The sequence below is a fragment of the Pan troglodytes genome, chromosome 1 (assembly GCF_028858775.2).
Source record: "Pan troglodytes isolate AG18354 chromosome 1, NHGRI_mPanTro3-v2.0_pri, whole genome shotgun sequence".
Lineage (NCBI taxonomy): Eukaryota > Metazoa > Chordata > Mammalia > Primates > Hominidae > Pan > Pan troglodytes.
The window spans coordinates 204,963,896-205,034,976 of record NC_072398.2 but is presented as its reverse complement, the minus strand read 5'-3'; the positions used below and the strand labels follow the sequence as shown (position 1 = coordinate 205,034,976).

Sequence of the window (71,081 nt, the reverse complement as noted above, 5' to 3'; positions counted from 1 at the left end):
GCCACCCAGTCCATGGTATTATGTTACGGCAGCCCAAACAGACTAAGACAGCCTGTTTCCCAAAGAGCAAGGAAATAGGGGGTGTGAGAGTAAACAGAAGTAGGGGAAAGCCCAAGATAAATCAAAACAAAAACAAAATAAAAGTAGCTACTCAAGGCTGAGACCCTAAAGTGCCAAGGGACAGCTCCCTGGGGGAGGTAATCTTGTTTACCTCCTTGTTTACATGAAGGGTCCAGGGATCCAGGAGCTGTGCCCTAGCTCTCTTCCCAGCCACCTAAAAGAAGAGCTCAGAGAACGTCTTACAGGCTCTGCAGCTCCTGAGTTTTGAACTGCGGGGAGCAAGAAGGTGAGGGTATCTCTTGGGCCTCACCTTTATTTATCGAAGACAAGGAGGCAAGACAGTGGCAAGGCCTGGGACTGGGGACTGGGGACACAGACAGTCAGGTCACCCTTGCCGCTTCCAGCCTCACCTTCCAGATCTGCAGTGAAGAAGGGAGAGGAAGGGGGTGTGAAGAGTGAGACAAAGGCTGGGTGGAGCATCTCCTCCATCTAACAACTGCTTAGGCAGCCACCCATGGGAGACAAATAACAGCAGAGTCTGGGCCTGGAATCTGTCCTGCCTGCGCCAGGGACCCCTCTGCCAGGAGACTGTGCCCTATCTGATAAAAGTAGTGGTCTAGGAGTCAGCTATTTGAGTCTTAGTCCAACTATGCCTCAAAGAAGCTTAGTTAGGGAAACCCAATTTGATAAAAGGAACATTTTGATATGGGAGACATTTTGTTAGAATTGAGTCAAAATATAAAATCGCTGTTTAAAAAAAAATTACCAGGCAGGTTATGAAAGACATACTCAATGCTTACTTTCTCTGATGTTCACCCTACCCCTGAGTTTCACTGGACTGTTGACCTTGACTCCATTCTTGGTTTGAACCATGCCTCTGATTCCCTCTCCACTGCTAATCATCCCTGATTTCCAGAGTTGAGAGCTGGCATTAGGGTGGGGCTCAGAAGGGAAGGGAAGGCGTCTGCTTAGCATATGCCACTTGATGACTAAAAAATGTTATCAATTTAATCATTTGATTTTTAGGGCAAATGTCCTTCTGAATAGTGTTGTGTCAATGCATTCATAATTGAATGGCTTTTTTAAATCTGCTAAAGGTATTCGAAATGCTTTCTAAACAAAGTGAGAGATCTTAGGGAGGGATCCCAGTTTAAAAAAAAGAAAAAAAGAGGTCCCAGAGGGGAAAGAAAAAGGCAACTCCATCCCAGAAGAAATACTCTAGAGCCCTTATGAGGATATGGGTAGTCTGTCTGCCTGGAATTCTGCCCTTTGCAGGGCTTCTGCCATCCCGCATGGTTGTGGTAAACAGTCACAGCACCTTGCCTGCCTTGGCTGCATGAGGTAGGTCATGGCACAGGTATCTCAGTATCTCTCCTGTCCACATGACTGGTCCAAGAGGTTTCCACATAATTCCACAAGAGATTGGGGCTGTGTTAGTCTGTTTTCTTTTGCTCTAACTGAATACCTGAGACTGGGTAATTTATAAATGTTGGGAAGTCCAATGTTTAGGGGCTGCATCCAGTGAGGACCTTCTTGCTAGCGGGGACCCTCTGCAGAGTCCCAAGGTGGTGCAGGGTATCATATGGTAAGGGGGCTCACTGGAAATGGCCACAATGGCTTTTATAACAGACTCACTCTTTTTTTTTGTTTTTGTTTTTGTTTTTTTGAGATGAAGTTTCGTTCTCGTTGCCCAGGCTGGAATGCAATGGCACAATCTCGGCTTACTGCAAGCTCCACCTCCCAGGTTCAAGCGATTCTCCTACCTCAGCCTCCCAAATAGCTGGGTTTACAGGCACGTGCCATGCTCAGCTAACTTTTGTATTTTTAGTAGAGGGGGTTTCACCGTGTTGGCCAGGATGGTCTCGATCTCTTGATTTCACAATCCACTTCGGCCTCCCAAAGTGCTGGGATTATGGTGTGAGCAACCATGCCCGGCCCAAATCTTCTACTTCTGAAAGTCTTCCAGTGAAAAAGAGAAGCATATCTATGTACCCATATTGGTAAAGTATCTGACCTTTAGGGATAAAGGGGCTGGGCTAGGTGGCTCACACCTGTAATCCCAGCACTTTGGGAGGGTGAGACAGGCAGATCACCTGAGGTCAAGAGTTCGAGACCAGCCTGGCCAACATGGTGAAACACCATCTCTACTAAAAATACAAAAATCAGCTGGGCATGGTGGCAGGTGCCTGTAATCCCAGCTACTCGGGAGGCTGAGGCAGGAGAATCGCTTGAACCCAGACAGCGGAGGTTGCAGTGAGCCGAGATTGTGCCACTGCACTCTAGCCTAGGGGATTGAGCGAGACTCTGCCTCCAAAAAAAAAAAAAAAAGGATAATAGTCAGCAATCAAAGTTTCCAGAAATAAAGGACTGAGACACAGACTGCATCAGATCTTTAACCAACAAAACTGCATGCTAGAAGACAAAGGAGTGAGGTCTTCAATATTCTGAGGGAAAAAATAGGAATTTGTACCTAGAATTCTCTACTCAGCCAAATTAGCATGTGCAAGCCATGTTGACTGAATTGAATTGGCCGGGGACATGTGTTCCTTAGGAAGTCTTGTGTGTTAAGAGGGAACCAGGGTGCACAATGAGGCCTGATAGGTGATACATAGAAGAGAAGTAAAACTAACAAACCTGAGAAATAGATCCAGCTGCTTTTAGCAGGCAGGAGGGAGAGGACGCTGGAGGAGCTTGCACAGGCGTGCAGGGAAGGTTCCTTAGAGGAAAGTCAGCAGCAACGCCGGAACAGAGGGGAAGAACAGACTTGGTGGAGAGAAGGGGTGAGAGGGTATTTAACAGACTGCAGGCAGGACATGGAGGCTCATGCCTGTCATCCCAGCACTTGTGGAGGCTGAGGCTGGAGGACTGCTTGAGGCCAGGAGTTCCAGGCCAGCCTGGGCAACATAGCTGGGTGTGGTGGTGCATGCCTATAGTCTTAGCTACTCAAGAGGCTGAGGTGGGAGGATCACCTGAGCCCAGAAGTTCAAGGCTTCAGTGACTAGAAAAGAGACTATATGGCAAAAAAAAAAAAGTACATTTATCATGAATTAAGACTGTGTGAAAATAAATGTAGATACTGGTCTTGTGTCATTTAGGCTACTTGAATTTTAAAAAAAATGAAAAAATCCTGTCCAGCTTCAGCAAAGGAAAAGTGGCCCTTCCTGTACCAGTGGTCAGTGTAACCCCTTAGAACCAGTAATAACCAACCCCCTTAATCCTTGCTAGAAAAAAGAGAATGTATAACCCTGAAAATGGATGGAGCTGGACTGGATCTTCAAGTAAATATCGTGGTTTCAGAAAAAGTTTATAAACGCTCTCCTGAGCCAGTATTTCAAACCTTCTATGATGAACTGAATGTGCCAGTACCAGAAATTCCAGGAAAAACAAGAAATTTGTTTTTGTAATTAGCCGAGCATATAGCCCAGTCTCTCAATGTCACTTCATGTTATGTATCAGCACAAGTGTACTACATGAATCATTATCAGTCTATTGCACAGGAAGACATAAGTAGCAAAAATAAGAGTGAGAACTCCCACTAATAAAAAGTGAGAGTCTCAAAGGGGGGAAATGAGAGAAGAGAGACAGACCCTCTCATATTGTTTTATATTGTTTTATACTCAGAAAAGAAAAGAGAAGCGAAACTAAAGGCAGGTAGCCTGGTGCCTAGGAACCAGACCCGAAACCAAGGAACCAGACCTGCAACCAGGCCTGAGCCTGCCTGACCTAAGCCTGGTAGTTAAAGATTGACCCCTGACCTAACCAGTTATGTTATCTATAGATTTCAGACATTGTATAGAAAAGACATTGTGAAACTTCCTGGTCTGTTCTGTTTCACTCTGACCACCGGTGCATGCAGCTTCTGTCACGTACCCCCTGCTTGCTCAATCGATCACAACCCTCTCATGCAGACCCCCTTAGAGTTGTGAGCCCTTAAAAGGGACAGGAATTGCTCACTCGGGGAGCTCAGCGCTTGAGAGACAGGAGGCTTGCCGATGTTCCCGGCCGAATAAACCCCTTCCTTCTTTAACTTGGTGTCTGAGGAGTTTTGTCTGCGGCTCGTCCTGCTACGCTATGTTTGCACCACTGCACTCCAGCCTGGGTGACAGAGCAAGACCCTGTCTCTGAAAAAAAGAGAATAAGTGAAAAATGAGCCAGGTGAGGTGGCTTATACCTGTAATCCCAGCACTTTGGGAGGCTGAGGTGGGATCACTTGAGCCCAGGAGTTCGAGACCAGCCTGAGCAAGATGACAAAAATCTTCTCTCTACCAAAAAAAAAAAAAAAAAAAAAAAAATTGGCCTGGTGTGGTGGCACACCCATGTAGTCCCAGCTACTCAGGGGGCTGAGGTGGGAGGATTGCCTGAGCCCAAGAGGTTGAGGCTGCAGTGAGCTGTGATCTTGCCACTGCACTGCAGCCTGGGTGACAGAGTGAGACCCTGTTTCAAAAAGAGAGAGAGAGACAGAGAGAGACACTATGGCCTATTCCAAAGCTCAAAAGCAGGAGAGAATCCTCAAGCCCTGGGGGGAGAAGATATGTGTGCATGGCAGAAAAGAATGGAAGCTAGAGGATAATCAGAGAAAAATAGGCTGCTGGCTGGGTGCGGTGGCTCATGCCTGTAACCCCAGCACTTTGGGAGGCCAAGGCGGGCAGATCACGAGGTCAGGAGGTCGAGACCAGCCTGGCCAACATGGCAAAACCTCATCTCTACTAAAAATACAAAAATTAGCCGGGTGTGGTGGCATGCACCTATAGTCCCAGCTACTCAGGAAGCTGACGCAGGAGAATCGCTTGAACCTGGGAGGTGGAGGTTGCAGTGAGCCAAGACCACGCCATTGCACTCCAGCCTGGGCGACAAAGCAAGACTCTGTCTCAAAAAAAAAAAAAAAAAAAAAAGGCTGCTGAAGTGAAATTGACTCATGCCTCAGTATCTTCAATCCTAAAATCAGGATACTGGTAGTACCTACGTCAGAAAACTGTTAGTAAAATTACATGAAATAATATCTCTAAGGCACTTAGCTTAATGCTGGGAACAAGTAAAATTCAATAAGTATTAGCTGTTGTTAGACAAGTTGTCCCAAATCACACAGCTAGTAAGTGGTTAACTACGATTTGAATAGAATAGCTTTTCTGACTCCAAAGCCCAGCTGGCCTCTTTATGACTGTGCTCTATTGAGTAATAACTATTGTTTACTGAGCACAGCACTCCATGCTCTACAATAGTTATCTCATTTAATGCTTATCACCTCCCTGAGCTGAGCACAGCTATCTGACACAACAGGAAATCTAGCGTTGTTTCACTCCCTTGCCCAGGTTCACCTGCCCGGCTCCAATGCCTTCTTCCCAACAGCACACTGGAGTCAGGAGGTTTGGGTCCCAGCCCCACATCTGCCACAGATCAACCTGCATCGCTGAAGCTCAGTTTCCTCATGTTTTAAATAACAGGGGCTGGGGCTGGGGGCTCTCTCTGTTTTCTTTTTTTTCTCTTTTCTTTTTTTTTAGATGGAGTCTCACTCTATTGCTCAGGCTGGAGTGTAGTGGCAAGATTTCAGCTCACTGCAACCTCTCCCTCCCGAGTTCAAGCGATTCTCCTGCCTCAGCCTCCCGAGTAGTTGGGGTTACAGGTGTGCGCCACCACACCTTGCTAATTTTTGTACTTTTAGTAGAAAGACGGGGTTTCGCCATGTTGGGCAGGCGGGTCTTGACCTGACCTCAAGTGGTCCGCCTGCCTTGGCCTTCCAAAGTTCTGGGATTACAGGCGTAAGCCACTGCACCCAGCCAATCTCTAGGGTTTCTTTAAGCTCTACTGTTCTACGAGGGTGTATTCAATGAAATCAGACAGTGCTCCAGGTAGGAGAGGGGGATCCTGAGTCAGACAGGATCCCCATCCCCATCTGACTGCACAACATCAACCAACAGAGATCCAGAGGCGCCGAGGGTGGAGTCCAGGTCTCTAAAGCATTAGTCATCGTCTGCTCCCACTTCCCAGGGACCAGCAGGGATGCTGATCCAATTATACTCAATTGATGAGGGACCTCCAGGGTGATGAAAGAGAGAGGAGATGTCAGAGGACACAATGGGAGATCCGAATCATTCAGCCTGGTGAATAGAAGCTAGGAAGGACCTGCCTTCAAGTCTCCAGTGAGTCTGGGGGCTGGCAGGGTGATAACATGAGGCCAAGGCTCAGAGAACTGGGCCCTGGTTCCTAGGCCTGGCTCTGACACTAAAAGCAGTATGATCTTTGTTTGACAAATTATTTCACTTCTCCAGTCTTCAGTTTCCACATCTAAAAAATCAGGGAAGGCCAGGCACGGTGGCTCACCCCTGCAATCCCAGCACTTTGGGAGACCGAGAAGGGCGGATCACTAGAGGTCAGGAGTTCGAGACCAGCCTGGCCAACATGGTAAAACCCCGTCTCTACTAAAAATACAAAAATTAGCCAGGTGTGATGTTGGGGGCCTATAATTCCAGCTACTCGGGAGGCTGAGGTAGGAGAATTGGTTGAACCCGGGAGGCGGAGGTTGCAGTGAGCCGAGATGGTGCCACTGCACTCCAGCCTGGGCAACAGAGCCAGACTCCATCTCAAAAAAAAAAAACAACAAAAAAAAAAACAGGGAAATTTTTAAAAACCCCACCAATTTACATAAAGACATGTAATATTATAGCTAAAAACTAGAAATGGGAAGAACTGCTAAGTGGACTTGGGAGCACGGAGTTGATGCAACAGAATCTTGAAATGCTATTTAGAAAGTGGAATAACTAACATTTACTGAGCACTAACTACATGTCAGGCACTTGGCAGAGAGAGAGGTCTTTACATGCATAATCTCATTTAATATCCTCAAGGGTCTTCTGAGGTAGGTATTATTATCACCATTCTTCCTTTTTTTTCTTTTCAAGATTTGCTCTGTCACTGAGGCTGTAGTACAGTGGTGAGATCTCGGCTCACTGCAACCTCCGCCTCCTGGGTTCAAGCTATTCTCCTGTCTCAACTTCCCGAGTAGCTGGGACTACAGGTGCATGCCACCAAGCCCAGCTAATTTTTGTATTTTTAGTAGAGACAGGGTTTCACCATGTTGGCCAGGCTGGTCTTAAACTCCTGGCCTCAGGTGATCTGCCTGCCTTGACCTCCCAAAGTGTTGGGATTACAGGCCTGAGCCACCATGCCCAGCTATCATCATTTTTTCAGATGAGTTCACGGAGGCCATGAGAAGTTAAGTCATCTAACTAGTTTATACTTGATGACGTCAGGACTCAAGTTCAAAGGTCCATCTGACTCCAAAGCCCATGCTGCGAACCTTTACTTATACACTACTGTTGAAGACTGTTGGATGTAAGGACTGTAAGAAATAGAGATGTAGGCCAGTCATAGTGGCTCATCTCTGTAACCCTAGCACTATGGGAGGCCGAGGCTAGTGAATTGCTTGAGTCCAGGAGTTCGAGACCAGCCTGCACAACATGGCAAAAACCCATCTCTTACAAAAAAATACAAAAATTGGCTGTGCGCGGTGGCTCACACCTGTAATCCCAGCACTTTGGGAGGCTGAGGCAGGAGGAATGCCTGAGCCCAGGAGTTTAAGACCAGCTTCGGCAACGTGGCAAGACCCTGTCTTTAAAAAAACCCACAAAACAAAAAATACAAAAATTAGCTGGTCATGGTGGCACGTGCCTGTAGTCCCAGCTACTAGGGAGGCAGAGGCAGAAGGATCAATTAAGCCCATGAATTTGAGGCTGCAGTGAGCTGAGATCATGCACCACTGCACTGCACTCCAGCCTGGACCACAGAGCAAGACCCTGTCTCAAAAAAAAAAAAAAAAGGACGGAAATAGAGAAGTACACATATGTAACATGTTAAGTGGGAAATAAACCTCTAGAGTGATTATGGGCCGGGTGTAGTGGCTCATGCCTGTAATCCCAGCAGTTTGGGAGGCTGAGGCAGGCAAATCACTTGAGGCCAAGAGTTCCAGACCAGCCTGGCCAACATGGCAAAACCCCGTCTCTACCAAAAATATAAAAATTAGCCAGGTGTGGTGGCGGGCACCTGCAATCCCAGCTACTTGGGAGGCTGAGGCAGGAGAATCACTTGAACCCAGGTAGTGGAGGTTGGAGTGAGCCGAGATAGTGCCACTGCACTCCAGCCTGGATGAGAGAGTGAGGCCCTGTCTCAAAAAAAGGACCAAAAACAACAACAACAACAACAACAACAACAAAAATAAGACTGACTGTGATAACATAAGAATGTTGGTGTCAACATTAGATTTGGAAATTGGGAATTTATAGCTCAGATATTTATGCTTAACTTTTTTTTTTTTTTTTTTTTTTTTTTTGAGACAGAGTTCCGCTCTTGTTGCCCAGGCTGGATTGCAATGGCACGATCTCCGCTCACTGCAACCTCCGCCTCCTGGGTTCTAGTGATTCTCCTGCCTCAGCCTTCTGAGTAGCTGGGATTACAGGCATGCACCACCATGCCCCGCTAATTTTGTATTTTTAGTAGAGACAGGGTTTCACCATGTTGGTCAGGCTGGTGTCGAACTCCTGACCTCAGGTGATCTGCCTGCCTCAGTCTCTCAAAGTACTAGGATTACAGGCATGAGCCACCCTATGCACCACCCACAGTGCCTGGCCCTACGCTTGACTTTTTGCTAGTAGAGATTATGATAATATCTGGGTAAGCACAGATGATAGGGCCTTTCTAGTCCTAATACAGAACTTTCTAGATAAGCAGACAAGGGAGGCACAGCTGCCCTTCGTCACCACTGGGAAGACTGGAAACCTGACCACACGGCTCCTGCCTCAAGCTTTTCAGTCACTTCATATTGCCTACAGCACCGGTTCTCAACCTTGACTGTAGAATGGAATCACTTGAGAAACTTTACAAATAGCTGATGTCTGAGTTTATTCCTAGAAATTCTTATTTAATTGCCATGGCCGTAACTTTGGCATGGGGAGTTTTGAAATGTCTTCAAGAGATTCCAATGCGTAGCAACATTTGAAAGCCACTGGCCTAGAGGGAAAAGGCATAACTCCTTCACTTAGCATAGAAAGGCCCTTTCTGATTTCTTTAGTATGCTCTCCTATATGTTTTATTCTCCAATCCAGTTACAATGTCCTGAATATGTTGCACCTTGCTTTTTACATGCCTTTACCTTATTTCTTCTGGCTGGAATGCTTTTCTTCCCCCTCATCCATCTGGAAAGCTCCATTCATCTTCAATACTGTGGCAAGCCAGCCTCCAAGATGGCCCCAGTCATCCTTACCTCCTGGTTTTCATGTTCCTATATAGTGCTCTACTGCACTGAATAGGGCTGACTTGTGTAATAATATAATATTGTAGAAACGATGATGGAGTGTGACTTCTGAGGATGGGTTATTTTTATTTATTTTATTTATTTATTTTTTTGAGACAATGTCTCGCTCTGTTGCTTAGGCTGAAGTGCAGTGGCACGATCTTGGCTCACTACAACCTCTGCCTCCCAGGTTCAAGCGATTCTCCTGCCTCAGGCTCCTAAATAGCTGGGACTACAGATGCGTGCCACCATGACTGGCTGATTTTTTTTTTTTTTTTTTTTGTATTTTTTGGTAGAGACGGGGTTTCACCTTATTGGCCAGGCTGGTCTCGAACTCCTGACCTTGTGATCCACCTGCCTCAGTCTCCCAAAGTGTTGGGATTACAGGCGTGAGCCACTGCGCCCAGCATGAGGATGGGTTATAAAAGAAACTGTAGCTTCCATCTAACTCTTGGATCCTCTGCTTTGGGAGAAGCTATCTGCCAAGTCTTGAGCATCGCCCTGTGGAGAGCTCCACATGGTGAGGAATTGAGGCCTTTTGCCAACAGCCACATGAGTGCACCATCTTGGAAATGGATCCTCCAGCCCCACTCAAGCCTTCAGATGATAATCATCCCAGCTGATGTCTTGACTGCCGTCTCACAAGAGACCTTCAGTTGGAACCACCCAACTATACCACTCCAGTATTCCTGAGCTATAGAAAATGTGAGATGTTTGTTGTTTGTATTGCCTACAGCACCGGTTCTCAACCTTGACTGTAGATTGGAATCACCTGAGAAACTTTACAAATAGCTGATGACTGAGTTTTTTCCCAGGAATTCTTATTTAATTGCTATGGCTGTAGCTTTGGCATGGGGAGTTTTGAAATCTCTGTTAAAATTTTGGAATAATTTCTTAGGCAGTAATAGATAGCAAATAAACCACACTCAAGCATATGACACTCTGTGAAGTCTTCTTAGCCCTCTCCCCTGCTGAATTGAACTGACCACCCTGTGCCACTTCTGAGCCATATATATCCCCTATTACAGCACTCATCACATGACCTCTAACTGTTGACTTGCCCTTCTTGCCCTTAGGTTCAATTCCACAAGGACAGGGCTGGCCATAGTGCAGGAATCAGTGTGCTTGTAGAATATAGGAACATGCATGAGAACTGCCATCTGAGTCATTTCCTATAGGCCTTCTAGCCCAGGCTTCTTCTTATACAAAAACTTCAAAAGCTTCACGTGGTAGCACACACCTGTAGTCCCAGCTACTTGGAAGGCTGAGGCAGGAGGATCACTTGAGCACAGGCGTTTGAGCCTGTAGTGAGCTATGATTGTGCTCCTGCACTCCAGTCTGGGCAACAGAGTAAGACCCCATCTCTTAAAAAAAAAAAAAAAGACCCAAAACTCCATGGTACAGTTGCCAGAAATCACGGATGTCATGGTGAAAGGGTGGGTCCTGAGGATTTTCTTAATAATCCAACAAAATCCTGGCATCCACGGATGTATCTAGAACACTAGACTACAAGTCAGAAGATCTGGATTTTAACTCAAGTCTGCCAACCACCTGCTGAATTTCTTTGAGCTCTGGTTTCCTCATGGACCAAATAACTTAAGGCCTCTTCCAATTCTAAAATTTAATGATTCTGTGTTTTCAGCTAGCAACTACTCTTATTTCATAAAAGAAAATAGGCTAGTAGGCCAGGTGCAGTGGCTCATGCCTGTAATCCCAGCACTTTGGGAGGCCGAGGAGGGCAGATCACGAGGTCAGCAGTTCATGACCAGCCTGGCCAACATGGTGAAACCCTGTCTCTATTAAAAATACAAAAATTAGCCAGGCATGGTGGCGGACACCTGTAATCCCAGCTACTTGGGAGGCTGAGGCGGGAGAATTGCTTGAACCCGGGGGGCGGAGGTTGCAGTGAGCCAAGACCATGCCATTGAACTCCAGCCTGGGTGACACAGCGAGACTCTGTGTCAAAAAAAAAAAAGAAAAAAAAATAGGCTAGAAGGCTTATACCACAGCAAGGATTCTCAAACTTCACTGTGTATCAGGAAGTAATATTCCTGGAACTTACACACACGTACACACCTGGGCCCCCCTCCAGACCTTCCGAATCAGCATCTCTGGATCTCTGGAGTCATGGCCAGGGTATCTGTATCTTTATTTTTATTTTATTTATTTATTTGAGATGGAGTCTTGCTCTGTTGCCCAGGCTGAAGTGTAGTGGCATGATCTTGGCTCACTGTAACCTCTATCTCCCGGGGTCAAGTGATTCTACTGCCTCAGCCTCCTGAGTAGCTGGGATTACAGGCATGCACCACCACACCCGGCTAATTTTTATATTTTTAGTAGTATTTTTAGGGGTTTTACCATGTTGGCCAGGCTGGTTTCAAACTCCTAACCTCAAATGATCCACCCATCTCGGCCTCCTAAAATGCTGGGATTACAGGCATGAGCCACTGTGCCTGGCCTGGATTTTTATGCAGTTCCCAAGTGATTTGGATGTGCATCTAGAGCTGAGAATCGCTAATCTACAATATTTAGGCTAGAGATTAAAAAAATTTTTTCTGCCAGCTGGTTGGCTCTGTGGTTTACAGGGTATGGTACTAATGGGTTTGTCCCCTGAATTATTCACTTTATACAAGGTGTATGAATGAATGGAGCCCGTTTACTGCTAGAAAAACAATTCAAGGTGTACATTTTACTGTCAGAACTCAGTCTGGTCTTCAATTAAAACGGCTCTTGGACCTAACTGCTTAGTGCATTTAGCTGGATATCAAGCTGTGGGCTACTTTAGCCTACCTAGGGTCAAGAATCTCTTTCCTATTGTGAGATAGTAATGACCAGGAGTTAAGAGCACTGACTCTGGGCCCGGTGCAGTGGCTCACACCTGTAATCCCAGCACTTTGGGAGGCCAAGGTGGACAGATCACTTGAGGCCAGGAGTTTGAGACCAGCCTGCCCAATATGGTGAAACCCCATCTCTACTAAAAATACAAAAATTAGCTGGGTGTGGTGGAGTGCACCTGTAGTCCCAGCTACTTGGGAGGCTGAGGCATGAGAATTGCTTGAACCCAGGAGGTGGAGTTTGCAGTGAGCCGAGATCGCGCCACTGCACTCCAGCCTGGGCGACAGGGTGAGACCGTCTCAAAAAAATAAACCCCCCAAAACCCCACTGACTTTGGAGCCCAACCATTTAGGTTCAAATACTGGTTCTAGCACTTACATGCTGGGTGACTTGGCTGGGCTAGCAAATCTTTCTGAATCTCGCCTTCCTGATCTACAAAATGAGGCTAACACGCACTACCTTACTGGAATGTTGTTAGAATTAAATGATACAATGCAGAGTATCTGGCCAGAATAAGTGCTCATTAAGAAGTAGCACATTAGGACAAAACCAAAATATGGCACTTTTTATAATTAACAGCAACGTATATGTGTCCGGTGCTTTGACATCTTACATTAAGCCCATCCCTAATCCTACCCAAAAAATTCTGAGGTGGGCAAGGTAGACGCCAGTGTCCCCATTTTGCAGAAAAAGAAACAAAGGCTCGGAAAGATTCACTGGCTCCAGATCAAACAAAAGAAAAATGTCAGAGTCTGGATTCAAACCTGGGTGTGATTCCATGAAGATGAATAATTATATATACACACTTGGCAGGCTGAGCATCTCGGGGCCATCTGGCTTAACAGGCTGAAAAGAACTGTATTTCTGAGCAGCTTCTTTTTTTAGATGAAAGCAAGATGGGAAAAATAAGCTGGCAAACTGCTTTCCCTCATTTTCAACACTGGTGTGATTTGTGCTCAGTTCTGCACTCCTTCTAACTCCCAAATGCTACTTGTCCGTGCAACTTAGAAGTTCGCTCCAGCTGCTTTGGCTGTGCTGCTGCTGGCTCTGCCCTGGCCCCACAGCTGGGACCTGGGAAAACCAAAAGAAAAGGAAGCAGAGGCAGCTGGAGATGTCAGAAGGCTGGGTGAGCTCCAGCTGTTCCCAAGTCTGTCTGGGGAACGAGGGCTGATGGGGGGCTGGGGCCAAGGATCCCTGTCCCCCAAGTCAGTCAACAGGAGGATGCTCTTTCCTGTCCAACAGATGGGCCCTGCTCCTGGAATAATGTGATAAAGGGCAATACTAAATCTGGCACAGACTGGATTTCTCTTGGGGAACAGGAGGCCAAGAGATCAAATGTTAGTCAAATTTAATCAAGAAGGCTTTCATGGAAGAGGTGGGATTAGAACTAGGCCTAAAGCATTAGCAAGATTTGGATGTGCAGAAAGGAGGTGGGGATGAGGTGGGGAAGCCCCGCAGGCAAGAAAATCCTCAGGAGAGCTGAACGCGGTGGCTCACGCCTGTAATCCCAGCACTTTGGGAGGCCGAGGTAGGCGGATCACTTGAGGTCAGGAGTTTGAGACCAGCCTGGCCAACATGGTGAAACCCCATCTCTACTAAAATACAAAAATTGGCCAGGCGTGTTGGTGCGTGCCTGTAATTCCAGCTACTCAGGAGGCTGAGGCAGGAGAATCACTTGAACCTGAGAGGTGGAGGTTGCAGTGAGCTGAGATTGCACCACTGCACTCCAGCCTGGGTGACGTTTTGTTTGGGGAATGTGTGGGCAAATGAAGGGGACTGTGGGAAGAGTGCACATTAAGAAGTAGAAGGCAGGAGAGGAGAGGCGAGGTCAGAAAGAATGAAGAAGTGTAGTGCAATTCTACAGAAAGGGGAAGCCGGGCGCGGTGGCTCATGCCTGTAATCCCAGCACTTTGGGAGGCCAAGGTGGGTGGATCACGTGAGGTCAGATGCTTGAGACCATCCTGGCCAACATGATGAAATTCCATCTCTACTAAAAATACAAAAATTAGCCGGGTGTGGTGGCGCATGCCTGTAATCTCAGCTACTTGGGAGGCTGAGGCAGGAGCACTGCTTGAACCTGGAAGGCGGAGGTTGCAGTGAGCTGAGATCGTGCTATTGCACTCCAGCCTGGGTGACAGAGGAAGACTCCATCACAAAAAAAAAAAAAAAAAAAAAAAAAAAGAAAGAAAAAAAAGAAACAGAAAAAAAGGAAAGGGGATTCCTGGAAATCCATGACACCTCAATAACAGAGATACTGAATACCAGAACTGAAGGGGCCTTAGAGACCGGCCAATTCAACAACCACCAACCCATGTCCCAATTTACAGATAAGGAAACTAAAGCTGAAGTCGAGAGAGGAAAACCACACACACACGCACAGACACATGCACATGCACACGTACACATCACAGAGCAAACAGGTGATAGAGGCAAGAACCCAGGGCTCCAGACAACGAGTCTGTCCTCTTACCATTAGACCATCTTACCAGGCTGGTATTTTCATGCAAAAGCAGCATTTCAGGCAGATCTGGCAGCAGAATGCAGGGGGGAAAGAGAGATTACAGTCCAGAAGACTGCGAAATGAGCCCAGGGGTGAGCTGGCAGGACAGCAGGCTCAAACAAGATGGAAAGGATGGGCTGAGTGGGAGAACCACCAAGAGTGAAGAAACAGGAGGACTTGGCAGGAAACCGTGAGGGAGGGAGCTGTGCAGAGCCAATTCACCGGCCAGCTGCAGGCCTGGGGGTTTCCCCTGAGGAGGTCACCATGCATTCTGACCCCCTCACCTGGTGTCAAAGGCAGCAGACAAAAATTAAGACAACTAGCCTCTGCTACAAAGCCCCTGCCCCCAGCTCCTCCCTTTGGCCAACCTCTCCACAGATCTGTTTCTCCCTTTTGACATTTTAGGATCTTCAATTTGCAGCTGAGGCATAGATGTGTTTGGATGATCTGTTGTGAAATTAAAACCCAAACCAGAACCTAAGAGTGTGGACTCTTCCAGGTGGAAAAGCAAGCAAGGCTAGAACTAGGGTGGGGATTTTGATTTTTCATGTGAGGAGCAGGGATAGCAGAGCAAAGAGAATGGGAAACTGTCTCTCCACCTAGCTCCACCCTGACATGAGGACACAATGGTAGTAGGTGGCTGGCAGTTAGGAGGGTCCACTCGAGGAAGGTAACCGTGAGACTGTAGAAGCTGGAATAACAATTTAGACCAATGGTCAGGCATGGAGGCTCACGCCTGTAATCCTAGCACTTTGGGAGGCTGCAGTGGGAGGATCACTTATCCTAAGAGTTTGAGACCAGCTTGGGCAACATAGGGAGACCCTGTTTTTACAAAAAAAAAATGTTTTTTAATTAGCCAAGCATGGTGGTGCATGCCTGTAATCCCAGCTACTCGGGAGACTGAGGCAGGAGGATAGCTTGAGCCTGGGAATTCAAGGCTTCAGTGAGCTGTGAACCCACTACTGCACTCCAGCCTGGGTGACAGCAAGACTCAGACAAGAAGGAAGGAAGGAAGGAAGAAAGGAAGGAAGAAAGGAAGGAAGGAAGGAAGGAAGAGAGGGAGGGAGGGAGGGAGGAAGGGAAGAGGGAGGGAAAGAAAGAGAAAGGAGAAAAAGAGAAAGAGAAAAAGGAAGGAAGGAGGGAAGGAAGAAGGAGGAAGGAAGGAAGGAAAAGAGTGAAAGGAAAGGAAAGAAGGAAGGAAGGAAGGAAGGAAAGAAAGAAAGAAAGAAAAAAAGAAAAAAAGAAAGAAAAAGAAAAAAAGCACTTAGACCAAGATCATTGGGGCCATTTAGTTCAAGGGCCCATTGTACCTAACCTTACAGCTATGTAAGGAGGCCCAAATGAAACAAGACTGGTAATAGCTAATGTTTATTAAGTCCTTAATCTAGCCACCATGTTAAGTGCTTTACATGCATTATTTCATTTAATTATCACAACCACCTTATGAGTTAAATACTATTAGAATCCCCATTTCACAAATAAGAACATTAAAGGCCATAGAAGTGAATGAGTTAGCATAAAGTCACAGGGCTAATAGTGTTGGAGCTGTCTGATTTCAAAGACTGTGTTCTTAGTCCCTGAACTGCTCACACCTGCAACCCCAGCCTGAGGCTGGGAGGCTGAGGCAGGAGGATCATTGGAGCCCAAGAGTTTGAGACCAGCCCTGGCAACACAGACAGACCACTGTCTTTACAAAAAATAAACAAAAAATTAGCCGGGTGTGGTGATATGTATCTGTAGTCCCAGCTACTTGGAAGGCTGAGGTGGGAGGATTGCTTAAGGCTGGGAGGTTGAGGGTACAGTGAGCAGTGATCATGCCACTGCACTCCAGCCTGGGTAACAGAGTGACACTGTCTCAAAAACAAACAAAAAACAAACAACACCCCACACCCCACCCATTAATCAAGTACCTGACCCAGTTTCTGGTGAAGCTGTTTTTCTCCCTCAACCCATTTCTCAATAATGCTGAGGATATCACTGAAACTCAACACAGGTCACGCAGAAGTTGCTGAAGATTTTGGTATTTTTTAGTTAATTGATCATGAGATTAATACATTCCCTATATCCTGAGAGTTTGAAGAAATGGGAGAAACTGCAAAGCCAAGTATGTATATTAGGGTTAACAGCACAGTAATTAAGAGCTCAGATTTTATTAGCTGGGCATGGTGGTGTGCGCTTGCGGTCCCAGCTACTCAGGAGGCTGAGGCAGGCAGATGGATTAAGGCTGGGAGGTCGAGGCTGCAGTGAGCTGTGATCGTGCCACTGCGCTCCAGCCTGGGTGACAGGAGACCATCTCAAGAAAACAAAACAAAACAAAAACCCTTGGCTGGGCACGGTGGCTCATGGCTGTAATCCCAGCACTCTGGGAGGCCGAGGTGGGTGGATCCCCTGAGGTCAGGAGTTCAAGACCAGCCTGACCAACATGGTGAAACCCCATCTCTAGTAAAAATACAAAAATTAGCTGGGCGTGGTGGCACATGCCTATAATCCCAGCAACTCTGGAGGCTGAGGCAGGAGAATCGCTTGAACCCTGAAGGCAGAGGTTGCAGTGAGCCGAGATCGTGCCATTGCACTCCAGCCTGGGCAACAAGAGCAAAACTCCGTCTCAAAAAAAAAAACCCTCAAACTTTGATGCCTATGTCCCAGCTTTGCCAAATTCTTGCTGAGAGCCTGATGAAATCACTTCTTGAAGCCTCTGTTTCCTCCTACATAAAATGAGGCCAATGCCACCTGAGCTGGTGGGGTTACCGTGAGAAGTAAGTGAAATGATGCATGTCAGCCCAGAGCACAGTCCTGACACACAGCGACAATCATCCTCAGCACCCTCATTGTCACTGTGCCCTGCAGCTATGGCCAGGGACAGCTGCCCTCTGCACCTGGCTATGATGGGATAGAAAGTGAGCTTCCTAATGAGGATGAGTCCCAAACATACAGTATGGCCTCTCCTGTCCCTCTGTCACTTTGTGAGCCTAGGGATAAGTGGTGCTCCAGAAAAAAAGGGGGTAGATGAAGGTCCCCACAAGGTCAAGACAGGGAGTTGGAATCCATCATTTGACATTTCAAGAGCCCAATAGAATTTTTGAGGAAGGACAAGAGGGGCAGCTGTGTCAGAATGCACAGTGGAAAGGGGCTCGGGGATTGCATTAGGGACACAGCAAGAATCCAACCAGCCTTAGTCTGTTAAGTCCAGGAAGTGGAAGGGATATTTACTTACCTTCCTTCCTAACTGACTTACCATCCCATGCACAGAAACTTCACATTATACCACTAGGAGGCCTCCATAGGCACAGAGTCTTGCAGCGGGATGGGGAATGAGAAGATGCCAAATAAACCCAAGACAGGCTGGGCACGGTGGCTCACGCCTGTAATCCCAGCACTTTGGGAGGCCGAGGCGGGTGGATCACGAGGTCAGGAGATCGAGACCATCCTGGCTAACACAGTGAAACCCCGCCTCTACTAAAAAAAAAAAAAAAAAGAAAATAAACCCAAGACATCCTCTTTCTGGAAAAGATTCACTAGGATGCAATTTATCGGCACATGTCAGTTATCATCAGGATTTCCTTGCTTATCTAAAGGCCATTTATGAAGTATCCTTCAGGCCCCTGGAAGCTAACCAAAAACCAGAATGAGAGACCAAAGGCCTTGTGATACCCCTTCTGGAGCAGTCAGAGGATTATGAAGCCTATGCGCTAAAGGTGACATACTTTAGCTGCAAGGGAGTCCCTAAAACCCTCACTCACTGACTGCCTTGTTTTCCCTTAGGACAGAGTTTTAAATAATGTGGCTGATTTATCAGTCCATTGCACATCGAAAGTCATAAACTTGAAGTGGCCAGGGAGGGCTGCTAGGGGCTGGTGCGTTGAAGAGCGATGGTTGCAGCCTGACCACAAATGAGACAACACCAACTCTGAACAGCAACGCAGCACAGGGGGCAACCCCATGCAAGCCAAACAGCTTTCTGCACCTTCCTAGATCAGAGGGCACCACTTCTCTGACATGAGACCTGGTCACAAATATTTTGGCTCTCTTGGGATGTTAGGAATGGCCACAGGACGTGCTTTGGCTTATGACACATGAATAGAAATAACGAGAGTCACTCCCGGGCAGAAGCTCTCAGAGCTAGCGGGTGATTCATCAGGCTTTCTTCCTGTTCCACCATGGTGAACAGCAACACTTTCTGATAATGGCAGCTCTACCAGCCTGGATCCTAGAGTGAGGATAAAAATGATGCAGAGCGGAGCCTGCAGTCGATCAAAGAGCACAAGTGGCATGGGCAAGAAATAAACTTTTGTTGCTTTTGGGATTGCCTGTTACCACCATACAACCTAGTCTATCCTGACTGGAACATCCTAAAAGGTTGAATGAGGTCAGCTCACTTTGATTAAAAAGTGTGTGTGTTATCTTTTTGGTAGATTACCATTCAAAATAATCAATATTACATTTTGCTGCCTCTAGGATAATTTTCAATTATATGGAAAATTCACATACTCTAGTGTTTGCTGGATAAATGAGTGATTACCAAAACATGAATGAAGGAAAGGGATCTAGTTTCTGGAACACTCCCTTCACGAGGGAGGCTCCAGGTCTCTTGTTCATGGTTTTGTAAAATTTATCTGCATTATTTATGGAGCTAAGGTAGAAGCTGGGTCTCACGTGCTGCTACTGCCAGAACCGGCCTCTCAGCATTTGTGGAACCAGCACAAGGGTGGCGTATGCTCAGGATTGGCCTACGGCTGGTTCTGCAAGTGCTGAGGGTCTCTGGTGCCCATGTGGTAGTTGGAAGGCCCCATTATATATCTGTCTGTGCTCTCATAGAAGGAAATCTATGGGCTCGGCACAGTGGCTCATGCCTGTAATCCCAGCCCTTTGGGAGGCCGAGGCAGGTGGATCATCTGAGGTCAGGAGTTTGCGACCAGCCTGACCAATATGGTGAAACCCCATCTCTACTAAAAAAATACAAAAATTAGCTGGGTGTGGTGGCATGCACTTGTAGTCCCAGCTTCTCAGAAGGCTGAGACAGGAGAATTGCTTGAATCTGGGAGGCGAAGGTTGCAGTAAGCCGAGATCATGCTACTGCACTCCAGTCTGGGTGACAGAGTGAGACTGCATCTCAAAAAAAAAAAGACAGAAATCTATGATGTGTTCTTGAGTAAAAGAGCAAGCCAACAACTTCTTCAGAATATATAGTCTTTTTAAGCATACATGGCACATTTACAACATTGATCTCATACTAGGCCAACAACCAAGTTTCAACAAATTTTGAAGGATGGAAACCATATGGGTCATTTTCTCTGACCACAAAGCAATCAAGCTAGAAAAGAAAAACTATAACTAGAAAAATCTCATGTTTGGAAGGTAGGAAATATACTTTTAAGTAACCCATGGGTTATACATCCTCTCACTTAATCCTCCTAACTATTCATAACGCAGACCCTCATTTTAGAAACACAGGAGCTGAGATAAGAAAGAGAATACCATTTGCTCAAATTTACCCAGTTGGCAGTGGTGGAGCCAGGACTCAAAACCAGGCTCTGTAACTTTAGAGCCCAGGGCTTTAATGATACCCTTCTTATGCTATGTCTCATGGGAATTCAAAGATCCTCCCTCACAGCCTCAACGATCTGCTGTTTCACCTCTTAGAATGGCCAGTCATTGACAGGTGGAGATCTAGGCCCAGCTTGCTCTGGTGGCCCTGACCATGGGCCATTGTGTAGAGATGCATTTCCCTTTTGCTCTCACCTACTTGGACTGAGGCACGAAGTCTTGAGTAGTGGAGAAGAGAGTTTCAGTTTGATGCCCCCAAATAGCTTTGAACTGGATCCCTAAGAAGACTTCCTTCCTTTTAAAGTTTTTTTTCCCACATGGGCCCAAGTAGTAAGTGAACACAGAAGAAAGACAGAAGGAAGTCAATTCCAGATGGCTCTCCATCTTGCTCTACTGCAGATTAAACAGAAAATTCCAACATAACATTAAGCAAACAAGAGTATTAATATCATTCATATTATAAACGGAACAGAATGGAAATTCAGTCTGTATCTGACTTAAATTTGGGGCAAGGGCCTCAGAGCCAGAAAACAGACAATAAAAGCACCCTGATTCTGAGCAAGTTGGAGGTTTATAATATTTGAGGCAAGAAAAAATGACCAAGGTACTCCTAGGCCTCTCTGGGAGTGGTCTTCTGCGTTTTTAAATTTTATTTATTTTAAATTTTTCTTTTTCTTTCTTTCTTTTTTTTTTTTTTTTAAGACAGAGTCTTGCTCTGTCACCCAGGCTGGAGTGCAGTGGCGCGATCTTGACTCACTGCAACCTCCGCCTCCTAGGTTCAAGTGATTCTTCTGCTTCAGCCTCCTGAATAGCTGGGATTACGGGCGCCTGCCATTACGCCAGGCTAATTTTTTGTATTTTTAGTAGAGACGGGGTTTCACCATGTTGGCCAGGTGGTCTTGAACTCCTGGCCTTAAGTGATCTGCCTGCCTTGGCCTCCCAAAGTGCTGGGATTACAGGCATGAGCCACCACGCCCAGCCTTCTTTACTTTTAAGATGGGGTCTCGCTCTACTGTCCAGGCTGCAGCTGAGTTTTAGCTGACCAAACTACTTCTCTGTTGTGGCAAAGGCCTGTGCAAATGGCCATTTAACACTGTTGTTCTGTCATCTTCCCCATCTCAACCTGCTTGTGTTGTTTCCTATCAAGATACACTTAGCAAAACCCCCAAAGACATCCAGAGCTTCTGAGGTACCTCTTTGTACCTCAGTTTTTCTCCCTGTGCTGTGAGAGGCATGCTGTCTGCCACTCTGTGGGCTCACAAGTATAACTTACTACTGTAAGTATAAGTAGTACTATGTTCCATACAATGAGAAGACTTGGAAATAAATAGAAAATGTGATCACGGCTCACACCTAGAAATTTACATAAAGTGCTCAGACTTCAACAAGTGGCCCTGGGGAGGGAGAAGGCTGAGAGGTAGGAAGAGATGGTGTTGGGCTGGGCTAGAGTCTCTGAAGGTAGGGATTTTCATTCTATCCTTTGGCTTCATCTCTTCCACTGAAGCAGCAGCACTGGCCGGGGGTAAGGGAATGAGCTCGCTGGGCTGAGTCTTCACCTCCAGGCCTCACAGTGCTCAGCCCGGGGCCTGGGTCTCCCCCAGTCCCACTCTACTGCTTGTTCCCCACTCCATCAAGGTCCCAGAAAGTCTGTTTGTCAATCAGCAAGGCATCCCAGTCCCAAAGTGATTTTAAGATCAAATCTAAGATCAAAGTACCCAGTTATCCAAGCAGCAGTGTGATTACACCTTTCAATCTGTGAAAAGGGGTCACGTTGATCACTTCTTGATAGGAGCTCATGGGTGCCCTTGGGTAGCTCCCAAATGAAAACTTGGCTGAAGTGACTTTACAAATGGCCAGTTGTGCCTACAGGCTGGACAGATGGTGGGGGGCCCCTGGGGTGAGCGACGGTCCAATGCCTTCAATAAGGTTGTTCCATTGATTATAGTCTTCTTTCAGGTCTGAAAAGGAAAAAAACAGGAACATTAGGCAAATCATTGTGAGGTTTGGTCAAAGAGTAGCTGACATGCATTGAAGGGGTCATCCTAGAGAGAGGAGCGCCTGGGATACCAAAAGGACTGGTTTTGGTGGGGTTGTGTGGTGGTGGCGGTAACGATAACTATCATTTATTCAGTGCCTTTATAAATGACTTACATAATCCATAACAATTCAATAACAATAATAATAACAGAGGGTAACATTTATTGATGGAGAATTCATTCTAAGGATTGTACTAAATGCTTTACATTCATGGTTTCATTTAATTTTCACCATATCCCTATGAACTAAGTATTACTACTAGTCTTATTATGTAATTCAGGAAACTGAGGATCAGGGAAGCTACCTGAGTTGCCCAAGGTCATTAGAGCTATTAAGTGGTAGAGACAGAATTCAAATCCAGGTCAGAAAGGCAGAGAGGGCTGGGCATGGTGGCTTATGCCTGTAACCCTAGTGCTTTGGGAGGCTGAGGCAAGAGGATCACTTGAGGCTAGGAGTTCCTAGACCAGCCTGGGCAACGTAGCAAGACCTCAACTCTACAAAAAAATTAAGAAATTAGCTAGGTATGGTGGTGTGTGCCTGAAGTCCTACCTACTCAGGAGGCCAAGACTGGAGGATTGCTTGAGGCAAGGAGTTGGCGGCAGTGAGCTGTGATAATGCCACTGCACTCCAACCTGGGCAACAGCAAGACCATGTTTCAGAAAAAAAAAAAAAAAAGGCTGAGAAAATGAAAAGTCTAGTTCCAGGCTCAAGGAGGTTACTAGGCAAAAAGCAGTATCTGACAGCTCAGCCTGTGGGTGCAAATCCAGGACCACTTCAGTGAAGGGCAGGAGCAAGAGGACAGCAACATCACGGAGCAGCGTAACTCCAGGAATGACTCAAGAAGGGGCCCTGAGCTCACAGCCAATAGGGGTAACTACACGGCAAGAACAGGCACAAAGGGTCCAAGCCCTCAGGCTGAGGGAGCAGGGCAAGCTAAGCAGGTGAATGGTGTCCTTCCTCAAAACAAACAGACTCTGGGACAGAAGGCAGGGACCACTCTCATGCATTTTTGGATTCCCAGTGCCCTGCCAGGAACCTGGCACGGAATAGGTCCTCAATGTATAAGTACTACATAGTCATTAATTCAAAAAACAATAAGCACATCCACTATGTGCCACACTCTGTTCTTTGAGCTAAAAATATATCCACAAACAAAACAGATGGAAACTGCTGACCTCACAGAGCTCATCATCTAGTGGCAGAGACAAACAATAAACATAATAACTATATAGGATGTGAAAAGGGGAGAGGTGCCATGGAAAAAAAATAGAGCCCGTTAAGGGAAGCACTGGTGGTGGCCAGGGGTTGGAGTGAAGGGAGAAAGGAAGGACCCAATGTTTTTTGTTTGTTTTTTTTTTCTTTGAGATGGAGTCTTGCTCTGTCACCAGGCTGGAGTGCAGTGGCTCAATCTCGGCTCAACGCAACCTCTGCCTTCCAGGTTCAAGTGATTCTCCTGCCTCAGCCTCCTAAGTAGCTGGGACTACAGGCATGCACCACCACACCCAGCTAATTTTGTATTTTTAGTAGAGACGAGGTTTCACCATGTCGGCCAGGACGGTCTCGATCTCTTGACCTTGTGATCCGCCCGCCTCGGCCTCCCAAAGTGTTGGGATTACAGGCGTGAGCCACGGTGCCTGGCCAGCCCAATGTTTTAAAAAGGGTGGTCAGGGTGGGCCTCACTGAGAAGGTGAGATTTGAGGCCAGGCTTGAAGGAAGTGGGAGTGTGCCACGAGACTATCTGAGAGGAATGTTCTAGACAGAGGGAGGAGCAGTGCAAAGGCCCTAAGGCTGCAGTGTGCCTGGCGCGTTCGAGGCTCATGTGGTGAGAGTGAAGTGAGCCAAGGGAAGAGCAGCAGGGGAGGAGGCCAGGAGGGACTGGAGGGCCACATGACATATACCTGGCAGGATAATCGAGTCTGGCTTTGGCTCTTAGGGAGACTGGGAGCCACTGGAGAATTCGGAGCAGAAGAGTGAGAAGATCTCACTAAATTCCTAAAAGGATCACTCTGGCTGCTCTATGAAGAAAAGACTCTTCAGTGCTCGCTTTGGCAGCACATATACTAAAACTGGAACAATACAGAGATGAGCACGGCCCTTGCACAAGGATGACATGCAAATTCGTTAAGCTTTCCATATTTTTAAAGAGAAATAAATAATAATACCATGATTGAGGAAGCCAAAATAATAAATAAATAAATAAAATGACTCTTCAGTAAAGTTTCAGGATACAAAGTTGGTGTACAAAAATCAGTGGTGGTGATTTTTCTGGGTGCACTGGCTCATGCCTATAACACCAGCACTTTGGGAGGCTGAGGCAGGAGGATCGCCTGAGCCCAGGAGTTTGAGACCAGCCCAGGCAATAAAGTGAGACACTGTCTCTATAAAAAACAAATGAAGAAACAAACAAAAATATCAGTAGCATTTCTATACACCAATAACAATCAAGCTGAGAACCCAATCATAAACTCAATCCCATTTGTAATGGCCACCAAAAAAAACCAAAAACAAAAACAAAACAAAACAAAACCCAGGAATACATTTAACCAAGGAGGTGAAAGATCTCTACAAAGAGAGCTACAAAATACTGATGAAAGAAATTGTAGATGACACAAACAAATGGAAAAAACATCCCACACTCATGGAATGGAAGAATCAACGTTGTTAAAAATGACCATAATGCTCAAAGCAATTTACAGATTCAACGCAATTCCTATTAAACTACCAACGCCATTTTTTACAGAATTAGAAAAAAAGTCCTCAAATTCATATGGAACCAAAAAAGAGCCTGTCAAAGCAACCTTAAGCAAAAAGAACAAAGCTGGAGGCATCACATGACCCAACTTCAAATTATACTACAAGGTTATAGTAACCAAAAGAGCATGTTACTTGTACAAACACAGAAAAATAGATAAATGAAACAGAATAGAGAACCCAGAAATAAAGCCCCCATACCTACAACCAACTGATCTTTGTCAAAGGCAACAAAAATATATACATGGGGAAAAGATACCCTATTCAACAAATGGTGCTGGAAAAATTGGATAGCCATATGAAGAAGAATGAAACAGGACCCATATCTCTCAGCATATATAAAAATTAACTCAAGATGGATTAAAGACTTAAACATAAGACTTGAAACTATAAAAATCCTAGAAGAAAAACTCTTCTGGACATTGGCTCACACAAAGAATTCGTCCTTAAAAGCAAATGCAACAAAACCAAAAACAGACAAATGAGACTGAATTAAACTAAAAAGCTTATGTACCACAAAAGAAACAATCAACAGAGTAAACAGACAACCTACAGAATGGAAGAAAATATTTCTGAACTATATATCCAACAAAGGGCTAATATCCAGAGTCTATAAGGAAAGGCTGGGTATGGTGGCTCACGCCTGTAACGCCAGCACTTTGGGAGGCCAAGGCTGGTGGATCATTTGAGGTCAGGAGTTTGAGACCAGTCTGGCTAACATGGTGAAACCCTGTCTCTATTAAAAATACGAAAAAATCAGCCAGGCATGGTGGCGGGCACCTGTAATCCCAGCTACTCAGGAGGCTGAGGTAGGAGAATCACTTGAACCTGGGGGGCAGAGGTCACAGTAAGCCGAGATCACACCACTGCACTCCAGCCTGGGTGACAGAGCAAGACTTTGTCTCAAAAAAAAAAAAAAAGAATCTACAAGGAACTCAAACAACTCAACAAGAAAAAAAAAAAAACACATAATCCCATTAAAAAGTAAGCATTCTGCAGAAACTGGACTCAAAAAAAGAAAAAAGTGGACAAAGGACACGAATAGACATTTTTTTCAAAAGAAGACATACAAGTGTCCCACAAACATATTTAAAAAAAAAAGTTCAACATCACTAACCTTCAGAGAAATGCAAATTAAAACCACAATGAGATACTACACCAGTCAGAATGGCCATTATTAAAAAGTCCAGAAACAATAAATGCTGGTGAGGATGCAGAGAAAGGGAACACTTATGCACCATTGTACTAATTTACATTCCTACCAACTTCCATGGAAAACGGTATGGAGATCCCTCAGAGAACTAAAAATAGAACTACCATTTGATCCAGCAATCCCACTACTGGCTATCTGCCCAAAGGGAAAGAAATCATTACACCAAAAAGACACCTGCACACATATGTTTATCACAGCACTAGCCACAATAGCAAAGATATGGAATCACCCTAAGTGCCCATCAACAGAAGATCTGATAAAGAAAATCTAGTGTACAGATATATCATGGGATACTACTCAGTTATAAAAAAAGAACGAAATCACATTTTGCAGAACCGCAGGCCATTATCCCAGGTGAAATAACTCAGAAACAGAAAGTCAAATACCGAATGCTGTCACTTATAAGTGGGAGCTAAATGATGGGTACACATGGACATACAGAGTAGAAAAATAAGACACTGGAGACTCCAAAAGGTGGGCAGGTAGGAGAGGGGTGAGGGCTGAAAAATTACCTACTGGATACAATGTTCACTATTCGGGTGGTGGGTACACTAAAAGCCCAGACTTTACCACGTGCAATATAGCTGTGTAAGAAAATTGCACTTGTACCCCCTACATCTATACAAATAAACCCAGCACTTTGGGAGGCCAACGCAGGCAGATCACAAGGTCAGGAGATCAAGACCATCCTGGCTAACACGGCAAAACTCCATCTCTACTAAAAATACAAAAAAATTAGTCGGGCATGGTGGTGGGCGCCTGTAGTCCCAGCTACTCGGGAGGCTGAGGCAGGAGAATGGTGTGAACCTGGGAGGCGGAGCTTGCAGTGAGCCGAGATCACGCCACTGCACTCCAGTCTGGGCGACAGAGTGAGACGCCTTCTCAAAAAAAAAAAAAAAAAAAAAGACTGTGAGGAGAGGGACTGGCAAGGGTGGTAGTGAGGAGACCAGTTAGGAAACCACTGCACTAATTTGGATGAGAGATGATTTGGACAGGATCGTAGCTGTGGGGTGGTGACAAGTGATTCGATTCCATGTGTATTTTGAAGGTAGAGCCAATAGGATTGTTTGAGGGACTGGGTAGGAGGCATGAGAGAAGAGACAAGGATGAAGACTTTGACCTGAGTAACTAGAAGGATGGAGCTACGATTAACGAAGGAGGAAAAGAGTGCAGCTGAAATTGGTTTTGTTTGTTACTTCTATTAGATGACTAAGTAGAATTGGGGAGCAGTGGCAGAGGGAGTCCCCAGCATGGAGTTGGCACGGAAAGCCATTAGAAGAGGTCCAGGCACTGGGTCCTGCAAGCAGCACAGCAGATGGAAGAGGCCCAAACATGGAGATAGGGGGAAGTCCACAGTGTGGATCTCTGAAGTGAAGATGGGGGTTTCCCAGAGGAGGGGGCCATCAACTTTATCAGAAGCTGCAGAGAGTTCCAGAAGTTGGGGAATGAGAACTACTGGAGCTAGCATTGTGAAGGTCACTGGGGACCCTGACAATAGCGGTTTTGATGGAGTACTGTGATGCAAAAGCCTGGAGTGGGTTAAGAGGGAATGGGAAGAGAGGAATTAGAAAAAGCGAAGGCAGACATTCTTTTGAGTTTTGCTGTGATGGGGAACAGGGAGATGGGTGGCAACTGCAGGGGATATTGAGGTCAAGAGAAAGTTATTTTTTTCTATGAGAAACTTCAGCATGAAATGAACCAGCAGAGAGGGAAAAATTGATGATCTAAAGTAAAGAGGGGCTTGGCATGGTGGCTCACGCCTGTAATCCCAGCACTTTGGGTGGCCGAGGTGGGCGGATGACTTGAGGTCAAGAGTTTGAGTCCAGCCTGGCCAACATGGCAAAACTCCATCTCTACTAAAAATGCAAAAATTAGCTGGGCATGGTGGTGGGTGCCTGTAATCCCAGCTACTCGGGAGGCTGAGGCAGGAGAATTGCTTGAACCTGGGAGCAGAGGTTGCAGTGAGCTGAGATGGCAGCTACTGCCTTCCAGCCTGGGCGACAGAGTGAGACTCTGTCCTAAATAAATAAATAAATAAATAAATAAATAAATAAAATAAAGAGGGAAAAATCACTGGCGCAATCATGTTGAGCAGACAGAAGAGGATGGAATCTTGTGTTGGGGGGTTGGCCTTAATGAGGCAACTGAGGTGGGAACTCTAGTAACCGAAAGGAAAGCTGATTATACACAGGAAGGTGGGGAGAGGTGGTGTTGGGAGTCTGAGGAAGTGCTGGTTGCTTCCATTTTCTTGGTGAAGTGGGAAGCAAAGTTAACTGAGAGACAGGATAAGGGAAGAGGTGTGAGAGGTTCGAGGAGAAAAAAGGTGTGAAATAGTCTTCCAGGAGAGTGGGAGAGGAGAGTAGGTGGAGACAGGAGCTGCATGGAGTTAATATGAAGGAAGCACCAGTCTTCATAGAAGATCATATCCCCAGAACAGCCAAACAAGTGCTCTCAGAAGGATTTTTTTCAGAGTGAGAGGTTCAGCTGAGCCACTTACAGCCTATTTTAGTTTCCCATGTGACAATGTACTGTGTGCCTACTAAAAGCTTTTCTCTCTTTGTAAAACTAATTAGCCCAAGCCCACAGCCTTGGCCTTTTTCTTTTCTTTTGAGACAGGGTCTCACTGTGTTACCCAGGGTGGAGTGCAGTGGCACAATCACAGCTCACTGCAGCTTCAACCTCCTAGGCTCAAGCAATCCTCCTGCCTCAGCCTCCTAAAATGCTGGGATTATAGACGTGAGCCACTGTGCCCAACTTTTTCAGACTGTCTTATCTCTTATCACTCGGATTACTGCAAAAGCCTCCTACCTAAGAGCTCCCTGCCTCTCACCTTGCCCCATCCTCCACAATGCACCAGACTGTGAACACAAGTCTAATCACAACATTCACCTGCTTAGAACTCACCAGGGGCTCCTGACAGCCTGTGGAATAACATTCAAACTCACTTCAGCAAATCCATAGGCTTCTTCCTCTGGCTTCTGCCCACTTCTCTATCTTTGCCTTTCAACAATTCACTCTCCTGAGCTCCAGATACACTAAACACAGTTTCCCAATCCTGACCAGGCCCACTCAAGCATTTATGCCTTCTGTCCAGAAGACCCTCGCCCTTTCCTGCCTGTGAACCCTCCACTAAGATTAAAGGCAAACATTGTGTTGTCAAGGAAGCCCCCTTTCCTAGCTGTTCTTCCTCTCCTGTCAAAGTTAGGAGACTGTCCTCCATGTGGACAGTCTAAAGACTGAGTGCCTACTGTGGCCATGGAACTTATCACTCTGAATTGTTACCAGAGTCACCGCCAGCATAGTGAAGTGACTAAGGGCATGGGCCTTGGAATTGGCCAGTCTAGGTTACATATTGGCTTTGCCACTTGATAACCAGATAACCTTAAAGAAATTACTTAAATTTCCTACGCTTTGGTATCCTCCCCTGTAAAATGCAGTTAATAATAAAGGTATCTACTGGAAAGGGCTGTCTCTAGAATTACACGCGATAAAGCAGGAGCAGAAGGCCTGGCATAAAGTAAGTCCTCAAAAATCTTCTTTCAGTCTAAGTGCCTCCTACCTCCCATTTCCATGTCTGCTAGCAGGTTTCTAACAGTGAGTATCTTAGCTCAACGGGTATTGCTTTTAAAGGGAGCCCAATCGTGCCATGGTGGGCTTCCCATCATCTTTCATCTTAAGCTTTTATAATGACATGGTGCCTATGAGGAGACAGGGGAAGGGGGCTGAGGACCAGGCAGTCAGGCGCCATTAAAGTCTTGAGACATGGGTCCATTCCCTGCTTGCCAGGTGATAAGAATGATGCCCTAAAACCTCTTATTGACCCTAAGGTCTCCAAACACAGGCTGGAATCAAGGCTCACGATGTGTAAGATGAAACGAACAGGCAGAAATATAAAAATGAAAATTTACTTCCAAAAAGTCAATAAATGCATAAGACAGATGTGTTTTAAATGCAAACTCAATCCAGGCTGTTTGTTGTGCACTTGTGAGGAATGTGAATGCACTCAGGTCATCCAACTAAAAGGCTAGTGTCCAGAGCACAGAGATGGCCAGGCGCGATGGCTCACACCTGTAATCCCAGCACTTTGGGAGGCCGAGGCAGGTGGATCACTGGAGGTTAGGAGTTTGAGACCAGCCAGGCCAACATGGTGAAACCCTGTCTCTACTAAAAATACAAAAAGTAGCTGGGTGTGGTGGCACATGCCTGTAGTCCCAGCTACTTGGGAGGCTGTGGCAGGAGAACTGCCGGAGAATTGCTTGAACCCAGGAGGTTGAGGTTGCAGTGAGCTGAGATCACACCACTGCACTCCAGCCTGAGAGACAGAGTGAGACTCCGTCTCAAACAAAACAAAACAAAACAAAAAACAGAGCACAGAAGAGACTGTCCAGGATGGCACCGGTCAGACCACATCTAATACATTATAGTCAAGTCAGGGCACCACAGTTTATCTATTTATTTTATTTTTTGGAGACGGTATCACTCTGTTGCCCAGGCTGGAGTGCAATGGCACGATCTTGGCTCACTGCAGTCTTGACCTCCCAGGCTCAAGTGATCCTTCCACCCCAGCCTCCCGAGTAGCTGGGACTATAGGCACATGCCACCATACCTGGCTAATTTTATTTATTTTTTTGCTGAGATGGGGTCTCACTATGTTGCACAGGCTGGTCTCAAACCCGTGGCCTCAAGCAATCCTCCCATCTCAGCCTCCCAAAGTAGCTGGGATTACAGATGTTGAGCTACCACGCCCGGCCAGGGCACTACACTTTAGAAGGGGCACCAAAAAACAGTGACTCCAAAGGAAGGGGATAACAAATAGCAACATGGGGAATTGAACAGGGACAGGTGGAGGTACCACGAACATTTAGTTTAATAAACAGAACACTCAGAGAAGACCAGCATAGGTGACTTCAAATATCTAGGGAACTGCCAGGTGCCGTCTGAGGCTTCTATGGGTAGCTCTTGAGGGGTTAACCTGGGCAAGTAGAGGAGGGTTACAAACTAGGAGATCTTGCTCTTAGGTTAGAGTTAAGTCAAACCTTTGAAATTCAGACAAGCCTGGCTCCTTTCTCATGGAAACTGCCCTGCACACAGCACCTGCTGAGGGATCAGAAAGGGACCTCTGATGCAGAGAGCTCAGAGCCTAGCTGGGACGGGGCTACAGTGTGTTCTGGCGGGCAAAGAGGAGCTGATACAATCAAATTGCCTCTCTTGGAAATCTGTTCAAAGAAATCCAAAAAAATACGGCAGTGAGCAGTGGGAGCTGAAGATGAAAGGATGCCGCAAGCTAAAGGGAACACACTCTGAGTGGTTCAAGCCGAGTGAAGTTATGAGGAAGCAGAAATGGAATAAACAGCTGCTATCAGTGAGAGAAAAACCACAAGCAGAAAAAAAAATGCATAACGGAACAAAGAAAAAGAGATGTCGTGAGAGGAAGACACAGAGAGACTGAACCCATGAGACAGACGGAAAGAAAAGTCAGTCCTGCCAGCCACCCTGATTTCTATAACTGCACTCCCACCCAGTACAGGTGCACTCTCATAAACAAACTCCCCTTTTTTTCTCAAGCTAAGTTTGTGAACCTCTAGTCTTTGTAACCAATAAAGCTTAATAAGAGGATGCCTCCTCTGGGTGGAAGCTGGACCATGGACCTCTGCAGGCCTCGCCCTTTAGCTGCTCTATGACTGATGACATTATTCATAGTCCTTCCATGCTTTGTTTCTTTAAAACACTTCCATAAATTTAGCCCGTTATCCTCATAAACTCCCCTACAATGCAGATAAGGTGGGCAATAATGAGTCTGGGTAAGGAGAGAGGTGGTGGAGTAGAGAGAGGTGAATACTCCATTTACAGGGAGGAAACCAAGGTTCAGAGAGGTTAAATGACTAGGCCAGGTCATTCTGCAAGTAAGATAGTCAGGATCTCCAAACTTTCAGTTAAGTATTTTTTCTTATTTATTTGTTTAATTATTTATTTAGAAACAAGGTCTTGCTCTGTTGCTCAGACTGGAGTTCAGTGGTGCAATCATGGCTCACTGCAGCCTAGACCTCCTAGGCTTAACTGATCCTCCCACCGTAGCCTCTCGAGTAGCTGGGACTATAGGTGTGTGCCACCACACCCAGCTAATTTTTTTTTTTTTTTTTGGTAAAGATAGAGTCTCACTATGTTGCTCAGACTGGTCTCGAACTCCTGGCCCCAAGCCATCCTTCCACCTCAACCCACCAAAGTGCTAGGATTACAGGCGTGAGCCACTGCACCTGGACTTGTTTTTTCTGTAATTCTATGTAATTCTCTCCTTCACTCAGGTTTTCCATTTGCCATAAATCTCCTTCCCAGATCCCAGACATGTCAGAGTTCTCACTCTGCTGCAAGGAAATCTAAGGGACCCCACAGCTGCCCCAAGAGCCCCAGTTTTCTCCTTACCGAGGTGCTTCTGCAGGAAGGCCAACATGGCCCGTACCATAACCTCCTGCCCTTCATAGGGGTCCAGGCTCCCACGGGTTTCAGTGGAGAAGAATTTACCAATCAAGTTGCCAGTCACAAAAGCAAAGTCAGTTTGACTCCGATGAACAGAACCACTAGGGGAAAAGAAAAACAACTGGCAGGGGTCTGGCGGCTAGGGCATACAGATGTGTGTTAGGCACCTACTATGTGCAAGGTGCTTTTCATGTATTATCACACTTTATTTTCACAGCAACCTTGTAAGGGAAGTATTTTCCCCCTTGACAGAATCCAAGGAGAGAAACTATCTGCTTAGGGTCAGGTCATACAAGTAGTTGGGGATGGAGTTAGGATTTGAAGCCAGATGTGCTTGGCTTCAAAGCTGGCTTGACCCGTAGACTACAATGCCTGGCAGTGCAGGGAAAAGGTTGAGCTAGCAGGAGCAGGGACAGGAGCAAGGAGGTGGGATCTGTGGCACGTGGCATTTTTACGTTACTACAATCTATTAGCTGTGGCTTTTGCCCGGTGAATTTCAAACATTCACAAAACAAATGAAGTTATTCTTCAGAACTGTACCACAGAGTGAAGAGGGAAAAAGAATTACTTGCCTTTATTTAAACAATCAGAAAAGTAAGAGTGAGTGCTTTGTAAAAGGGGGTTTCTGGGTTGGAACTTAAGTCCTTTGGCAGAAAATAAATTTAATTTGCAGGTGAAATCCTCGCTAGGTTAATTTTGGGCTAAATTATTCATAACTGAATTTACTAGTCAATTCAGTGAGAGAAAGAGAATCTAAATGCTAAAGTATTTGTCTGATATCACAGAAAAACTGACTTTAAAAAATGCATTAGTTAAGGCACACAAAAAGGTGTATAGAATAATATATGGGATACTTGAGTATCCAGCACTCAGTTGAATAAACGATACATTGCCAGGCGTTAAGTCCCCTGAGTGTACCCCTTCCCAACTGGCCTCACCTCCTTTCCCTCCTGAATCTGACCTGGGTAAGCATTCAGGCAGTGTCTACTGCCATGAAACCTAACTGAACGAGGAGGGGTGGCCCTAGGAAAGAGGGCCAGGACCAAGATGAGCAAGGGAAAAAGCCACTGGCCATACTGCCGGCCCCAGTGCTCAAGGGCTCTGGATTTGGCACTTCAACTACCCAGTGACTCCAAAGGTCCATGGTATGCAGTCACTTGTCATTCTGCTGAAATAGGAACCAGATGGATCCCTGGATCCTGTGTGCCGCTGGGCTCGACTGCAGGGCAGGAGCAGTCCGTGAGATCTCAGCCCGACATCTGTGGCTCAATATCACCTCCCACATGTGGAACATTTCTTAAAGTCACTAAAAATGTTTTTTTCCCTGTGAAAAATGGCTCCCAAAAGAAAACTAACTGATAGTGCTGATGATGGAAGTGAAAAAATGTGGCTTCTCTTGACCAGAATATAGACGGTTTATGGAAGACAACATATGTTAACAGCGATCTGTGATTCTGGTATTCATGAAGGTCTCTAGAAATGTGTCTGGTGAATATCAAAGGTCTACCATATTCACACTCTTCCAAAGACCCAATAAAATTCCCAAATGAGGCTAGCAATCTCTGGAACTCACCCAAACCCACACCACTTCCTTTCCAACACACAACCCCATAATGCCCTTTTTCAGAAAGTACTAGGTAAATCCTGTCATAAAGTCAGATAAACTATGGAATAAATCACTGTAGATGGAGCTCAGTGGAGAAGAAGGACAGACAGAAAATTCTAAAAGAATTTAGACTTTGCAATTCAGGAAGTATTCAGGTATCCTACTAATGGGTAGAAAGTTTTGGGTAATCCAGAAGTTAAGGGCGCCACAGCAAGTGGCAAATGGAGAGGGCCCTGGGATCACGACCTTGTGGTTTACTCACAGAACGGTTATGATCCTAGACTGTTCATGCTGGGCACATATCTTCTTCATCAAATTGACACTCTCCATTGTCTGGAATTTCTCAGTATTGATAAAGAACACAGGTCCTCGGGCCTTGGGGTAAAAGTCACGTTCCAGAGGAAACATCCAAGCATCCAGAGCCACCGCACACCTGGAATAGGACCAGACATTTGGAATTGCCATGCGGATCCCAGGCAAGAATAGTTAGGGTGGTGGAGGGAAGGGCGGAGTTCCTCCCTCTGGTGGGGTAAAGGCTCAGAAAGCCAGGAAGGGGGTACCAGGGCCCACGGCCTTCAGTCAGGATCTTAGATAGGGATCACTTTTACTTTTCACCAAAGATCCTTCTAGATTTCAAACTCTCTGAGAACAAGGATCAGATATCCCTCTTCTCCTGGATCTACTCTCAGGTGACTGACCTGAGTTCCACAGAACGGCACTTCATTCATTTAATTATTCATTCATTCAACATTCATTGAGTGTCTACTATGTGCTTTGGATATAGACATAAATGAGTGTTCCTGCTTTCAAGGAGCTCCCAGTCCAGCAGGGAAGACAGAATAGACAAAGTGGCAAAACAATATAACTTAGTGCCCTGATTGCACAAGGTTCTATGTGAGGTAGGAAAAGCCTCCTTGGTGCCAACAGCAAAACCATGTCACCAAGAGCAATATTATGGGCCTTAAGATTTTGCCATTTCCTTCCTCAGACTCCTGAAATGCTCCTCTATTCTTTTCCATCTCAATAAAGGACAATCATCTTCCACTCAAATAATAGATACACAAATGAAAAACCTTGGGCTGGGCATGGTGGTTCATCCCTGTAATCCCAGCACTTTGGGAGGCTGAGGCAGGAGGATCACTTGAGCCCAAGAGTTCAAGACCAGCCTGGGCAACATAGCAAGACACCATCTCTTAAAAAAAAAAATTAAAAAATTAGCAGGGCATGGTAGCATGTACCTGTAGTCCCAGCTATTTGAGAGGTTGAGGCATCACTTGAGCCCAGGAGGTTGAGGCTGCAGTGAGCTGATTGTACTACTGCACTCCAGCATAGGGCAACAGAGCAAGACCCTGTCTCAGAGGGAAAAAAATAAGAAGAAAAACCTGGATTTCCTCTCTTTCCTTCACCTCCCACATGACCAAATCCTGAAAACTCTAAAACATATCCTGACTCCAATCACTTCTCTCCATCCCACTATCTCAATCCTGATGTAAATTTATCATCTTTCACATTGACTCTGAAACAGAATCTCTCTAATGAGCCTTTAGGCTTTCAGTCTTGTCCTGCTACAATCCATTCTTCACATAGTAGCCAGAAGGATCTTTTAAAATGTAAGACTGATATTTCTCTGTTGAAAATCTTCAACAGTTTCCCATCATACGTAGAATAAAATATACACCTCCTTACCCTGGCCAAATGACCCTGTGATCTGGCCCCTGCTTCGCTCTCTGATCACAGCTTAAATTGCCTCCCCCTCACTCACTATGCTCCTCCCACCCTAACACAGCAAGCTTCTTTCCACTGCAGGGCCTTTGCATTAGCTATTCCTGCTGGCTGGAAAGATCTTCCTCTAGATCTTCACACGACTGGCTTCTTTGCCTTCCCAGTCTTGATTTCACTTTCTCAGAGACATATCAGCCTGTTTTCTTTTTTCTGTTTTTTTTTGACAGGGTCTTGCTCTATTGCCCAGGCTGAAGTGGTACGGTCAGAGCTCACTGTAACCTGGAACTCCTGGGCTCAAGTGATCCTCCTGCCTCAGCCTTCAAAGTAGCTGGGACTACAGGCATGCACTATCACACTTGGCTGTTTTGTTTTTTTCAATTTTTTGTAGAGATGGGGTCTTGTGATGTTTCCTAGGCTGATCTCAAACTCCTGGCTTCAAGCAATCCTCCTGCCTCAGCCTCCCAAAGAGCTGGGGTTACAGGAGTAAGCCAACATGCTCAGCTTTATTTTTCTTCATTGCACTTGGTCATGGGGATTTTATTATTGGTTGGCTTTTTCACTAGTCTGTCTCCTCCCACAATAATATAATCCCATGAAATCAGAGATCTTGTTTTCTTGTTTAACCGCTGAATCCTCAGTCCCTAAACAGTGCCAAGAATATAGTACTTGTGTAACAAATACTTTCTAAATGAATAAACGGTGTATGGAGCTAAGCACAGCAACACTACTAGGAAACTCACCGAAATTGGGTCTCCTTGGCCAAAGCCAGAATAGCTGTGGCCCCTCCAAATGAATGTCCCATCACAGCCACACGGCTCATGTCAATGTTGCCCTGAGGAAAGTGGAGAACTTAGCCAAGTCAGAAACTCAGGACTGCTTCTTTAGGAATTCATCAGGAGCAAGAGGAAGAAATAGTGAGGCAATGAGGCCAAAGGCACAATACAGCAAGTGAGTCCACCAACACCACACTGTCAAGAATCTCTTACCTATGGAAGGGGCAACAGTCAAGCAATCCTTAGACTGAACAGCCTTGTGTAGGCAGGAATTGTGAGAATCACACTTTTCATGTTTACTTTTGTAATCTCACCACCTAACAATAGTGGACCAGGGCAGACATTCAAATATCTATGAATAGGCCGGGTGTGGTGGCTCACACCTGTAATCCCAACACTCTGGGAAGCCAAGGCGGGCGGATTGCTTGAGCTTAGGAGTTTGAGACCAGCCAGGGCTCAAACATAGCAAAACCTTCTCTTTACAAAAAAGTACAAAAATTAGCTGGGCATGGTGGCGTGCAAGTATGGTCCCAGCTACTCAGGAGGCTGAGGTGAGAGGATCGCTTGAGCTCAGGAGGTTGAGGCTGCAGTGAGCCATGATTGCACCACTGCATTCCAGCCTGGGTGAGAGTGAGACCCTGTCTCAAAAAAAAAAAAAAAAAAAATCTATGAAGAAATGAATGGCTCGAAATGGTCAGATTCCACACTGACCCATCAGTTTATGAGCATGTTAAGAATAAGGGCCACCTCCATCCTCTAGAATCTCCGCCTTATAAACTGGTCCGAGGGTCCATGACACATGGACTGAGCTGAGGGTGAAACGGGGATGCTCCTTGCTGCCCATCCATTGTACTCTGGAGCAAAGACTGCCAGTGCAGGTTCTACTTCCTCTTTGGATATATGTCGTGATTTTTATCCAAAGCCAAGGGGAAGAGTGAGTCTGTGCACTCTAACATGCTTCACACGTATCTATTTCTAGTCGTCCCCAGAAGCCTTCAGGGTATGGTTATATAAAAAGCCACTGCAGCTGCTTGCTAAGGGGCTCTGGAGGCCTCTCCAGGCTCTACAGCCCAGCCTCTGCTCTGAACTTTTGCTCTGCTCTCCCCAGTGTCTATTCCAAGGCTTTGTACCTAAATCCTCCCCCTTCACTCAGTACCCTCGGATCAGCATCTTGGTTGGATGGCCTCTTCAGCATTTAAAAAAAATAGGTTAATATATTCATATACCTCTAAAATCAGAGGTATACAAAGAAATCTCCTACCTACCCCTGTCTTTTTCTATATAGTTGCCCGCCACCTACCTCCAAACAGGTAACAGTTTCTTATGTGCCCCTGAGGAGATTGCTTATATTCATAAGTCAACATGAATATATATACTTTCCCTCTTTTCATACACCTGGCGCTGTATATTTTTGTACATAACCACATTAGTATATAAAGTGTTTCCACATCCTTTTTCACAGTGACTTGGCCATGGTACAGACAGCTAGCCGATCACCAAATCTTTTCCTCTTCTTCCTGGTCTCACAGCTAAACTGTTTCCCAGCAGTTAGATAAGGACTTGTGATTGTTCTAGCCAACAGAATGTGAGCAAAAGTGATATCTCTACTTCCAGACCTGGTCCATAAATTGTCTCATACAAATCTCTATGCCCTTTCCCATTCTGTTGGCTTAATGCAAACAACAAATTTGGGATTCACAAATTTTGTGAGAGGGTAGAGCCATAAGAGATTATAAAAGGAGCAGGGATCCCTGAGTTGCCTCTTACACAGGAGCACCCATATTGAACTTTATGTAGGAGAGAAATACATTTATACTGTGTTAAGCCACTGAAATGTGGTGTTTACACACTCTAGCAATTAGCATTAACCAAGCAAATACATCCACTGTCCCATAATTAAACCAGTTCCCTCACTGGTGAATGTTTAGGTTACTATCAAACTTTTGCCATAACAAACAATGCTGGAATGAATAACACTGTCCACCTATCATGCCGCATGTGTGCAGGTATTTATTTGTAGGATAAATTCCCCAAACTGGAAATTACTGGGTCAAAGAAACATATGCATTTGTACTGTTGATGATATCAATTGCCACATGTCCTCCATGGGACAATTTGTATTCTCACCAGCAATGTAGGAGAATATCTACTTCCCCACAACTTTGTTAACAGAGTGAGTAATCAATTTTTGGATCTTACTCAATTTGATAGATGAAAATGTACTTAGCTTTTTTTATATGCTGTATTTTCCCCTAAAAGGCTGCCCTCTTAACTAATCTAACTAGACTGTAGCCTGCCATTTACCAATGCCTTTTTTTTTTTTTTTTTGAGATAGTCTTGCTTTGTCACCGAGGCTGGAGTGCAGTGACACAATCTTGGCTCACTGCAACCTCCACCTCCTAGGCTCAAGGTCAAGCAATTCTCGTGCTTCAGCTTCCCGAGTACCTGGAACTATAGGCACACGTCACCACGCCCAGCTAAATTTTGTATTTTTTTTGAGATGGAGTTTTGCTCTTGTTGCCCAGACTGGAGTGCAATGGTGTGGTCTCGGCTCACTACAATCTCTGCCTCCCAGGTACAAGCGATTCTCCTGCCTCAGCCTCCCAAGTAGCTGGGATCACAGGTGTCTGCCACCACGCCCAGCTAATTTTTTTGTATTTTTAGTAGAGACGGGATTTCACCATGCTGGCCAGGCTGGTCTCGAACTCCTGACCTAAGGTGGTCCGCCCGCCTCAGCCTCCCAAAGTGCTGGGATTACAGGCGTGAGCCACCACGCCTGGCCTGAATTTTGTATTTTTAGTAGAAATGGGGTTTCGCCACGTTGGCCAGGCTGGTATCGAACTCCTGGGCTCAAGTGATCCACCCGACTCAGCCTCCCAAACTGTTGGGATTACAGGCGTGAGCCTGGTTTCCCAGTGCCTTTCTCAGGCATTCAGGCCTGGACCTCAGTGCCCAGGGCACCTCCAAGTCTCGTGGGGGTTGATGATACAAACACTGTAGTTGGTAAAGCACTCTAGATTCCAGGGTCTGCCTTACCTACTGGGCATGCAGGCAGACTGCTTCTCCCTGGAGGATATTACCAAAGCCTTTAAAATATATGTTCTGAAGAAGGTTTGGGGCACACAGCTTAGGCTGTAGAATCAAAAAGCCCCAATTTCGTGTTTGACTCTACCACTTACTTAGCTGGGTAATCTTGGGTACTTAGCCTTTTTGATCCTTAGTTTCTTTCTATGTAAAGAGGTATGAATGCTTACTGCATAAGTTTGTGGGAGGAGCTCTTGAAATAGCAAGTCTCATAAAGCAGTAATCGTAAATATATAAGTTTTTTTTTTTTTGAGACGGAGTCTCGCCCTGTCACCAGGCTGGAGTACAATGGCGCGATCTTGGCTCACTGCAACCTCCGCCTCTCGGGTTCAAGTGATTCTCCTGCCTCAGCCTCCCAAGTAGCCAGGACTATATGCCCAGCTAATTTTTGTATTTTTAGTAGAGACGGGGTTTCGCCATGTTGGCCAGGATGGTCTCAATCTCTTGACCTTGTGATCCACCCACCTCAGCCTCCCAAAATGCTGGGGTTACAGGCGTGAGCCACCGCGCTGGGCCATATTTATATATATATATATATATATAATATATATTTATTTATATATTCATATATATACACATATGCACATACACACACCATTCTTATTCATACAATACAATATGATATGGCTATTAAAAATCATGCAGTTGGGTGCAGTGGCTCACACCTGTAATCCCAACACTTTGTGAGGCCAAGGCAGGTGGACTGCCTGGGCCCAAGAGTTTGAGATCAGCCTGGGAAACATGGTGAAACCCCATCTCTACAAAATACAAAAAATTAGCTGGGCATGGTGGCGCACACCTGGAGTCCCAGCTACTTGGGAGGCTGAGGTAGCTACAGTGAGTGGTGATCACATCACTGTACCTCAGCCTGGGTGACAGAGTGAGGCCCTGTCTCAAAAAAATAAATAAATAAAAACAAATAATAAAGGTCAAGCTATACAGGAGGATTGCTTGAGCCTAAGAGTTTGAGTCCAGCCTGGGCAGATAGCAAGACCCTGTCTCTAAAAAAATTTTTTTAAAATCATGCCATACAAAAATATTAATTGGCATAAGAAGATACTCATACTGTCTTGCTAAATGAAAATAAGGCCACAAAACAGCTTGTATTAAATGATAACATAATTGTGTAAAAAATATATACACATATTAATACATGTAAAAATAACTGGAAGGACAAATATCAAAATATTGAAAAAGGTTTTTCATTTTTCTTCATGCTTTTGTGAAATTTCTTGGTTCTCTGAATACAGCCGGAATGACTTTTGAAATTATGGAGAAAAAAAGATTGGGTGGGGGTGGGGTATGAAGAATGTATCTTCATAAGCACCAAATTCCATGGCCAGGATGGTTTTATACCCTCCCGGGAGGGTTCTTGGGATTCCCTCAAAGGAAGGACTGAGCCTGCAGTGGACACAGGTTGTTTGCTGCTCAGTAGCCTGAATCTTCTCCCCGCCATCCATCTGGTCCTGTGGGTGGTCAATCACCTGACCCAGAAGTGAGAATGTAATCTAGGCAGGCCAATCAGAATACCCTCTCCCTCTGACAAAGGGACTGGCCCAGAGGGGCATGAGACCCACGTAGGGTCACAGCTTTCCCAGATTAGTGGAAGCTAAGACAGTCTCTTTTCTTTTTAAACCTGGAGCTGATGCCTGGCGTGGTGGTTCACGCCTGTAATCCCAGCACTTAGGGAGGCCGAGGCGGGCGGATCACCTGAGATCAGGAGTTCGAGACCAGCCTGGCCAACATGGTGAAACCCCGTCTCTAGTAAAAATACAAAAATTAGCCAGGCATAGTGGCAGGCACCTGTAATCCCAGAAACTCAGGAGGCTGAGGCAGGAGAATCGCTTGAACCCGGGAGGCGGAGGTTGCAGTAAGCCAAGATTGTGCCATTGCACTCTAGCCTGGGGACAAGAGCGAGACTTTGTCTCAAAAAAAAAAAAAAAAGCAAAAAAACTGGAGCTGTAAGTTGGTGTGCAGGCTTGAACTGCTAGCGACCACCTTTCTTGCCTAAAGGAGAGAGTCTGGTGAGAAAACCACAGAGAAACCAAGCCAGGACAGGGTAGAGAAGAGTGCCAGGGCTTTGATGACAATGTCTGAGACCCTGGGTCTAACTACACTGGCCTAAAGTTGGCCTTTGATCTTCTTGATAGTTATATGAGCCAATCAATTCTCTTTTGGTTCATACCAGTTAGTTAGGTTTCTGTTACTTGTAACCCAGAAAACCCTGAATACTGGGCTCTAGGTCATACCAATTGCTTCCATACCTTCAAAGTCATCAGATCCAAGCCACCAGGCAAGATGTTGAAGACAGTCTGCCCAGCAGTGACCTCTTGCAGGATCTTCAACACCCGTAAACACTCGCTTACCCGCTGATGCACCTGCAACAGAGACAGTCCCAGTGGGACTGGAACACTCCACAGCTGTCCAGCGAGAATCTCCCTCACGTACAGAGCCAAGGAAGAATGCACAGATAGTCTACCCACCCACGCCTCAGCAAGCACCTTGGGTGCCATGTCCTGAGAAGGCTCAGCTACCTTGCAGCTCACATAAGCACTGCCTAACATTAGAACAGACTCAGCCCTGTTGTTCTGACTCTAACTACCTAACCACAGGGCTGTCAGAAGGATCCAATGAGATGATGTACATGAAAGCATTTTAAAAACAAAAGGAATTAAGAGTGCTGTTATTAGCAAACCAGTACTGGATTCCACTGCCCATTTACATCAGACATCTATTGTTTTTGTCTCCCAAGCATTTACCCCCTTTCCTTCTCCTGTTAACCCTGGCTTTTGAGGATGGCCTTCCCACTCCCATTCTAACAATGTATTTCTGGTGGGAACTTCCCATTTTGTTACTTCTCCCCAGGCCTGGAATCCCTCTCCAGGATTTTTCAAACTGCAGTTTGGCACCAGGGTAAGGGACTGAGGGAGCAACTCAAACACAGTCCTATTCTCATAGGTGACAAGGCTGAACACACACAAGGTCAGAGCTGTCAAGAGCTGTGGTTCTGACTGGGTGCCGTGGCTCACACCTATATCCCCAGCACTTTGGAAGGCCACAGTGGGAGGATCGCTTGAGTTCAGGAGTTTGAGACCAGCCTGGGCAACATAGCAAGACCCCGTCTCTACTAAAAAAACAAAATTGTGTGGTGGTGTGTGCCTGTAGTCCCAGCTACTCAGGAGGCTGAGGTAGGAGGGTCACTTGAGCCTAGGAGATTGAGGTTGCCATTGAGCCGTGTTGGTGCCACTGCACTCTAGCCTGGGTGACAGAGTGAGACTCTGTCCCAAAAAAATAAAAATAAAAAAAAATTAGCTGCGCATAGTGGTGCATGTCTGTAGTCCCAGCTACTCAGGACGCTGAGGTTGGAAGATCTCTTGAGCCCAGAAGATTGAGACTGCAGTGAGCCGTGATCATGCCACTGCACTCCAATCTGGGTGACAGAGCAAGATCCTGTCTCAAAAAAAAAAAAAAAACTTATGGTTCTAACCTTGGAAAGTAGGCCAGTTTGAAGATGAGACCCACCAACCAAGAGAGAGACAGAAATGAGGATGAAGAACAAATCCTGACGGCATTTAAGTCTGGTTCCAATTGTCCTTCTCTTCCTACAGTCTACTTATATGAGCCCATCATTCCCTTTTTTTGCCTAGGTAAGCCTAAGTTGGGGTTCTGTCACAGCAATTGCAAGAGTCCTGATTAATATCCTATGTATTTCCACTGATGTGGCAAACTCAGACCCACTATGACTGACATTTCAAGAGAGGGTTAACTAAAAGTCTTGCTATCAAATATAGTAGGGAGAGGACAGGCTCATTAACTCTCCCTCCCCAACTGGCACAAACTTACCTGGGGATTCCGAACATGAAATTCCTTCTCCCCTTCCTCAACTCGACGGAAAGGGATCCATTCCTCTTGCAGCAATTCATTGGTGGGCTGGTTCTCTTCTGGGGCCTGCTTGCAGAAATAGGTGGTTGCCGCTGACCGGTCCCTGAAATACACACATCATCAGAGAGAAACCAGAAAACATTCTTGAGTTTATTTTTCCCCTTTACCAAAGCCTCCCTTTCATCCAGGAGGCTCTAGATCACGCTTTGGCTAGTAGGGAAGGAGATCTGGGGCATGCATAGGGAAGTGGAAAAAATACAGATTTTAGAGACAGACCTGGGTTTGAATTCCAACTCAGCTATGTCACTTTTGGGAAATTATTTAACATCTTTAAACCTTGGTTTTCTCTTCTTTAAAAGGGGTATAATGCTGGCTTGCATGGTTGTCGAGAGGGTTAGAAATAGTACATTGATAGGGGACTAGCCTATATCCTAGCTCACTGCAGGCACCCAATCCATGGCGGCTCATCCCTCACCTGTGCTCTGGCACAGCAACCACAAAGCCACGTGAGGCCAGCTCCATGCAGAAGGCTGAATACAAAGTCCTGGAGATTCAAAAAGGAACAAGGAAAAGGGATCAAAAGAACAGCCCGGCCTTCACCCTCATTCCAACAATGCTCTGCTAGCAGCCATCTTGTGGAATTACCACATCAACCTTAACTGTCTACCTCTGGCTTCCTTTCACTTGAGAGAGAAATAAACATTACCATATTTAAGTCACTATTATTTGGGAATTTTCTGTTAAATACAACTTGCCCAATTTCTAATTGATACAGGAAGATCAGGTTCTTAAGTTCCTTTTCACCTTCTCCCACTTTTCTAGGGAAGGCAGTGAACTGGACTTCAGAGCCAGAGAGATTTCTTTTTTGTTTTTTTTTTTTGAGACAGAGTCTCGCTCTGTTGCCCAGGCTGGAGTACAATGGGACTATCTCGGCCTCGGCTCACTGCAACCTCCACCTCCTGGGGTCAAGTGATTCTCCTGCCTCAGTCTCCCGAGTAGCTGGGATTACAGGCGTGCGCCACCACGCCCGGCTAATTTTTTTTTGTATTTTTAGTAGAGGTGGGGTTTTACCATGTTGGTCAGGCTGGTCTCAAACTCCTGACCTCGTGATCCGCCCACCTCGGCCTCCCAAAGTGCTGGGATTACAGGCATGAGCCACTGCACCCAGCCAGTCAGAGAGATTTCTGATCCCTTCCCAGTTCAAACTGTGTCACCTTGGGCAAGTCTGCCTTCCAGAGCCTGTTTGCCCAGCTGAAAAATAGGCATTCCTGCCTGTGCACCTCACGGGGCTATGTGGGAATCAAATGAGACAATGGCACACTGAGAATGGTTAGGTATTTAACTGCATATATTCCAACTTAGGATAGGAAACCATAGGTCCATGACCCATGGGAAGGATTTCAGAGCCTGAATTAACCACAGATGCAATGAGAGGAAACAATGTTCCTTATCCTCCCTTCCTTTTCCCTTGGAATTTCACTGTGGTTAATGAGAGTATTTATAACTGCCTCGCCCAGGTCTAATGAAGTGTGAGGTCTCAATACAGATTCTTAGACCAAAAGGACCACCTCAAAGTGCTCACCTACTCTCTCCATAAATACCTGTTGGCCTAGGAGGAAAAGGTTTCTTTGCTTCTTTTCCCTGCTAGACTATAATCTTCCTGAAGGTAGGAATTCTCTCGTCTTCACTACTGAATGCCCAGCCCCGGCACACAGCAGGTACTCAATTTATTGAACAAGAAAGCAGCATCAAAAACCACCTACTTGCCTTTCTAACTTCATCTCCATATTTACTCTCCACTTCCTGCCATGGGCTACAGTTACAGGAGTCTATGTTCCTGCTCCTCTAGCAGATGCGATTTCCTCGATTTGTTAATCTTGGTATGTCCCACCTTCCTCTCATGCCAAGGGGCTGGCACAGAGCAGGTGCTCCACAGATGTCTGCTGAATGAATGAGAACCTAGCACAGCACAGCCCTTGTATTCATTCAATAAATACTTATGGGTAAACAACTACTTTCCAGGCACTGTCCTAGAAGCCAGAGCAATAGAAGACAGATGTGGTCTCTGCCTTCAGAAGGCTTACAATCTAGTGAAGAAGACAGGCATTAAAGAATAATTACACAAGTAATTAATTCATTACAATTATGTTAAATGCTGAGAAGTATAGATTGTCTTATGAAAGCACATTCTGGAAAAATTAACCTAATATAATATAGGTGTCAAGATGGGTGTCCCTAGGACAATAACATCCAAACTAAGATCTTAAAGGTAATCTGGAATTAGCAGGAAAAGACGGAGAGGGGCAAGAGGAAGAGAAGAGCAGAACGGTGAATAGTCCAGGCAAAAAGATTAGCCACAAAGCACAGCACAGATGAAGACAGCGAGGGAGGAAATAACCCAGTGCCTTTCAGTAAGTCAAAGAAGGCCATTTTGTCTGGAGAGCTACACTGGGGCAAATAGCAAGGAACAGGCCTAGAAACTTTGTCTTGGACCTGCATTGAGGTAAGACCATGAAAAGAACTGAATTAGGTTCAAAGAGCTATTAAGTTTTTTTTTTCTGAGATGGAGTTTTGTTCTTGTTGCCAAGGCTGGAGTGCAATGGCACAATCTTGGCTCACTGCAACCTCCACCTCCCAGGTTCAAGCAATTCTCCTACCTCAGCCTCCCAAGTAGCTGGGATTACAGGCATGCACCACCACACCTGGCTAATTTCTTGTATTTTTAGTAGAGACAGGGTTTCTCCATGTTGGTCAGGCTAGTCTCGAACTCCCAACCTCAGGTGATCCACCCACCTCGGCCTCCCAAAGTGCTGGGATTACAGGCGTGAGCCACCGCGCTCGGCCAAAAATTTTTAAGTGGGAAAAAACATTCATTCATTCACTCAACAAATATTTATTAAGTACCTATTATATGCTGGGCACTGCTTTGAGTGCTGGAATGACAAGATCATATTTCGTTTTAAAATAGATCTCCCTGACAGGCGCGGTGGCTCATGCCTGTAATCCTAGCACTTTGGGAGGCTGAGGCAGGTGGATTGCCTGAGGTCAGGAGTTTAAGACCAGGCTGGCTAACATGGTGAAGCCCTGTCTCTACAAAAATTAGCTGGACATGGTGTTGGGTGCCTGTAATCCCAGCTACTTGGAGGCTGAGGCAGAAGAATCGCTTGAACCCGGAAGGCAGAGGTTGCAGTGAGCCGAGATCACGCCACTGCACTCCAGCCTGGGCGACTGATCGAGACTCTGTCTCAGAAAAAATAAAATAAAATAAAATAAAAAGATCTCCATGGCTACAATGTGGACAATGGTTTGGGGGCTGAGAGGCAAAAACAGATGCCTTTGAGATGTGCAACATTCTGAGACCTAAACTAGACATATATGTTGATGAACAGACAGAGAGAACATTCACAAGCTTAAATAAGAACACATGGGGCCGGGCGCAGTGGCTCACGCCTGTAATCCCAGCACTTTGGGAGGCCGAGGCTGCTGGCTTCACAAGCGCAGGGAGCAAGTCTGTCTTATTCGCTACTACGCCAATGCCACACACAGAGTGAACCCTCATGTTAAATAAATGACTCTCGGTGGGGCACAATGGCTCATGCCTATAATCTCAGCACTTTTGGAAGGCTAGAATGGGAGGATGGCTTGAGCTCAGGAATTCGAGATCAGCATGGGCAACACAGTGAGATCTCGTCCCTGAAAAAAAAAAAAATTTAAAAATAGCCAGGCATGGTAGTACGTGCCAGCTACTTGGTGGCTGAGGCAGGAGCACTGCTTGAGCCCAAGAGGTTGAGGCTGCAGTGAGCTGTGATCACGCCACTGCACTCCAGCCTGGGCAACAGAATGAGACCCTGTCTGAAAAAAATAAAAATAAAATAGATAAATAAATGATGCTCTGATCACAAAGCTCATGCTCCTTCTAGCATTTCTGGGCTATCACACAGGAGGAAAGCTAAAAGTGTTTATTTATATAAATGCTGGACCATGAGAAGTAAAGCATATAAAGGCTGTTGAAAGGCTCCACAAGGTGAAAAGGACTTGAAAAAGGCCTTCCAGGGAAGGTGAACCCAATGCTATGGGACGAAGCAGATGGGAGATAAGACAGCTAGCAGATGGAAATGTCTTTTTTTTGCCCTTTGAGAATAAGCTAAGACTCAGCAGCTGTCACCAGGCAAGGAGTATGGCAAGGTCTGGGGGAAAGAAGTTCTTACCTGAAGGCTCCTAGGCCATGGGAGAAGATGATCAAGGGGTATCCAGAGTCCTTTGTCTTAAAGGGGCCATTCCAGCTAACAGGCAGGCGACAAGATCCTAGCAGAGACATGGGCTATAGAATATCTGGCTGCCCCAAAGCTGTTATCCCAAGGGCAGCCTGAGTATAGGTATGGGTGGGGACATGTGTTTCTCCCCTCTGGAGAACCACCATCGGCCCCTGAGCAGCTCAGGGCAGTTAATCACCGATTTCTTCTCCCTTTCTTCCCTAGGAAGAGTGAACACAACAGAAAATGGGAAGCTAAGCCAGGCGCAGTGGCTCACGCCTGTATTCCCAGCACTTTGGCAGGCCAAGGTGGGCGGATCATGAGGTCAAGAGACCAGCCTGGCCAAGTGAAACCCCGTCTCTACTAAAAATACAAAAATTAGCTGGGCGTGGTGGCGGGCTCCTATAATCCCAGTTACTCGGGAGGCTGAGGCAGGAGAATCACTTGCACCCTGGAGGCAAAGGTTGCAGTGAGCTGAGATTGTGCCATTGCACTCCAGCCTGGGCAACAAGAGCAAGACTCCATCTCACCAAAAAAAAAAAAAAAAGAAAAGAAAATGGGAAGCTAAGTCCAAAGTGGCAGTACTGAACCCGGGGTAAATTGCTGAGATGCCAAGGCACTGGGTGGAATTCCTAGGTGTGGGACCTTTGGGGGAAGTGGATGACTCAATGTTACCCTACTCAGAAGAGGGGTGACTGGAGGGAAAACTGCAGGAGACTGTATGCTCCTTGACAGTTAAGAATCTTTCTTTGATACACACAATAGCTGGCACAGAGTAGGAATTAATACATGCTAAATAAAGGAGCAATCAGTGCCATTTATGGAACACATTATATGTCCCAAGCACTGCATTAGAGGCTTTACGTACATCCCGTACTACAAACCCCCAAAGACATGTATTTAGACAGGTTCAGTAACTTGCCCAAACCCCACGGCTAGTAACTTATAAAGTCTGGATTTGAATCCAGGAAAGTCTAACTCAGTCACCAAAGCTCTTTCATATGTAATTCTCTCCCAACTCTCCATACCACACTGGCTAACGGATGCCCCTTACAAAAGCCTGGACACTGCAGGCTATAAGGTACTGCGTCCACCTGGGGATCTCCCAGGAACATAACCAAGCAACTGGGAAAGCATGCAGAGGTCAGGCCAGCCCTTACCCACCGCCAGGTTGAACAGCAAGCCCCCCCAGCGCTTATTAAACTGCAGGTACTCGGCCAGGCCAGTGCAGTACTCATAGCGGGGAATCCACAGGGGCTGCTCCATGGTCTCCTCTGCCTTTTGGCAGGGGTAGAAGAGTCGAAAGAAGCTCCCCTGTAGGAAAGAAGAGAGCAGCTGCTCAGAGCAAGGAGCCCAGGCTAGATTTCCCAACAGTCACACTCAGCAGGTGTTTGGGGCACCAGCAAAACAGGGCACCAAAACAGGGAAACTGAAGTTTCAATTAGCATGCCTGAATTTCACATTCAGAAATCTGGAAAGAAGCAATTTGATTTTTAGCATATATGTAAAGCTTACGTTATTTCAAATAGCCAACTGTATTTTGAATTACATTGTGGGAGGGGGCACCAAAAATATTTGAGTGCTTGGGACAATGAAAGATTTAAATCTGGCCCTGAACCTAGGCCTAGAGGAGCCCCAGGAGTTAGAGATTAGTTCTCGTGCTGAACAGGGTGGCCTTGGTAGCTCATCCAGGCCACTCTGCTCTAGGACAGCCCCTGGGAAGCAACAGCACACTCATTTTACATGGGAGTAGGTGAGGGGTTACTAGGAAGTGTGTGCCTCTCAAGGGAGACAGGAAGTCCAAGGGCTAGCAGAGAAAGACCTAGGAACTAAGCCAGGCACAGTGGCTCATGCCTGTAATCCCAGCACTTTGGGAAGCCGAGGTAGGAGAGTCGCTTGAGGCCAGGAGTTAGACATCAGCCTGGGCAACATAGCAAGACCTCGTCTCTACTATATATCATATATATAAGATAGAGGACCAGTCCAGAAGTCAAAGCAGGAGGGGAAAACAGATCAAGGCAGGAGAGAGAAAAGGAAGCTGTCCCCCTACCCAGGTCAGGGAGTCCAAGGCCAAAGGCACACGCCCATGGCTCTTTCTCTCACACACTCAGATTATGATACGATTAAAACCCTTCCAAGATCAGGCATCTGCCCTCAAGAAAGGTGAGAGGATCTGCGAGCTGCCTCTAAAGCTAGAGTCCCCCCTTTCCTCCTAGGTGGAAAATGAACGCATTATCTCTGTCTATTGGGATGTTTCTAATGTTTGGAAAGAGGAAGAAAAAGCTCAGGAAGACAGACCTGGGGGCTTGATAACCAAATCCAGACCCGCTCTAATTCATTTTCCCCACCGTGGGAATGCAGGATCAGACTTGTGATCAGTAAGTCACGGTGCCGGCAGAAGCAGTGCAAACAGAAGAAAGGGAGCTGGGGACACTTACCTGGAGATTCTGACCCTCCATCACATCCCCACAGCCTACGAGGTGGGGTCCTGTGACAGGCGGAAAGCCCACAGACTGGTTGACCCCCATTTCATCACCGGGTGAATCAAATGACTTGCCGGAGCTGAACTTGCTGGCTGGATGGGGGAACACAGAACAGCGGCCGCTTGCTGGTTTCCTCTCGGCTTCCTGTTGCTGAAATGTGTTATCTGTTACCCTGTCCACCCTTCCTTAGCACCTCATCCTCCCTGCCGTCGCTCATTAAATCTTGCACCTACTACTTTGCTACATTGCCTTTGCCAAGGTTGGGGGTTGTTTTTTATTTTGCTAGGGTGAGGAGATGGCTGGAAGACGAAAGAGAGCCATCCATACTCCTCACAGCCCATTAACAAAAGTTTATCCAGCAGCTACTATGTGCACAGCACAGCAGCAACTGCTGCAGAGACTGTCACACAGACCTTGCTCTCCTGAGGCTAATAGTAACCACTAAGATCCATTATTTACGGTTAGCACTGTACTGACCTCTTTATAGACATTATACACATTGCATCATTTCATTGTCTCAACCACTCTCTGAGGTAGGTACTTTTTTTTTTGAGACGGAGTCTCACTCTGTTGCTAGGCTGGAGTGCAGTGGCATGATCTTGCTCGCTGCAACCTCTGACTCCCTGGTTCAAGCGATTCTCCTGCCTCAGCCTCCTGAGTAGCTGGGATTACAGGCACGTGCCACCATGCCCAGCTAATTTTTTGTTTAATTTTTAGTAGAGACGGGGTTTCACCATGTTGGCCAGGATGGTCTTGATCTCCTGACCTCGTGATCTACCCACTTTGGCCTCCCAAAGTGCTGGGATTACAGGCGTGAGCCACCGCGCCCGGCCTGAGGTAGGTACTTAAGACCTTGTTTTGGCCAGGCGCGGTGGCTCACGCCTGTAATCCCAGCACTTTGGGAGGTCGAGGAGGGCAGATCACCTGAGGTCAGGAGTTCAAGACCAGCCTGGCCAACATGGCGAAACCCCGTCTCTACTAAAAATACAAAAATTAGCCGGGTGCAGTGGCAGGCACCTATAGTTCCAGCTACTCAGGAAGCTGAGGCAAGAGAATCGCTTGAACCTGGGAGGCAGAGGTTGCAGTGAGCCGAGATTGCACCACTGCACGCCAGCCTGGGTGACAGAGTGAGACCCTGTCTCAAAAAACAAACAAACAAACAAAAGACCCTGTTTTACAGATGAGGAAACTAAGGCATAAAGAGGTTGAATAACCTTCCCAAGTTACCCAGTGGCAAACCCATCTCTGCCTAATCCGGAAGCTAAGTTCTTAACCATTACTGATCCTGCTCAGGGGGAGATTTGGTTATACAGATGCAAAGTCACTGAACTAAGCTTTTTCTTAAAACTGTTTGATTTTTTGAGAGACAGGGTCTTGCTATGTTGTCCAGGCTGGTCTCAAACTCCTGGGCTCAAACAATACTCCTGCCTAGTAGCTAGGCAGCTACTACTCCTGCCTAGTAGCTCAAACAATACTACTCCCAAGTAGCTGGGATTACAGGTAAGAGCCACTACACCCAGCTTTGAAACTACTGAATATGGGGTAGCACTTATGCTGGGCCTTTAAAGATGAGGAAGTTGAGAGGCAGGGGAGGAGGAAGAAAGCACTTATAGAAAAAATCCTAAGAGGAAAAAAAGCAGAGGTAGGGAAAAGTATGATGTGGGCAGTAGATCAAACAGATGCTTTCAGCATGACAGGCATGCACACTCCTGACTAGATATCATTCCTACGGCTCAGCTGCTTCCTAAACTGGTGCCAGTGCTCCCCTAACCCTCTTCAGTTTCATCATCTCCAACACCACCATCATCGTCATACTTACTCTGTGCCAGGAACTATGTTTAGTGCTTTTCACATATTATTTTATTTAATTCTTTCAACAGTCCTCTGAGATACGTATTATTATCTCATTTTACAGATGAGGAAACAGATGCTTGACAAAGGCAATTTATCCAATAACACATGGCGAGCAGAGCCAGAATTCGATCATGGACAATGTGGTTGTAACATGAGAATGTCAAACTTCCCAGTGTCCCTTGCCTTGCGATTTGGGTGGGGCTGACCCCTCCTTAACCTCCGGAGTTGAGCCTTAATTAACCAGAGCCAATCAGTCCTTCTTATTCTCTGGTCAGTATTTGGATGAAAAGTGGGCGTATGGCATTAGGTTGGTCCAATAGGCGTAAAACCCGGGACTTTGGTATGATGGTCGAGGGGAGAAAAGTTATTTCCTGTGTTGAACTAGTGTGATGTGCAGGTGTCACCTGTCAAGTGGCCTTGAACCACAGCAGCCACTTTTGCCACCTTGAGGATGAAGATACCCATGGTGGATGGGAAAACCAGAAGAATCACAGAGAAATAGAGGCCCATTTGTGAAGACATTAAGAATCCACAGATTAGACCATACCTGAAACCTGACCCACTCCTAGACTTTCTGGTTACATGAGTCAGTAAGTTCCCTTTCTTGGTTAAACCAACTGAAGTTAGATTTCTTTTGGTTGCAACCAAAAGCATCTAAATGGATACACACTGAGTCTGGGGTCCACATGTTAATGATTAAATTATTCTGCTTCCTTTAAGATGGTCTGGGAGAGATTCAGGAGTTCCAGTCAAAGCATGTCTGGGTAAGAAGAGACCTAAGAGAGCATTTCTGTCAATCCTCTCCACAATCGTTTTCCCCTTCTCCGCGTACATACACGTGCTTTACCAGGGAAGACACCAAGGTCCGGAGAGATTAAGTGAGCTGCTCAGAGTCACAAGCAGAACGATGATAACAACACAGTCTCCTGGTTGTCAGCTGCCACTTGTCTGGTCTCAACAATCCTAACATCATTCTATTTAACTTTGAAAGATAAGAAATTATTTTCTTTCTACTACAGATAGCATCTTCATTTTGTTTCTTTTTAGCAAATTTAAAAACAAACCCAATTCTTTTGAAAAAGAAGCTAAGCTCCTGATGTCAGTGGGTTGTTCAGCCAGAGTGAAGGGGGATGAGCTCTGCTTAGCCTCAGACCCTGACCTTTCCCCATCGCTTGTTGTTGAGGTCTGCACATGGAAGACCTACTGCTGGGGCCACAAGACACCTGTCACTCACATGACAATGAAGCAGCTGCAAGTTCAACTGTCATAAAAGAAAAGCAGATAAAAGACCACAGGAGTTCTGAGAAGAAACAGTGCTCCTTTAGCTTGGAAGTAGAGAGCAGGGGAAGATGGGAAAGGCTCTTTCAAGCAGGAGAGAGCGAGCAAAGGCACGGTAAGAAGGAAGCTTGTGTGAGAAACAACGCAAGGTGAGAAGAGAAGGTTGTAACCAGATTTGGGGAGGAGCAGTCCCTCAAGTGCTAAGCTAAAAAGTTGGAATCTACTCTGGAAATGAGGTCATGTTCATGAGAGATAGTCTGAAAGAACCACATTGGAGGCCCAGCTCATTTGGTGCCTAGCTTTTTTTTTTTTTTTTTTTTTGAGACAGGGTCTTGCTCTGTCTCCCAGGCTGGAGTGCAGTGGCTCACTGTGGCCTCACCCTCCCAGCTCAAGTGATCCACCCACCTCAGCCTCCTGGGTGGCTGGGACTATAGGCACTTGCCATCACACCCGGCTAATTTTTGTATTTATTTGTAGAGATGGAGTTTCATCATGTTGCCCAGGCTGGTCTCAACCTCTTGGGCTCAAGCGATCCTCCCGCCTTAGCCTCCCAAGGTGCTTGGGATTACAGGAGTGAGCCACCGTGCCAGCCCTGCCTAGCTTTCTTATCTTATGCAAGTTATCTGATCTCTCTAAGCTTGATTCCCCATCTGTACAATGGGAACACTATCCATCCTCACAGGGTTGCTGTGGAAATAAAATGAAATAATGCATTCAAAGCATCTGGTGTGGTACCTGACTCTTAGGAAGCATCCAAGAAATGTGCTGATTGAGTGAAAAGTAGAAACACTAGGGTTTGGCCACTGAGTGAATCTGGGGAGTCAAGAGCCAATAAGTCAGGTTTTAAGATTGGGGAACCAGGACAATAGTCCTTAAGCTTCTTATGGGAAGAGATTTTTGTCTCACTCTGCATAGAGAACAGTACTTGGGACAGGAATCAGGATAAGCGGACTTGGAAATGGCCAAACAGAAGAGAGCAGAACTCTCTGGTGCTCCTGGAAAGTTTCTGGGAAGATCATCAACTAAATTGTTTGGAAATAAAAATTACAGAAGCTAATTGGCCAGAGTGAAGCTAACACGCAAATGAATCTTTATTTCCTAGACTCACATTGACTGATGTCCAAATAGGATGGAGAGATGGAAAAATCCAATTTGAGTTGCAAATTTTGCCAAAGAGACATTTACACAAAGCATCCAGAGTCATTTCTAATAAAAGTCACGGAATTTTCCAAGGAAATCAGTCTATGTGTCTCTACCTTCTTTTGCTCACTTTGTCTAAATAGTTCATGGTGGTACCTGTCCAGAAGCCTCTCCATCCACTGAGGCCCAGTGAAATCTCTAGTCCTCTGTGAAGCTTTCCCAGGTCCTTCCATCCTTTCCTCCTATCATCTCTGATCACTGTCCACATCCATTATCTGGTAACCAATCTTAGACTACTTTAGGGCAGCTCTTGGATTAACACCTATTCTAGCAGTTTTCAACCAGTGACTTGCCTGCAACAGTGGTCCACAGAGAATCTAGATCTTAGGTTCCTGAACCTATTGTCACAATCACCTGGGAAGCTGTTCAAAAATGTATATTCTGGGGCCCCTATTTCTAGTGATCAATTCGTTTGTAAAAGCTTCCCAGGTGTTTCTGATCAGCAAAGTTTGAGAACCTCTGGTCTAGACTTTGATTAGAACCTCTGGTCTAGACTTTGATTAGAAATGTCTCTGGATGAACTTTTCTTTCATTCAGACACGTATGCATGCAGCAGACGCTTACTGAGTATATACTGTGTTCTGGTCCACATTTTCACGACTACGATTTCACTTGCTATAATCCCCATGGCCACCCAGAAGCATGTTCCTATCACTAGACTTAATGTAGTGCCCTGCATATAGCTGGTCTCAATAATTAATTTATCCAATGAATACTATTTAATTTTTGGCACACTTATGCCTCATCTCTTCAGATCTACTCCGGGGGTAAAGATTGGGTTTTATATTTTTTTGTAGACCAAACTGTCTATCTGTATGCTTTCCCCATATAGTTGGGACTCAATAAATGTTCCTTCATCTGGCTTTGATTTAAACCCATCTCAAGTCTTCTTTAATCTTTGTTTTTGATCTAAAAATAAGGCTATATGGAATAATGGGGGACAAAGGTTTTGATGACTCTGAATTCTACCCCTGTCACTTATTAGCTGTGTGATCTTGAACAAGTTCCTCAAACTCTAAGCTTCTGATAATTTATTCTCACAACAGAAATAATAACTATGGCCAGACGCGGTGGCTCATGCCTATAATCCCAGCACTTTGGGAGATCAAATGGGAAGGATTGCTTCAGCCCAGGAGTTCAAGACCAGCCTGGGCAACATGGCAAAATCCTGTCTCTATAAAAAAATTAAAAAAAAAAATTAGCTGGATGTGGTGGTATGCAACTGCAGTCCCAGTTACTCAGGAGGCTGAGGTAGGAGGATTGCTGGGGCTTGGGAGCCGGAGGCCACAGTGAACCAAGATTGTGCCACTGCACTTCGGCCTGGGTGACAGAGCGAGGTCTTGTCTCAAAAAGAAATAGTTAACTATGGGCCGGGCGCGGTGGCTCATACCTGTAATCCCAGCACTTTGGGAGGCCGAGGCGGGCGGATCAGGAGGTCAGGAGATCGAGACCATCCTGGCTAACACGGTGAAACCCCGTCTGTACTAAAAAAAATACAAAATATTAGCTGGGCCCGGTGGCGGGCGCCTGTAGTCCCAGCTACTTGGGAGGCTGAAGCAGGAGAATGGCGTGAACCCGGGAGGCGGACCTTGCAGTGAGCCGAGATCGCGCTACTGCACTCTAGCCTGGGCGACAGAGCGAGACTCCATCTCAAAAAAAAAGAAATAGTAACTACTCATGAGATTGTTGATGAGGATTAAATAATGCATGTAAAGCACTCGATGGATAGAAGGTACTATAACCATAGGAGGCAACTATAATTATTTTAACTACATGCCTCTCAAGTTCCTTATACGTAAAATGGATACTTCGTAAGTGAAAATATTGCCTAGGGCCTTGTGCATTTTCAGTGCTTATAAAATGTTAGGAACTAATTAACAATGCTATGTCTCTCTTTCCTAGCCAAGGTCTCTCATTTTTCCTGGATTAAGCCCTTTGGCAAAACAGATTCTTTCCCAGCAGCTTTTTCAGGCCTCAGACACCCCTACCAAAGCCAGTGTCTACTGAACAGGCCCAGAGGAGCCCAGAGGGAATGGATGGGGCTTAGGTTGCAGCTGTCCTCTCCTGCCGGGACCCTGTTTCTGGTGAGCAGAGGACTGCTGCTCTGCCAGCTGTGTGACACTTTCATCACTGGATATTTCAAGATACAGTCCAAGATAAGCACTTCTCTTGTGCTTCCTTTCAGACAAAGCTCTCTGAAGACTAAAAGCTCATTGGCCTGACCTTTGGTCTCTGGAGGAAATGAGGAAATATCATCCAGCTTGTAGACAATGAAGACACCAAGCACTCGAGGGATGAGATTGAGCAACAAGGTGGCAGAGCTAGAGAAGAGGCCTGATAAGAGTGTTCCAGAGCATTAATAATTGTGATAAAAATAATCTCTGTCTCTTGTGAAGGTCTTACAGTTTACAAGGCATCTTCACACATACTAGCTTGTTGGCTCCTCAACACTCCTCACCTGAGACTGATGGAGCAACAGTCATCTCCGTTTTAGAGAGGAAGAAACTGAGTCCCAGAGTTGTATGATTTGCCCAAGGTCACAGAGGGTGAGAGGCAGAGCTGGCCTAGAACCGGGTCGGCTGACTTCGAGTCCAGGGTAATCGCGGATCGGAAAGAAGGAATGGGGGCCCTTCTTCCACCGCCGTGAAAAACAGAAAACTGAGAGTAAGAGTAAAGTACACAAAGGGTGGAGGAGCATAAAGAAGCCCGGGGTTCAGGGATGTGAGGCTGCAGGGTGAAGGTAGGGCCGAGGAATCAGGGTAGGGCTGTGGGGTCCAAGGTGGGGCTGCGGGGCCTGGGTCCTGGGACGGGAGCTCAGTGGGGATTCCAGGGGCACTGGCCGTTAAAAGTGCGAGGCGACCGTGGGAGGGTCAAGGGAGCGGGTGGCTACAGGTGTCTGAATAGGAAACGTAAAGGACGAAGATTAATGTGCAATTCCTATGACTGAGAGACGCCGAGGCCCCAAACCGGGCCAGAATACAAAAGTCTGCAGGAAGCTCAATTGAGATATAGGTGTTTTCTCCAATCAAACTTACCCAGTCAAGCTGATTCCTCAGAAGCAGCCCCAGACGTTTAACTCGACGGAAATGAGAAACGACCCAGGAACCCGTGGCCCTTTGGTCGTCGTAGTTTCCAGGGCTCAAAATGGACGCTTGGAAGCACTTCTCGTTCCTCAATCTAGAACTACAATTCCCGATGTACAGTGCGCGAGATTGCGCATTACAACTCTAAAACTACAACTCCCAGAGTTCTACGCGACCGTCCAGCCCCGCGTGGTCGTGCGAAACCGCCCAAGGCCTGGGATGCGGTGTGATTCCTCCCCCTGGTGGCCTGAAGAGGTGCCGCCGCGATTTCTGCTCTCGAGCGGAGGGTTTTGCTTGTAGTCCCGTGCGTAACCCTCCGCCTCACCCTCCTCAAATAGTCCTCAGGCGTGCCTAAAAATGGCCCCCGCTTCGCTTTATTCTCAAGGAGGTGGGAGGAGGTTGGAGTTTGTTTTGTGTCTTCTGCACACTTTGCTTCCTGTAAGAATAATAGACTGATCATTCAAATTAAGGGGACATTCCCTACCAGCCTGCATCTGTTGACACCTGTGATTTTCCATTGTCCTCAAAAGACTCCCTGGCAGAGAAAGGGGAGGAACCCGAGTAATCTGCTGGGCCGCATCCATCCCACATTACTGTCTAATGCTGGTTCTTAGCGACACTGATGGACAAGATACCGCTCCTAGCCTCAACAGAATCACAGTCTAGCAGAGAATTCAGACAAATGAATAATGACAGCACAGAACCGTGATCTCACGGGGAGACACAGCAAGCGTGGGAGCCTTGAAAAGGGGCCTCTGGCCAGGCTTGGGGGAAAGGGGCGGTGTCCGCAAGGCTTCTTAGAGGGAGTGATGTTTGTTAACATTGAGACCCGATATAAGGAAAGAACGTAGCCAGGAGTACAGAGACTGTGAAGGACATTTCAGAGTATGGCATTAAGTTCAGTGCTGGCTGCAGCTGAGTGTGAGGGATGGAAGGAGAGTATTTTCGGGGGAGTGGGGGTTAGGCAGAGCCCATCCTCAGGAGTCCTGTAAACTTCTATAGGAAATTTGGATCGTTCAGGCAGCTCAAAAACGTTCAACGGCCCTCTACTACCTATGAAGTGAAGTCCCAACTGCTTAGCCTGACATTCAAGGTCTTCTCCAACCTGCACTCCCCCACGCCCCACCCCCCACCCTTCAGCGCCCCTCCTCTGGGAGCTTTGTTCATGCCTCCAAAGTTTCCGCCGACATCTGTGTGTGCCTCGCACATGTGAGTTGACTCACACTGCCTTGGGTATCTCCTGTATTAGAGGTCTTAACTCTTGACACATTGTGAGCTCTTTGAGGTCAGGTACTGAGTCCTGCAGTCGCCCCCTCCACCCTACTCTTGCAGCCCACATCCCCCCGAAACACCAGGGTCCAGAGTCCCTGCTTTAGGCTCTCCTCTCCTGCCGACACACTGTTGTCACCCCCATCCTTCCAGGAGCCAAGATAAAGTCATCAGGAGAGAGTGCTGGCAGCCCTGCACTGTGGTAATTAAGCCTCGGATCTCATTAAATCTGTGGCTGATGGCGGCGGCCACAGAACCAGAAAAGCTTAGCGCAGATCAGAGAGCGGCTCCCTTTGGCCCATTAATCCGTGCTGTGCAGCTGGCCAGAACACTCACGACAAGCCAGAGGTCCTTGGTTATGAGAGGGACAGCTGGAGGTCATTTCTTTCAGTCTCCTACTCCCAGACCAGGCCATGCTGGAGCCATTTGCTGGCCAGCTGAGTTTAAAATTTCCCAGGGATGGGCATGTCACCACCTCCTTTACCTCCTTTGTCACAGTTAGGAAGCTCTTCCTTGGGCACAATCAGATTCTTCCCTGTTGCAAAATAAAACAGTTGAGTTTAACTATACTTCCTTCCAATCCGGTCTTTTCTAGGATAAACAACCCAAATGCCTTTACCTTTTTAAGCAAATGGTTGATTTTCCAGCATTTTCATCATAGATCTCATCCTCCAATAGCCCAAAGTTCCCTTCAAATCTGCTGTCAGCTACCATCCCAACTCTGGCCTTTACTTTGTTGCTAAATTGCTTCAAGTTGGTATTTGGGTGACCAGCTTTGGATTTCCTTTTTTTTAGGGGGGCGGGGGAGACAGAGTCTCGCTCTGTGGCCCAGTGGCGGGATCTCAGCTCACCGCAGCCTCCGCCTCCTGGGTTCAAGCAGTTCTCCTATCTCAGCCTCCATAGTAGCTGGGATTACAGGCACATTACCACACCTGGCTAATTTTTGTATTTTTAGTAGAGACCGGTTTTCATCATGTTGGCCAGGCTGATCTTGGACTCCTGGCCTCAAGTAATCTGCCCACCTTGGCCTTCCAAAGTGCTGGGATTACAGGTGTGAGCCACCACGCACCACCAGTGGACAAAACTTTTAAAATAAAGGTAGAATAGGTATACAATAAAGTATGTAATGGGCACTAATCTTAAGTATACAGCTTAACTTCTTAAAAACATTTGCTATAACTACCATTTACTTCAAAATGTAGAACGTTTCCAATATCCTGAAAGGTTGGCTTCTCAGTTGTAATCAATCACCCCCACCCATCCTCCAGAAGGAACAACTACTTTCCGTCTCTTATCATCAACTAGTTTTGAGAAGCAACATTTTTTTAACTTTGATAATAACATTTTATGCTCACTGATAGCTGATACTTGTGTCGACGCCATTCCAGTCAAAGACCACCGGAAACACACCTGTATTAAACAAGTTGTATTAATTATTCATTGCGGCAAGAGAGAAGGCAGGCAATGGGGAAATAAGGGCAAAGGGGGTGCATCTCTGTAGGAAGGTGGAAGAAAGAATTTACAGAATTTGGGCTTTTGTTAGACAATCTGGGGAGAGTTTAAGGAAGCAGGGCTTGGCTTTGGATTGGATGCTGTCAAGAGCAAGGGTAATTCGATGACTGGGGGTCTTGATAAAATGTATCTAGAAGGAGGGGAGGCTAGACCAAGGCTAAAGCTGTCATAGGTAAGAAGCAGCAGTCTCTCATTTTAGCACGGACGGGGGGTTGGCCTTTTTCATGGTTTGGACAATATCCATTTTTTGTTTGTGTTCAGACATGATGACAGAGTGGTCCTATTTGTGTTTTGATCCATTATAGTCACAGAGTGGCCTTGTCTGCTGTTGATGTTCTATGAAGTTGTTTATGTTCAACAGGACAAGGCCAAGTCCTGGCTGTGAGTGTCAGGCTGGCCTCTGGACTTTGGGGGCTGCTTTCCTCTTTCTTACATCCCAACATATGGTGACGTCTCTTCTGGGCTGTATGCTTGGCATGTAGAAATGATTTGTCTTGGCCGGGCGCGGTGGCTCACGCCTGTAACCCCAGCACTTTGGGAGGCCGAGGCGGGCAGATCACGAGGTCAGGAAATCAAGACCATCCTGGACAACATGGTGAAATCCCATCTCTACTAAAAATACAAAAATTAGCTAGGTATGGTGGCATGCGCCTGTAATCTCAGGAGGCCAAGGCAAGAGAATCACTTGAACCTGTGAGGCAGAGATTGCAATGAGCTGAAATCTTGCCACTGCACTCCAGCTTGGCAACAGAGTGAGACTCCATCTCAAAAAAAAAAAAAAGAAAGAAAGAAAAGAAAAGAAAAGAAAAAAGAAAAAGAAATGATTTGTCTTTGTGTCCTTGGGGACTTCCTAGTTAGTGGGGAAAAATGGACAAGAAAACAAATAGACACCATTATCAAGCACTCTAGTGAAGGGAGTTAAGGGTCTGGTCTCTGGAGACAGGCTACTGAATTTAAATCCCAGCTCTACCACTTACTAACTGTGAGAACTTGGGCAATGACTATTCCCTAAGCCTCAGTTTCCTCATCTGTAAATTGGAATGACAATAGTATTTATATTATAGAATTGTTTCAAGGGTTCAATGAACTAAACATGGATCACTGGTTACTTAAGCAGCTTGGACTTGGGAGGGGGCCGGGATGGATCCAAGTTTTGGGGCTTGAAACTTACACAGTTTTGGGGGGCTCTCTTTAAGAAAAAGAATTTTAGGCCGGGCACCGTGGCTCATGCCTGTAATCCCAGCACTTTGGGAGGCCGAGGCGGGTGGATCACCCAAGGTTAGGGGTTCGAGACCAACCTGACCAACATGATGAAACCCCCATCTCTACTAAATATACAAAGATTAGCTGGGTGTGGAGGCATGTGCCTGCATTCCCAGCTACTAGGGAGGTGGGGGCTGCAGTGAGCTGAGATCGTGCCACTGCACTCCAGCCTGGGCGACAGAGTAAGATCCACCAAAAAAAAAGAAAGAAAAAGAATTTAAAAATATCTTTTTCAAAATTTGCAAAACGTATGACCTGGGAACACATTGCTAGGTCTCCTTCCAGGGCCTGAGAAGAGGTTCTGGAGCTAAAACTTCATTACTTTCTCAATAATTCTGACTGTGGGAAGAGACAAAGAGGCAAAATTATACAATAGCTTTATTCTTTTCAAATCACTGTCTTCAAACAAGCGCTCCCAAAATGTCCTTGCCCTTAGCTGAAAACTGCTCCAGTACTCTTAGCTCTTTCTTGTATTATAGCCTACAAGTCAGTGGGCAATGCACTAGTGATGGAGAAACTGACTTAGGTCTGGTTCTGCATATAGCTACACCTAGTCTTTATCAGCATTGGGACCCAAGTGGAGTTCAAATGAATCCTTTTTAACATCTTGTTAACAAGATGTGCTTAACAAAGGTCAAGAACAGGAATTGTCCTTCCTTACTTTGCTACTAAATCATTCTTCCATTCAAAAAATATGTATTGAGGCCAGGTGCGGTGGTTCATGCCTATAATCTCAGCACTTTGGGAGGCCGAGGCGGGCAGATCACTTGAAGTCAGGATTTCAAGGCCAGCCTGGCCAACATGATGAAACCCCGTCTCTACTAAAAACACAAAAATTAGCCAGGCACGGTGGTGGGCACCTGTAATCCCAGCTACTAGGGAGGTTAAGGCAGGAGAATTGCTTGAACCTGGGAGGCGGAGGTTGCAGTAAGCCAAGGTCGGGTCACTGCACTCCAGCCTGGGCGACAGAGTGAGACCCTGTCTCAAAAAAAACAAAAAAAAAGTATTGAGCACTTAGTATGTCCCAGGCATTATGCTTGGCACTGCATATAAAGCAGTGAATAAGAGGGACCAATTCCCTGCTCACACGGTGCTTTCATTCTAGTGAGGAGAGACAGAGTTAAACAAACAAACAGGTGGAGCGCGGTGGCTCACGCCTGTAATCCCAGCACTTTGAGAAGCTGAGGCAGGTGGATCACTTGAGGCCTGGAGTTTGAGACTGGCCTGGGCAACATAGTGAGACCCTGCCTTATAAAAAATCAAAAAAGAAAATAGCTGGGCGTGGTAGTGCATGCCTGTAGTCCTAATTACTACAAGGCTGAAGTGGGAGGACAATTTGAGCCTAGGAGTTTGAAGCTGCAGTGAGCTACGATTGCGACACTGCATTGCAGCCTGGGTGACAGAGTGAGACCTTGTCTCTAAAACAAAAACAAAAACAAAACTCCAAACAAACACATAACCAAGATAATTATATACTATGTTAAATGCTCCACAGGAAGTAGGATACTGCTTTGGTGGAGAATGAAGGGAGTGAGCTACTCTCAATAGGGTGGGAGGGAAGGATTCTCTGAGGAGCTGGCATCTGAGCTGAGCCCAAGCATACCTACCATTTATTGATTATCTCCTATGTGTCAGCCATGTCATTAGGTAACTTTCAAATACTTTACATTTAATCTTCCTGTGAAGTATGTCATATCTTTTCCATTTTTCAGATGAGAAAACAGAGGCTCAAAGAGGTAACAGCAGACAGTGTTGACACCTGCCTCATAGCCCCTCATCCCTTCTCTGAGTTCCCTTGCCAGTGTGGTAGTTTTCAGCATGCTCAGGGCTCCACCACACAAGAGCCTGCTTCTCTTGGCTTCCTTGCCTGAGAGCTTTCTTAGGTATCTATGAACCAGGAGGAACAGGCATGTTATGTACCCCAAGGGCAACCTTCAACCATCAAGAGAGTTGGTGCCTAAATGCCCAACCTCCTCATCTTCACATAGGAGAGTCTTTTCTTTTTCTTTCTTTCTCTTTCTTTCTTTCCTCTCCTTCCTTTCTTTCTCTTTCTTCTTTCTTTCTCTCTCTCTTTTTTTTCCACTTCCCCTTCTTCTTCCCCTTCCTTCCCCTCCCCTCCGCTTCCCTCCCCTCCCCTTCCCTCCCCTCCCTTCCCCACCCTTCCTTTCCCTTTAAATTAAGAAACAGGGTCTGGCTCTGTCGCCCAGGCTGGAGTGCAGTGGCACAAATATTGCTCACTGCAGCCTCAAACTCCTGGGCTCAAGCGATCTCCCCATCAAATAGGATGATTTCACACTGTCTCTCAGAAGGTCTCCAGCAGAACTGCGCCCAGGTGCTCCTGGCAGCAACCCGCACATTCACGCACCCTTTATTACCTTTTCTCTTCCCGGTCTTACTTTCTCCATGCCCTTCTTCTGCTTCCTGAAATTACCTCCACAATTTAGTTCCAGCACCTGAGTCTCAGGATCTGCTGATGGGAGAACTCAAGCTAAGACTAAGTGACTTGCCCAAGGCCACCCAACCTAGTGGCAGAACTGAAATGTGCAGCCAGGTCTGCCTGGATCACATTTCACAATCCTCACTGCTGCTCCCCATGACAGTAAGCCTGAGATGGAGCTAAGCCTTTTATTTATTTTATATATATATATGGAATAGTTTTTTCTTTCCAACTTTTAAGTTTAAGGGGTACATTTGGAGCCTAAGCTTTTTAGTCTGGCTCAAGGCCCTTCACATCCTGACCCTAGCTGATCTTTTTTGACTTATCTCCCACCTCCTCATTCTTGGTCACCCCTTGCTCCAGGGACAGCAAACTGCTTGGGAACATAACCTTCTCCAACCCTGCCATGCCCTGTCACCCCTGCATATCTTTGCAAATGCTGTCTTCTCTGCCAAAATATGGGTTGAATCTGTGTGGTCCAGACAATAACCACCCTGGCCTCACTCCACCCAAAGAATGCCAAATGCCAGTGTCCAGCCCTGGGAAGGAACATGTTTGTGCCAAGTGCTCGGCACATCTGAGCTCATTCAGTTTGCACAATGATTCTGAGAGGTCAGTAGCTCCACCCTCAGTTTGCAGGTTCAGAAACCAAGGTACGCAAAGGCCAGGTGACTTACCCAAGGTCTTACAGTTAATGGCTGGCAAAACCAGGATTAAACTCAGATTTCCCTGTTCTGCCACCATACCTTGATGCCTGGCTGGAGGGAAGGGATGGGAACTGGGTTTTCTGAGGCTGCTCTCACATTCCCTGTCTGCCAAGCCTAAGTGTAGAGATGGGGGGCATCCGCCAAGGCAGCTGCCAGAGCCCTAGCTAGGTGGAGAAGGGACTACGGAGCCCAGAAGGAGGCCAGGCTGAGGGGGCTTCCTGCAAGGAAAAGAGCTGGTCATCCTGCTCACTCCCACCTGGGAGGGGGAAGCATTACCCTTTCTGCTTTCTGGCTCCTTCCAGGCCTTTGGGAGTTTACTTGGCCTCAACAATGTCCTGCTTCCCAGAATCTCTCATCAAAAATGATTCTTGGAAACTGGGCCAGTTCGGGGATGCCTAGAGGCCAAGGCAGGGCTGAATTCCTGCTCTTGTTCTCTTCCTGGCTCCCAGCATTGTTATCATCAAGCCTATCAAATACCTGGTAAAGGGTTGCCAGCCTGCAGAACATGAGATGATTTGGTGAGCACCAAGTTCTCAGTAGTTTTGGAGAAACTGGATGGGGTTGGAATGGGAGTGGGGGTGGAAACCTTGCCAGCAATATCGTGCCAATCTCTGCTTAAAATTTCTAGGGATACTGCTTAGCCTGACATAGCACTGGTTTTGGGTACAGGGGCAGGGCAGAGAGGTTGGCAGCAGATGGGGTGCAGCATGTGTAGTAGGGTAGGGTGTTCTTAGGTCCCCAGGGGAGTGTTTTCCTTCCATGATCAGATCCCATTGTAGGCGGCAATGCCTGCTGCGAGCCTAAGAAAATTATACAAACATGGCAGGTAAGGTGGGGTCAGGGGACCCAGGGTGGGGGCAGGAGTGGTGAGGGGCAGTGGGCGAGGCTGGAGGGGAGGGAGGTATAGAGAGGCCTCTGCTGCAATAACTGTGAGCCCTGGCCAGTGATGAAGTCACCATTGTGCAGTCTGAGTTCTGGGAACCAGGTGATGGAGTGTGTTCTAAGAATGGACTGAGGGCCGGGTGCAGTGGCTCATGCCTGTAATCCCAGCACTTTGGGAGGCTGAGGCAGGTGGATCACCTGAGATCAGGAGTTGGAGACCAGCCTGGCCAACGTGCTGAAACCCCATCTCTACTAAAAATACAAAAAAATTAGTCCAGCGTGTTGGCACCTACCTGTAATCCCAGCTACTCGGGAGGCTGAGGCAGGAGAAATCGCTTGAACCCGGGAGGCGGAACTTGCAGTGAGCCGAGATTGCGCCATTGCACTCTAGCCTGGGCGACAGAGTGAGATTCTGTCTCAAAAATAAATAAATAAATAAATAAATAAATAAATAAATAAATAATAAAAAGAATGAACTGAGGCCAGGCAAAATAAGATAAGAAAAAATAAAATAAAATAAAATCCCTCTGGGATTGCTTGCAGCCTCCACAACAGAAGTTGCAGGCCTTACAGAAGCCCTTCAAGATCTGGATCAATTTCCCTCAGCCAGGCAGATTCACACCCCCTTCACATCCAACGTGACCAGCCGGTCCCTCGACACACATGCGCTCAGCCACCTCCACGCATTTCATACCCAACGTGACCAGCTGGTCCCTTGACACGTGCGCTTAGCCACCTCCATGCATTTCACACCCAACGTGACCAGCCGGTCCCTAAACACATTTCACACCTAACGTGATCAGCCAGTCCCTAGACACATTTCACACCTAACGTGATCAGCCGGTCCCTAGACACCCATGCGCTCAGCCCCTTTCGTGCATTTGTTTGTGCTGCCCTTCTCCCGTCTGCTTCCTGTCTCCTCCTTCAAACCCAGTGAGATGTCACTTTCTCTGGGATGTCCTCCTTGGCTGATTGCTCTGTACTCCCAGGTGCTTCTCTAATACTTGTTGGCATCCCCAGGACAGTACACATAACCCTGCAATGAAGTGACCAGAGTGCAGGTCTGCCTCCGCATGTGACCGTGGGCTCCTGGAGGGTGAGAGTACCTTCTTATTCATTTCTGAATAAGGCCTAGCACAGCACCTGACACGGTGGGTATTGGTTAAAAGATGAGGGGCCAGCCCAGGTAACATGGCGACACCATGTCTCTACAGAAAATTTTTTTGAAACAGTCTCACTCTGTTGTCCAGACTGGAATGCAATGGCCTCCTGGGTTCAAGTGATTCTCCTGCCTCAGCCTCTTGAGTAGCTGGGACTACAGGCATGCACCACCACACCACAGTGGGATAATTTTTGTATTTTTAGTGGAGACAGGGTTTCACCATGTTGGCCAGGCTGGTCTCAAACTTCTGACCTCAAGTGATCCGCCCACCTCAGCCTCCCAAGCACTGGGATTACAGGCATGAGCCACAAAGCCCGGCTCTACAAAACTGAAAAAAAAAAAAAAAAATTAGCCAGGTGTGGTGGTGCGTGCCTGTAGTCCCAGCTACTCAGGAAGCTGAGGGGGGAGGATCGCTTGAGCCCAGAAGGTGGAGGCTGCAGTGAGCCATGATTGCTCCATTGCACTCCAGCCTTGGTGACAGAGCAAAAGTCTGCCTCAAAAACAACAACAACAACGACAACAACAAAAGAATGAGGGGCTGAGTAAGAGGTATAAATGCCTTCAAGGTTCAACCAAGTCAGTTAAATTGGCCTAAGACAATAGGGAGCAGGAGGGACAAACTAGACAGTGAATGACTTGTGTGAAGGGATTCAAACTCAATGAAAGAAAATTGGGGAGAGGGTGGCAGCCCGTGCCTCTAATCCTGGCTACTCAAGAGGCTGAGGTGGGAGGATCGCTTCAGCCCAGGAGGTCAAGGATGAGTGAGCTATGATCACATCTATGAATAGCTATGGTACTCCAGCCTGGGCAACAGAGTGAGACCCAGCCTCTACATTAAAAAATAATGGGGCTGAGAGCGGTGGCTCACGCCTGTAATCCCAGCATTTTGGGAGGCGAGGCGAGCAGATCACCTGAGGTCAGGAGTTCAAGACTACTCTGACCAACATTGCAAAACCCCATCTCTACTAAAAATACAAAAATTAGCTGGGTATGGTGGTGAGCGCCTGTAGTCCCAGTTACTCGGGAGGTGGAGGTTGCAGTGAGCCAAGATTGCGCCACTGCACTCCAGCCTGGGCAACAGAGTGAGATTCTGTCTCAAAATAATAATAATAATAATAATAATAATATAAAAAATAATGTTGGCCACATGTGGTGGCTTACACCTGTAATCTCAGCACTTCGGGAGGCCAAGGCGAGTGGATCACCTGAGGTCAGGAGTTTGAGAGCAGCCTGGCCAACACGGTGAAACCCCATCTCTACTAAAAATACAAAATTATCTGAGTGTCGTGGTGCATGCCTATAATCCCAGCTACTTGGGAGGCTGAGGCAGGAGAATCGCTTGAACCCAGGAGGTAGAGGTTGCAGTGAGCCAAGATTGTGCCTCTGCACCCCAGCCTGGGCGACAAGAGTGAAACTCCGTCTCAAAATTAATAAATAAATAAAAAGTCATCAGGCTCCTGCTTTTAGGGTCCTACAGTCAAGATACTATTTTAAAAAAAAAAGAGAAAGAAAATTGGTGGGTGAAACATAGTCTCTGATAAAACAACAATATGCTAGTATTTATTGTATGCTTACTCTTTGTTAAGAAATACAGCTCCGTGGTTCCAAGTGTGGACTCTGGAAACAGGCTGCCGGATTTGAGTCCCAGCTTTCCTGCCTGTTAGCTGTTGACACTTTGGTCATGTCATTTAACCTCTCTAAGCCTCAGTTTCCTCATCTGCAAAATAGAAAGTGTAACAATATCTACCTTAGAGGGTTGTGAGGATTCAAAGAGTGAATAGTAAACAGAAAGCACATAAAATAGTGTCTGGCCCATGGAAAACCTCCAGGAAGTGTTGGCTGTTATTGTTCCTTGATGGTGAGTGTTCATGGAAGGCCTGGCTGAGAAGGTGACCATAAACTGAGCCCTGGACATGGGAAAGGGGCCACCCCTGCTGAGCTCTGGGCGAAGACATTCCAGGCAGAGGGAACAGCAGAGGAAGGCCCCTGAGGCTCTGCTGGGTGTGAGGGCAGGAAGAAGGCAGTGGGGCTGGAGCCCCGAGCAAGAGAGGGCAGAGGCGAGGGCCTGCAGGAGAGGGAGGGGCCAGCGCTTGGCGGGCCTTCTAGGCCGCGGAAAGAAGTCTGGATTTTATTCTAAGTATGATGGAAGGCATGAATATTATTATTATTATTATTGCTTATTATTGTTTAGGTATGGTGAGGCCAGGAGATCAGGAGATGACTACTATTGAAAAGAAGTTTGTGGCAGGGCGCAGTGGCTCGCACCTATAATCCAAGCACTTTGGGAGGCCGAGGTGGGTGGATCACGAGGTCAAGAGATTGAGACCATCCTGGCCAACATGGTGAAACTCCGTCTCTACTAAAAATACAAAAATTTGCTGGGCGTGGTGGTGGGCGCCTGTAATCCTAGCTATTCAGGAGGCTGAGGTAGGAGAATCACTTGAACCCGGGAGGCGGAGGTTGCAGTGAGCCGAGATCACACCACTGCACTCCAGCCTGGGTGAGACAGAGCCAGACTCTGTCTCAAAAAAAAAAAAAAAAAAAAAGAAAGAAAGAAAGAAAAAAAGAAGTGTGCTACACTCACAGATCCCAAAGGGGGCATGCTATGCATGGGAGACACATGAGGAAACACCAGGGTCTGTCAGGTGGCAGAGGGGAGAAAGGGTGGGCAAGAGCCTTTAGTGTGATTTTGATACCAACCACAGGTTGTTGGGCTGCCAATGCAATAGAAATTGACATGAGGCCAAAAGAGTTTAACCAGGCAAGACTTCATTGGAGCTTATGCTTCAGCATAAGGGAGGCAGCACAAGAGAGCGAGAGAATTCCCTGGCTGACTCTCTGAAAAGAGCTGGCTGGGATTTTTTATTAGGCAAAGCATGGGAAATGATGGTGGGTAGGTTATGCAGGCTGGGCTGGGCAAAGCATGTGAGAGGTAGGAGATGCAGGTCAGCACATCCGGTTGGATGGTTTTCTTGAGTAATGGGCCACCTGGTGGTGGTCTGACCAGCAGCAACAAACCTGTAAATCAGTTACTCTACAATATAGAATGGTGACTTTCTTTTTTTATTTTTATTTTTTGAGTCGGAGTCTCGTTCTGTTGCCCCAGGCTGGAGTGCAGTGGCGTGATCTCGGCTCACTGCAAGCTGCGCCTCCCAGGTTCACGCCATTCTCCTGCCTCAGCCTCCCGCGTAGCTGGGACTATAGGTGCCCGCCACCACGCCCGGCTAATTTTTTGAATTTTTTTAGTAGAGACGGGGTTTCACCATGTTAGCCAGGATGGTCTCGATCCCCTGACCTCGTGATCCTCCCGCCTCGGCCTCCCAAAGTGCTGGGATTACAGGCGTGAGCCACCGTGCCCGGCAGTGGTGACTTTCTTTGTTTGGCTAAAGCCTCGGTGTTAGTGGGGATGGTGTCAGCGAGGTAATGGTGTGGGTTTTATGATCAGTGAGAACGTGTGAAAGAATGCTCTAGTGGGGGTGAGCTGAAGCCAAACCCCATTCCCACTCTGTCTAGCTTCCTTGGAAAGGAACGGGCAAGGCAGGGTAAGCAGGCTTAGCATTTTCTAGTTTGAACACTGTCAGCTCAGGGGATAGGGGCTTTCCCTAGTAGTCTGGTACCTGGCTCTGGGGTGATGAGGGCAGGAGAATCGTGGCCCTGAGTGTGAGAGCCCAGTAGAGGAGGTGGCATGGGGTGTGAGCTCTTGATTGGTTGGTTTGCACTTGAAAGGCATATTCAAGGGCCCTTGGCTTGCTCTCTCTAGGAACTGGCTAGCTCTGGGAGGGGCAGTCTTTCCAGGGCAGGCCCCAGTGAGAAAGAGCATTAAAATACAGGCAATAAAAAGACATGGTTAATACAGTGTCAAAGCCAAGGAGAGAGTGGGCTTATATTTTACCAAGATCCTCTGGCTGCTGGGAGGAGAAAGTACTTTAGTGAG

The 71,081-nt window shown here is 46.5% G+C and overlaps 1 protein-coding gene and 2 non-coding genes across 8 annotated transcripts; 2 read left to right on the top strand and 1 right to left on the bottom strand.

The window, feature by feature from the left end:
* Positions 1–19,848: 19,848 nt before the first annotated feature.
* PAFAH2 (platelet activating factor acetylhydrolase 2) lies at positions 19,849–58,061 on the bottom strand. Of its 6 annotated transcripts, none has more exons than XM_063784450.1 (12): positions 57,868–58,061; positions 56,223–56,316; positions 50,456–50,592; positions 49,178–49,331; positions 47,973–48,069; positions 44,240–44,308; positions 43,726–43,867; positions 42,147–42,260; positions 36,766–36,857; positions 34,566–34,736; positions 32,644–32,798; positions 19,849–22,180 (listed from the first exon to the last, which is right to left on the bottom strand). In XM_063784450.1, the coding sequence occupies exons 3-12, from the start codon at positions 50,543–50,545 to the stop codon at positions 22,086–22,088; spliced, it is 1,179 nt and encodes a 392-aa protein (XP_063640520.1). In that variant the 5' UTR covers positions 50,546–50,592; positions 56,223–56,316; positions 57,868–58,061; the 3' UTR covers positions 19,849–22,085. The 6 variants fall into 6 exon arrangements, with proteins under 6 accessions (XP_063640520.1, XP_016812153.1, XP_054520078.1 ...); XM_016956664.4 differs by lacking the exon at positions 56,223–56,316 and adding an exon at positions 57,291–57,464 and having other exon boundaries at positions 57,868–58,033; XM_054664103.2 differs by having other exon boundaries at positions 56,223–56,311; positions 57,868–57,920.
* LOC112206991 (U6 spliceosomal RNA) lies at positions 24,296–24,399 on the top strand. Its single transcript, XR_002941471.1, has one exon. It is a non-coding gene; the product is annotated as a U6 spliceosomal RNA (small nuclear RNA).
* A 7,979-nt stretch (positions 58,062–66,040) lies between the features above and the next one.
* On the top strand, positions 66,041–66,123 carry LOC112207326 (small Cajal body-specific RNA 18). The gene has a single exon (XR_002941756.1). It is a non-coding gene; the product is annotated as a small Cajal body-specific RNA 18 (non-coding RNA).
* The last annotated feature ends 4,958 nt before the right edge of the window (positions 66,124–71,081 follow it).

Coding starts and splice junctions, on each gene's coding strand:
- PAFAH2 (XM_016956664.4), bottom strand. CDS start 57,315: ATGACTGTTGCTCCATCAGTCTCAG. Junction 50,593..57,290: donor TGTTGCTCCATCAGTCTCAG/GTGAGGAGTGTT, acceptor TCCCCCATCCAG/CCAGCAAGTTCAGCTCCGGC. Junction 43,868..44,239: donor GTTGCTGTGCCAGAGCACAG/GTGAGGGATGAG, acceptor TGTGTATTTCAG/GGACCGGTCAGCGGCAACCA.